Here is a 72,089-nt window from a genome sequence, read left to right as displayed (position 1 = left end):
TTATTAGTTCGAAGCTTTTCTTTTACTTGAACTTTGAAGGACTATTTCTTTAGGATCCATTGCAATCCTTCACATGGAAAACTTGGCAAGTTGGCATTGTTTAGCTTTGATATTGGGGTCATCCATTTCTCTTGTTGAGTGTGAATCTCCCCAATCAACTCTATGATTTTATCAAATTTTGGCTTAGGATGAATGACTATCGAGGTCCAACATTGACCTTTTACAAAACATCTTCTCCATAGGACCTTGATCATCCCTAGTGTGGGAGAAGACAAAGATCCTCCATCTAAGGAAGTGTCACTATATGAAGAATTAAGATCTTAATTTTCTTCTTCAACATTGTTCACGACCTCAGATATACACATAGAACTTGAATTTTCTTATAGTATCTCAATTGGAGTTTGACCCTTTTTTAATGGCATTATCTGAGTTAGTACTCAAGAAACTACTTCTTGCAAATGTGAGTACTCAAATTCTGAATGACTTACTTTATGTAACCTGCAAAATCCTAGAAGGAGCAAAATATTTGAGTCTTCTTATTTGCGTAAGCATTGTAAGTTTGCAACCATGTTGTCTATGAATTGAGTCACAATCTCTTCTTTTAGGGTTTCTTGGCTAAAGTTATGTCGAGAGTCATTAGTTTGTAAGATCCTAATTTTGATAGGAAGAATGCTACCTCATTTGGTGCACTATATTATGTGATCATTGTCTTTAGTTTTGGCTCAGCATCTATCTTGATCTGATTATTTGTGAGGCCTCATCCCAACCTGTCATAGCATAGATAGTTTAATTACATTTTTATATTCAATACTTTGATATTTTGATAGCTATTCAAGACTTAGATGGATAGTGGATTGTTTTATCTATTGATTTTGATCCTTCAGCAGTGTTTTACATTATGATATGCATTAAGAACCTAATATTTGGTATGAAATGATCAAACACATATGAATGCAATTTTATAACATGATAGTACTAGATTATAATGTGATGCAACTACCAATTTAATTATGATGATAAATGGTTATGACGATTTATGATATGCAGATAAATGTTAATTTGATTATGATAATTTACAATTTGCAGATAAATGTTAATTTGATTATGATGATTTATGAGATGTAGATTTTGATATTTTAACATTTCGAATGAAATAATTGAAATGAATAGAAAATTAAATTTAATTTGAATTATGTTAATATGGATGTTGTTATATGCATTTATGATATATGACCCCATTGGACTACTGATGCTTGAGTTTAATGTGCAGGAAGTGGAACCATGGAAATTCTTGGGGGGAAACAAGTTCCCAACCTTTGTGAACACAGTTTAACCAAGGTGAATCTTTGGAAGATTCAAAAGCCTCATTGTGAAAGTATTTTTCTTCATAAATGTAAATTCTCTTGCTTGTGGAAATGTTTAATCATAAAGATGCATTAGGAGCATGGCATGGTGATGTGGAATGTGTTTTTATGTGTCACTTGACACTTATGGATTTTGTGTAATTGACATGTCATTTAGGGTTTTGATCATGGTGGAAATTTACCCTTAAAAAAAATCAATTACCCTATTAATAAGTAGATCCACTTGAAAAGGGGTAGGATGGGTCACAATCAAAGGAAATTCAAATTTGGACTTGGCTAGGAAATTTTGAGGGTCATTAGGTGGTCCCAAGGTGTCTTTTATGATAAATATAAGTTACCCATATGATAATATATCAAGTTAGGGACCTAATTTTGACCATGTGAGTGTCTAGATAGCCTGGGGGGGCCTTTACCCATGTCTTCTTCCATCAATTCGAAATTTAATTTGTCACATTTATTTTCCCCCATGTTCCCATTAAGTCAAATATAGAAAATTTAGAGGAGACAAGTTTGTAAGAGGAAGTGGTTGGGTGTCCTTGCCAAAATAGTTAGTGAGAAGGTCTTATTTGAGAGTTTTGGACAAATTAGTGGGTTGCTTACCCACTCTCTAAGTTTAGAGATAGTTAGGTTTGGAGGGAGATTAAGGGAGCTCTACTAAAACTATCATTTCCTTTAGGTTGGACCAAGGTTGGTGCTTCAAATCATGTTTCATTTTCTTTCTTTTAGTATTGCATAATAAATCTTCAAGTATGGAGAATTTGTCAATGGAGCATGCATTATATTGTGAATCATTGCATTGTGGGTTTTGATGTTATGTTGTGGCAATGTGAATGTGTACTGTGTTCTTGAAGATTTCTTAGTTTTTCCTTTTTGATTTTTTTTGTTTGGATTTTGAATGTTGCATGTGATCATGGGTGTAAAGGCTTCACTCACCCTTGGGAGGGAAGAGAAGCCTTGGGTGAAGGGCTTACTTGGGATCAACATTGTAATTGAGAAGATTTACCTTATGATGAGGAGTTGCTTCCTTTCATGGAGTATGGACTCCATTGAATCCATATACCTTTGTTGTTTTGGGAGATACAAGGGATTTGTGTGTATGAAGGAGGGGATTTAATGATGGCCTTGAGAGGAATATGCAATTGCAATACGATGTTTTATGTTGGTTATGGTATCTCCTTTTTGAAGAGCCCATCTTCACCCAATGTGAAATGATTTCAATGGTGAATCAATATGCAAACCATGGGAGGGATTTGTTTTGTGTTATGTGTTGTGTTCATGCAATGGCAAGAGATGTATGTCTATAACCCATTTGGATCTTGTTTCCCCTACTTAGTGGGTGGCTTCATAGAAGCCTAGGATGGGAGGTGAGCCTCCATGGTTCCTAGTTTGTGTGTGTATGTAGGTTTTGTGAAGATGGATCCCTTAAAGGCACTAGGGTTTTACCCTTGATAAAGTTGAAATGATTCAAGTGTGTAAAGAGATATTAATGTTCAAGTCATCTTAAATGTGTTGTGATTTTAAGTCTCCATTGTTATTTCAATGTGATGTAAAATGAAAATTTCAGATTATTGTATTTTGTTAAAAAAAGGTGTAAGGATTGATTGAGAAGTCATATTGTAAGAAAGATTCATTGTAAGTCCTTATATTGAGTGATTGATGTAATATGGGAAATCATGTAAAGGAAACAATTCTCCTCACAATTTGTTTAGTGCAAACCTTCCATAGTAGTTGCAAATTTTCTTGTAATGGATGACTTGATTAAATGCATAAGTGGTTGTAGTATAAATATATGTGTTATGCCTTCATTATAGAGAAAGGAAGATATCATAGTCTATTCCATGTGCATGGAAGATCAGTCATTTTGGCCTTCTAAGTCCTAACAAATTCATAGGTTAGGAATAATCAATACATCCTCAAAACAAATGCATTAAAATACCATGGTAGAATAAGAGGGAAATGGTTTGAAAATGAATACATAGTGCAAAACCCATTAGAGGACAAGCCTATGGGTGTACATTAAGCCTCTAAAAAATGTATGGGAATGAAAAATAATTTGCTTCCCTAGATTACAGAGCATTAAAATAATCAACAGAATATGCCCTGGAGTCTAGTACATCAAATATTGATAGAATAACCTATATCCTAAAAGGAAATACATTAACATAACAAATACTTATTCTATTAGTTGCAAATGGGGACTCAAATGGAACACATGGCTTTAAGGTCACTATCACACCAAGTCAAAGAAAGATAAAACAAAAAAAATAGTTTAAAGTAAGAAAAACTATAAATAATCCTAAAACTTGTACCAAACAAAATAAGAAAGAATAAAACATATATACCAAATTGTCATGGTTACATATCCATTACCTAGGCGTCACTTTTTCCACTATCAAACAAAATAAAAACTTCATGAAAAATGTGGGTTGTGGTCCCCACCAGACAGCCTTGCATTGGTTATCCCCTTGAGTGCATGTAAGAAGGAAAAGATGTCTTTTCTGATAGGATATAATGACTTGCATCCCTCCCTAGGGGCCTAGCATAATGTAAAACATTGCAATATTTGCAAAACTGAATTTCTACACTCCCATCATGCCTAGGGAAGGGGAACCATACATTTGAAAAGGAGGAGGAGTGGTTAGGTATAGGAAACATGACCCAAGTCAAAGTTATGACACCTAGGGATCAATGTTGCTTAGTTCTTGGTGTCCTTGGGAAAAGAGGGAAAGCCATCATTAAAAGTCAGTGTTAGTACTATCAAAGCCTCTAGAGGACCAATTGAAGATGTAATAGTGGTAAGCAAGGTACTCAAGACCCTTCTTCCTATCCATGCAATTAGAGTGTCTATTATTCAAGACATGAGACATGATCCAAATACCATTTATAGCTTTGGATGCTCTAGTTGGAAGATTGACTGCATTTGAACTAGATAACTATGATAATTATACTCCTAGTTCTAGCAATCTTGAGTCTGCATTTGAAGCCAAGTTATCAATCCAGAAGAGAGCTAAAAGATCTAAAAGAAAACAATCTAAAAATGAAGGGGAAAACAATTCTAACAGTGATCTTGAAACCATTGAAGCATTGCTTGCAAGAAGGTATCCCAAAGGAAAAGGAAAGTATAAAGGTAAAATCTCTTTAATCTATTTCTCTTGTGATGAAATTGGACACATTGCTGGAAGATGCCCAAATAGAGAAGATAAAAATGAAAAAAAGCACAAGTACAAAGACAAGAAGGATCTCAAGAACTTCAAGGACTACAAGGACAAAGGTAAGAAATCTTGTTTTATGGCTAAGGATTTAGATATGAAGATGATGAAATGGAATATATTGTTGTAAAAGATGAATCTGGTGATGAAGGAGATAAAATGGCACTTATCTCTCATGTTAGCAAAAATGATACATGGATTATTGATAGTGGCTAAACATATCATATGACTAGTGACAAAACAATGTTTGAATATATGGAACATTATGATGGTGGAAGTATGAGATTTGAAAACAATGAACTATGTTGCATAAAGAGAAAAGGTTGTATCTCACTAACCAATGAACTTAGATGGGATAATACTTATTGGGTTGAAAGACTAAAGCATAATCTGTTAGGATTAAACCACGGACAGAAATAAAAATTACATGCAAATATAACCAATAATAGAAAATAATAGATCACACAGAAAAGAACACAAGGCACCAAGATTTAATGTGGTTGACCCAATCCCTAGGCTACATCCACCAAACAGCAAGTCCAATATTTTTATGATCCAGTGATTACAACCTAATTACAATCCGTAATTCCTTACAGCTCAATACCGCCACAAGAACCAATTTTCCATCACACCTTATGAAACAATCCCTAACTCTAAGCCCTTTTATACAAGTATTTTAACCGCTTTAGAGTTATAATTAATAATAACATGTCAGCCCAAAATCTCAATAAAATAGGGCCTTAAAAAAAAAATTTTGGGGCGATGCCCTGAACCCCAAAGAATTTATGAAGTATGTATAGTACTTTCTTGATTACTCACCACAATCTAACAATCTCCCACTTGGGGAGTATGTAGCTGCTACAGAGGCAGCCAAGGAGATGATATGGCTTCAATTCTTCTTACAAGAATTGGGACATCCTCAAAAGCATAATTATTTGTTCAAAAATAGTTAGAGTGGTATTCATCTTGCAAAGAATTCAGCTCTACATTCAAAGACCAAACACATACAGTTGTGGTACCATTTCATTCGGTCAGTTTTGGAGGATGGACAGTTAAAGTTGGAGAAGATACATACCAATGACAATCTAGTAGATATGTTAACAAAGGTAGTACCAAGGGAGAAGCTACACTCCTCTTTAGCTTTGGTTGGTCTTTAGACTGAATATGTATAAAAGAATAGTAGAGTCCAAGGTGGTGGTATTAAAGCTATGGTTTTATTATTGTAACCCTAGATTGAATTCATGAGAATGCATGAGAAGATAAAAGAAAGGGCAAGATATATGAGTTGTTTATTGCATATTTGAGAGTTTTGGATTTGTTGTTATCATGAGATGTTAAAAGATTGGGCATGTGAAATTATTGGACAAAAGGGTTTTTTCAAATGTTTCATTTAAATGAGGGTTTTAGGGGGGAGCTTGTAGAAATGACCTCCTGGGAAAAAATAGACCTCACCATTGGATCTGGGTCAATGTTTCCATAAATTTTGATATATAATATGCCCTAGTTTGGCCATATTCAGAGGAAATAAAAGAGTTTTTTCAGTTTTAGCCCATGAATTGTTAGATTGTGGTGACTGATCAAGAAAGTACTATACATACTTCATAAATTCGAAAAAAAAAATTAGGCCCTATTTTATCAAGATTTTGGGCTGACATGTAATTATTAATTATAACCCTAAAGCGTTTAAAATATTTGTATAAAAGGGCTTAGGGTTACGGATTGTTTTATAAGGTGTGATGCGAAATTGGTTCTTACAGTGGTATTGAGTTGTAAGGGATTACAAATTGTAATCAGGTTGTAATCATTGGATCATAAAAATATTGGACTTGTTGTTTCGTGGACGTAGCCCAGGGATTGGGTAAACCACATTAAATCTTGGTGCCTTGTGTTCTTTTCTGTGTGATCTATTATTTTCTATTATTGATTATATTTGCATGTAATTTTTATTTATGTCCGTGGTTTAATCCTAACAAGTGGTATCAAAGTGAGGTTGTCTTTCAGTTATCCTTTGTAGGAAAGTCTCACAGTTAAGTGAGAGTCTCAAGGTTGAGTGGGAGTGATGGCAAACAAGGGTAAGCTAAGGGTTGACAGGTTTAACGGGTAGAACTTCCAGTTATGGAAAATGCAAATGGAAGACTATCTTTATCAAAAAGATTTATGGAAGGTGTTAGAAGGAAAAGCCAAGAATCAAGGATCTATGTCAAATGATGAATGAGATCTTTTGGACAGAAAAGCACTCATAAGCATTTGGTTATGTCTGGCACCATCAGTGGAATTTAATATTATAAAAGCGAATACGACTGAAGAGTTGATGAAAACCCTAGCGACACTGTATGAAAAGCCCTCTACTTCAAACAAGGTATTTCTCATGAAGCGTTTATTTAATATGAAAATGGAAAAAGGTGGATATGTTGCAGATCATTTAAATGAGTTTAATACTATTACTAGTCAATTATCTTCTGTGGGTATCAATTTTGATGAAGAAATTAGGGCTCTCTTGATTTTCTGTTCTTTGCTTGAAATCTGGAATGGCTTGGTAATGGCTATGAGTAATTTTGTTCTTGGATCTAGTATCCTAAAATGTGAAGATGTGATCAGTATTGTTTTGAGTGAGAAAACTCATAGGAAATCCTCAAGTGGATCTACATCAGGAAGTGCTTTGAATGCACAAAGCAAGGGTAGAACGACTGAGAGAGGAAGTAACTCTAGAAATCATAGGAAATCAAGAGGAAAGTTAAAGGGGAAGAAGTCTCAATCAAGAGGACCAAATGACTACTAGTACTATGGGAAACTAGGTCATAAAAAGAAAGATTGTTGGAATCGAAAGAAAAATGAAAGAGATAAATCAGATGGAGACAAAGAGGAAAATGTGGTAAGTAAAAAATTCGAAGATGATGCTTTGCTTCTGTCTTTAAAAAGTGTTGAGGATTCATAGGTTTTAGATTTTTGTGCTTCATTTCATGCTACACCTCATAAAGGTTATTTCATTGATTATCTCCAAGAGAAATTTGGGCTTGTTTATTTGGGGAATAATGAACCCTATCAGATTGTTGGAAAGGGAAAAATTAAGATTAAGTTGTAGAATGGAAATCATTGGCTACTACATGAGGTAAGACATGTTCCAAGGCTGAGTAAGAATTTAATTTCAGCAAGGCAACTTGGTGATGAGGGTTGTGTAGTTACTTTTAATGATAAAAATTGAAAGGTTTCAAAAAGTTCCCTTGTAGAAGCAAAAGGTGTGAAGTAGGCACCTTATATCTTTGTACAGGTCATATTGTTCTTTCTATTTTAATTGTTTCAGAGAAAAATGAATGTTCAGGAACAACTATTGCAGTTGAGCAAGGAGAACAAATAGCTGTTGTAAATTCTGATACAACGTTGTGGCACAACAAACTTGGGCACATGCGTGAGAAAGGTATGAAAGTATTTTATTCAAAGAAAGTTTTGTTAGGTCTAAAATGTGTTAATATGGATTTCTGTGAAAGTTGTGTTAATGGAAAACAAAAGAGAGTAAGTTTTGTGAAGACTGGAAAGAAAAACAAAAAGGAGAAATTAGAGCTTGTGCATACTGATGTATGGGGACTGGCTCAACTATCTTCCCTTGGAGGCTCTTATTATTATGTTAGATTTATTGATGATGCAACTAGAAAGGTATGGATTTATTTTCTTAGATAGAAATCTGATGTATTTCAAACTTTTAAGAAATGGAAATGCTCGGTTGAAAATGAGACTGGTAAGAAATTAAAATGTCTCAGATCCGATAATGGTGGTGATTATTGCAATCATGAATTTGAAGATTATTGCTCCACTAATGGTATTCATAGATAGAAAACTGTTTCAAGGACTCCACAAGAAAATGGAGTGGTTGAACGCATGAACATGACTATAATGGAACGTGCAAAGAGCATAAGGTTGCATACTGGATTTCCCTTACACATATGGGTGGAGGCTATCAATATTGTTGTATATTTGATTAATAGAGGTCCCTCTACTCCTTTGGGCAGTGGTTTTCCAAAGGAGGCATGGACTGGTAAGAAGGTGAGTTATCTTTTCTCAAAACTTTTAGTTGTGAAGCATTTTCTCACATAGATTTTGAAAATAGAACCAAGCTAGAAGCTAAATCAAAGAAATGTGTATTTGTTGGATATGGCATTAATGAGTTTGGTTATAGGCTTTGGGATTTTGAAAATTATAAAATTGTAAAAAGCAGGGATGTCATATTCAATGAGAAAGTGTTGTACAAAGATCTGTTGCAGCAAGATGAGAAGAAAGAAGATGATTATGTAGTGTTGGATGATACTTCAAAATGTTTCAACCATTCTTCATAATGTGCAACAACCGCAACAACAAATACCACACATACCAGTGAATGTTAGATGGTCAACAAGGCAAATTAGACCTCCACAAAGATTTTCTCCCTCTTTGTATTCTATTTTACTTATTGATGCTAGTGAACTTGAAAGTTATAATGAAGCTATGCAGGTGGATACTAAGATTCAGTGGGAGTCTACAATGAAAGACGAAATGGACTCTTTGCTGAAGAATAAGACATGGGATTTAAGCAAGTTGCTTGCAGGTAAAAAGGCTTTACAAAACAAGTGGGTTTATAGGTTAAAAGAAGAAGATGGAGGTAAGAAAAGATTTAAAGCCAGGTTAGTTGTAAAAGGATTTGCACAGAAAAAGAGAATTGATTTTGAAGAGATATTTTTTCCTATTATTAAAATAACTTCTATCTATATTGTTTTAAGTCTAGTGGCTGCTAAAGATTTGCATTTAGAGCAGCTAGATGTTAAAATAGCCTTCCTTCATGGTGATTTGGATGAAGAGATCTATATGGCTCAGCTACAAGGATTTACGGTCAAAGGTAACGAGAACTTAGTGTGCAAATTGAAAAAAAGTTTATATGGCTTGAAGCAAGCACCTCGGCAATGGTATTTAAAATTTGACAATTTTATGCATGAGCATGGTTACAGTAGGTGTCATTCAGATCATTGTGTTTATTTTAAGAGGTTATATGATGACAGCTACATTATTTTATGTTTATATATTGATTATATGCTTGTAGCTGGTTCTAACATGGATCACATTAAGGGGCTAAAACACCAATTAACACATGCATTTTCTATGAAGAATTTGGGGGAAGCAAAAAAAATCCTTGGTATGAAGATTTGCAGAGATAGAAAAAATAGAACATTGACGCTATCTCAGGCTAATTATGTTGAGAAGGTGTTGCAATGTTTCTCTATGGAGAATGCTAAAGTTGTCAACACACTTTTACCTGGTCATTTGAAATTGACTAAGGAGATGTGTCCCAAGACACAAAAAGAGGAGGATAAGATGTCCAAGGTACCCTATGCTTCAACTATAGGAAGCTTGATGTATGCTATGGTATGTACTAGGCCAAATATTGCACATGTAGTGGGAGTTGTTAGCAGGTATATGAGTCATCTAGAAATTGAGCATTGGAATATAGTCAAATGGATTCTCAAATATTTGAGAGGAAGATCCAATAACTATTTACACTTTGGGGGCTCTACTATTGATTTACAAGGCTATGTTGACTCAGATTTGGTAGGGGATATTGATACCAAGTGGAGTACTATAGGTTATGTCTTTACTGTTGGTGGGATAGCCATGAGCTAGGTTTCTAGGTTACAAAAGGTTAATGTTTTATCCACTACAGAGGCAGAGTATGTAGCTACTACAGAGGTAGACAAGGAGATGATATGGCTTCAGTTCTTCTTGCAAGAATTGGGACATCCTCAGAAAGATAATTATTTGTTCACAGATAGTCAGAGTGTCATTCATCTTACAAAGAATTCAGCTCTACATTCAAAGACCAAACACATATAGTTGTGGTACCATTTCAATTGGTCAATTTTGGAGGATGGACAGTTAAAGCTAGAGAAGATACATACCAATGACAATCCAACAGATATGTTGACAAAGGTAGTACCAAGGGAGAAGTTGTACTCCTCTTCAGCTTCAGTTGGTCTTCTAGATTGAATATGCATAAAACCATAGTAGAGTCTAGAGTGGTTTGATCTAGTGGGAGCCCCATGTGGTCACAGTATTGCTACAAGATAAGTCTTCAAGTGGGAGATTGTTGTTTAGTGTGGAGCCTGATCAGTCCCCAAGTGGGAGATTGTTAGATTGTGGTGATTGATCAAGCTCCACACTAAACAACATAATCGACTGAGTGTGGCATGGTTGAATAAAATTGGATTCAAAGTAGAATTCATGAATGGGAATGTCAAGTTGTTGGACATAAAAAGAAATCTAGTTAGGTCTGGCAAACAAACAAAAGGTAACCTTTTCTACCTAGATCTTAATAAAATTTCATGTTTAATTTCTCAAGTAGAAGAAAGTTGATTGTGGCATAAAAGGTTATGTCATATGAACTTTAATAATCTAATCAAGATAAGCAAGAAGAAAAGAGTAAGAGGTATTCCTAGTCTGAGAAAACCTAATACGGGCCTATGCAAAAATTGTCAAATTGGTAAGATGGGAAAGATAAGTTTCAAAATCAAGGACTATCATTCTGAAGAAGTCTTGGAGCTAGTTCATACAAACTTATGTGGACCTATTGGAATAGAGAGCTATAGTGGAGATAATTATTCTAGAATGATGATTGTAATGTATCTAAAAGAAAAGTCTAAAGCATTTCAAAAATTTAAGTGGTATCTGCCATGAGTAGAGAAAGAAACTGGAAAGAAGTTGAAGTGTTTTAGATTAGATAGAGGTGATGAATTCATTTCCAATGAGATCAATGAATTATGCATTGAAAGAGGAATTAAGAGACAAGTATCAGCCCCTGGTACACCATAGTAGAATGGTATAGCTGAAAGAAGGAACAGATCCATCATGGAGTGTGCAAGAACTTTAATGATAGAAAAGAGTGTTGCAATCAAATACTGGAAGGAAGCAATTAGTTTTGCAGTGCATACCTTAAATAGAGTGCAATTGAAGAAGGACTCAAATCAAACTATTTATAAACTATGGTATGGCCACAAAACTAATGTAAGTTACTTAAAAGTATTTGGTAGCAAATGTTATATCTTGAAGAAATCTAGGAAAGGTAAATTTGATGTGAAAGGTGATGAAGGCATATTCTTAGGGTACTCCTACAGAAGCAAAGCATATAAATGTTTGAATTTTTCAACTCATAAGATCATAGAAAGTGCACATGTAAGAATTGATGAGTTTGCATAAAAGAGTGAAGAAGAAAGTAGCAAAGGACCTGAGGATTATAGAAAGTTTGTCTACAATGAACTTGATACATTACTAAATCAAATTGGAAGTCGGCAGACTTCACCTCCCAAGTTCCCAAAATCTCTAAAAGCTATTGAGTTGCAAGTAGTGCAACTTGAGTCACAGTCTAAAGGACCCGAGTCCCAGTCAGAAGCTACCAAGTTGTTGCTAGAGAAAATCGAGTCTAATGGACTTGAGTCACAAATAGTGAGACCCAAGCTTGATACAGAAGATCATGGCAAGGTTAGTGGAACAAATTGTAAATCCAAAGTCCCTGTGTTAGCAAGATATGTCAGAAGGCACCATGCCCCTGATCAGATCATTGGAGACAAATTAGATGGAACAATGACAAGAAATAAATTGAAAGGTACATGTTTTCTTGCTGAATTTGAACCTAGAGCAATGAAATATGCCTTGGATAATGAAAGTTGGGTTGAAGCTATGGATGAAGGAATAAAACAGATGGAGAGGAATAAGACTTGGACTTTTGTTCCTAGACCCAAGGATAAAAATGTGATTGGCACAAAGTGAGTTTTCAAAAATAAGTTAAATGAAGATGGAGAAGTTCCCAGAATCAAAGCAAGGTTAGTATGCAAAGGTTATTCTCAAGAAGAAGGTATTGATTATGGTGAAATTTTTGCTCCAATTGCTAGATTAGAAGGTGTTAGAACTTTACTTTCCTATGTTGCACATAAAGAATTTAAAGTTTATCAAATGGATGTAAAATCTGCATTCTTGACTAGAATTCTTAAAGAGGAAGTTTATATAGAACAACTTGAAGCTTTTGTAGATCCTAGAAAAAAGGATATGGTCTATAAATTACACAAAGCATTGTATGGTCTCAAGAAAGCTCCCAAAGCTTGATATAAAATACTTCATAACTACTTGATAAAGATTGTTTTCAAAGAACAAATGATACCAACAGCCTGTATATCAAAAAAGAACCAGACAAGAAAATTGTATTTGCTTCAATTTTTGTGAATGACACTTTACTTATAAGAAATGATGATTTATGCAAGGAATTTTTAGAAGAGATGAGTAAAGAATTTGAGATGTCCATGTTTGGAGAGATAAAATTATTTGTTGGATTGCAGATCTAGCAAAAGAAAGATAGTATCTATATTACTAAATCCAAATATATCAAGGAGATACTAAAGAAGTTTAGAATGAAAGATTTAAGACCAGTTGGAACACTTATATGTACTAGACATAAGTTTTCAAAAAACAATGATTCAAAAGAGGTAGATTAAACCACATATAGATCAATGATTGGAAAATTGTAATGTGTAGTGCACACAAGGCCTGATATCCCATTAGAAGTTGGTATGTGGTAAGATTTTTAGCAAATCCCAAAGAAAATCACATGATGGAAATCAAGAGAATCATGAGATATCTAAAGGTAACTGAAGACTATGGATTATGGTACAAGAAAGGAGGCAATCTAGATTTGAAAGCCTTCATAGATGTTGATTGGATAGGAAGTGTTCATGACAGGAAGAGCACCAGTGGTGGAGCATTTTTTCTTGGTGAAAGACTAGTGTCTTGAACAAACAAAAAGCACAATTATACTTCAAAGTCTACAATAGAGGTAGAATATCTGGCAGAAGTAGTTAATTGTTCTAATGTTGTTTGGTTCAAGCAATTGTTGACAGGTTTGAAGATAGAAATCAAGGATCTAGTGATTATATTCTATGATAACATCAGTGCAATTAATATACCAAAGAATCATGTGATGCATACCAAAAACAAGCACATTTCTATAAAATATCATTTTTTGGGAGAATTGGTACAAGATAAAGAAGTAAGATTGCAATACGTGAGTACTAAAGAACAAATTCCAAACATATTCACTAAGTCATTACCTAAGGATGCATTTTTGTATCTAAGAGCTAAGTTAGGGGTCATTCCCCTATCTAAAACTCACTAAATGAAGTTTAGCAATGCATCAACTAGAGCATGTTGAAGATTAGTCAGTTGATGTAGTATTGAAAAGGGCACATTGCATATGAATCAGTACATGAGGTACACTAATATTCTTTGAAGATTGTCTTTGGCATGAGATGTCAAAGAGGGAGAGTTTGATGTTATATCTCAGAAAATTTTTTTAAAGATATCAAAGAGAGAGAACTTGGTCTGATATCATAAAGGGAGAGTTCTCTATCAGAAGAAGATGTTGAAGATAGAGTTTTGCTGATAGAGGGAGAAACTGAAAGCAGCGGGAGTTCTCATGGATGAGAATCAGAATGAAACTAAAGATATGTTCCTTACTTTATTCTTTTTCTAAAATTTCATTGTATTATGGCATGTTTTATTGCCATCATTGCTAAAGGGGGAGATTCTTGAAAATAATTGGTTAATTGTGTATTGTCTTTGATGTTACACAAAATGTCATATCATTGCCAGTCAATGTATCCTAATCTCACTCAGGAAATGAAGGCAATTTTCTATGTCTGTCAAGAATTCCAAGGTTTGCCAAGTTCAAAAGATAGTGTCTATTGAGTTCACTTGGGCGATAAAGAGAAGATCACCGGAGCTGAGTCTTAACCCAGCTCACTCCATTAATGAAGGAAAAGTTGGATGGGACCAATGTTAATCAATCTCACCTGGTTACCAAAGAAACTTTTTGAATGTGCAGTGTTAACTAAAATCACTTAATTAACACAGAAAAATCATTTTTGAGTTAGTGTCTACTGAGTAGGGTTGGCTAATAAAGGATTTTCATGTTTTGGCATACTGAGTTCAATTGATTTGTTTGTTGGTTCTAGTCGACTGAGGAGATGAATATTAAATATTCTAAGTTGTATTCAAGCCAACTTGACATTGTGTAAGATATAAATATAAGGTCAAGTTAAGGATTGAATGTGTGCAAGTAATAGAAGATTTGAAGATGCTTAGAGGAAGTGAATTAGAAGGATAAGCAAATAATCCTTGTTGAGTTGCAACAATACATTCAATCAGAAAGGAGCAAGTATATAAGTCAGAATTGAGATCTGTAATCAGTAATTTAGTTGCATCAAAAATTAGGTCATCTCATTGTTACTCTCTAACCATTGTAGTAGTGATCTAAATCTCTTAATAGAGTTGGCTTAACATCTATTTGTAAATCCTCTAACAAGGTGGCATTTCTAGATTGAAGTGTCTAAAGACCTCTAACAAGGCCACTCCTAATAGGGTCACACCTAACAGTTTATTTTGTAACCTTTTACAGGGTTATCTCCTAACAAGGCTCACTTCAAAAGAGTGAAAATCAGTAATTAGTTGCAATTGGTGGTTTTCTAAATCTTGGTGTCACTTGTGCTCATGTTATTTTTTTTATGTGTATGCAACTAAGTTAAATGAGGTTAATCACAAAAAATATCTTAGATTTGCATTTGTTGAGTTACTATTGTTATTTCAAAGTTTGTTGAGTTACAGCATTTACTAGTGTAAACCAAGTGTCTGTGTATTAACTGAGCATCAATATTTTTAGTGAAGTTTATGTTATGTCCTAACATCTGGATCTGGGATTTATTTTAGTGGTAACTAATTCACCCCTCCACTCTTAGTTACTCCTCTTTTAGTTCCAAAAAACCATAGTTGGGTAAAATTAGTCGAGAACCATCATCTCAAATATTTAGTCCATTCTCTACTTAGTAGCAATATATATATTTCTAGAATTTCCATCACATGTATGTCTATGATGTTTTGAATTTGGGGATCTACAATTAACTATATTTGAACATCTTTCAATACCCTAATAACATTTATTTTGGTTTTGTCTACTTGTATTGGTATTTGATTTGTGGGTTGATGAGTGGCATGATGTTATGAGAAGCTCTCGAATTTATGAGACAATTGTGAAGGTTTCTTCCAAAAATTCTAAGACTCAGCAAGAAAGAAGGCACTTCTTCCTTATCTTTATACATGGCTGGCATAGCCTCGGATGTGTTGACTTTTTGCGATACCATCTTTTGAGGACCTATATTTGTGTTTGGAATTGCCTTTGTATGATCAAGAGTCTTTAGCAGTGCTTCCCTCTGGTTAGGAAAATTATGTAGCATGTCGAACAAGGACATGTTGGCCTTTGTTCTTTTTAAAACTTCAACTGCACTATACTTTTCAATTGACCATGCAAGATTATTTAGGATTGTAGGCACATTTCCTTGGGTTTGATTTTGTTGTCCAACATAGGGTGCTTTGGTAGGCATTGAATTGTTGCTTGCTCTTGGATCTGGAGGAGTTGGTTTCAAGGCGAGAGGAATGCCATCAATCATGGGTTCCCTTTGATTTTGTAAATTGTAAGTATTTTGCTTTTCATTCTGAAAATCTAACATTTCTTCTTGTTGAGGATCTGATTCTTGATTGAATGGAAAAGTGAATTCATTGTTAACTTGTTCTTCCATTTCATGAATTTGTGGAGAATCGTAAAATTCTAATAACATAGTGTTGTATTTCACGTGGAACTCATTATTATTGCCTTGTAAATTTCAGTTCACTTCTTGAGTTCCATTGTAATATGAGCCACCACCATTGGGTACATAATGATTACTGTCATATTGGTTGATATCTACAAACTGAGCATTGTTGTTATTAGCAGGGATGCTTCCATTTTTTTGGACGGGTGTTAAATTGTCAATTTTTTCTTTAGAAACTGTTGTTATAATCTAGCAGATTGAAATTGTTTCCTACATTGTTGTTTCTGTTGAAATTTTTATTGTAATTCTGACCATAGTTGTTGTAGGGGCCTGCATCTGTTCTCTAAAAGTTATTTTTATGCCCTTATGACAACCTCAAATGAGTTAGCTCGTTGGTAATTTGAGAAATGGTCTTCCTCATTTGGCCAATCTCAAATGCAACATTTTTCTCTTCTTTAATGGATGTTGTTGCCTTCTACTCAAACAAAGCAGCTTTCGGAGGTTCATATCCCAGGCAAGTTATGGTTAGAACTGGTATAGATGGTGCTTTTTGTAGTGGGATTAGATTTGTTGGAATGAATTGACTAGGGATCAATGGTGCTCTGATAGAATATGTTGTAGAATCTTGAGTTGTGACCATCAATCATCCTCCATTAGGATTGGCTTGTTTAGTAAAGGTAATTGCTTCTTAGAAGACTTTTTCCAATGTGTCGATGTTAAAGTAGGCATTCTTCTTAGGAAAAAAGTAGTGAGATGGTTCATAGCATTAAGGTAAATCTGGATTACAGCTTCAACTAGTATAGTGTAGGGTGTTTTCAACTTATGGTAGGCCATGTGAAAGCAATGATTGAAGCATGAGATGGTTTCTACTAGATCCCTCTTGATTGATATGAATTGATGATGTATCACAACCAAGTTGAAAAAAGTTTTGAATTGTTCTAAGAACAATTTTCAAAAGTGGCACAATCCATGATGTATCTTGGTGGTAAATTTACGTACCAATTAAAGGCAACTTCTCCCAGTGAGTATGAGAATAAATGGAGGACTACATTCTCTTTTTGAATCCATTTTTCTTGTATATTTCTTTGAATACCTTGATGTGGTCACCAGTTGTTCCTGTCTCTCCATACATTAACATTGGGAAGAATTTCTCAAGATTCCTAGGAAGGTCATTGAGTACACCTTGCAAGTTGATTGGTGAATCTATTGTGTTACCAAAGAAGGTCATTAGTGGAGAAATTGGTGGAACGATAGGTCGAGGTTGGTTTGGAGGTGGAACAAAAGATGATGACAAGATTTGGAATGGAAGTGGTAGAATTTTGGGTAATCCTTTATCACTGCAAGGCTTGCAAAAATGACTAAATTCTAGGAACTCATGTGTACCGAGTGAAGATCTTAAAGCTCACTAGAACGAAGATGATGAATCAAGATTTTCCAATTTGTGTCAATTCTAGAAAAGCACACCTCTTCAAAGTGCACCTATTCAAAAGAGCACTTGCGCACTTTTCAATAGTGTTAGATAGAAAATTTTCAAAAAAAATCTAAAAAAATTTGGGTGATCTTGTGACCTACTAAAATCCTCTTAATTGAAGATAACTGTGTATTTTCATGAGGTGGCCTTTGTTGGTTTGAACCAATTTTGGATAAGTTATTTCATCTACCTATCGTTTGACAAGTAACAACAAAGAGATTTATTTTTGGTATTTTCCGTTTTATGATGAATGTAATTTATCAATGCAATGTACTATATAAATTATTATTTTAACCAAGTGTTTTGAAAAAAAATAACAAAGATAGGGTGACAAGAGATTACATAAAATAACTTGGAAGAGAAATTCCTAACGGACATAAACCACGGTAACAACACATTTGTGAATTAAATCATCAAAAAGCTTGGGCAGGAAACCAATGAAAATAGGAGCAGTGATTCCTCAATTCCACTAATGCAATTGTTGATGGGAACTCAATATAAACCAAAAGATGTTTCAAATTTCATCAAATTGCAAGGCCACAAAAAGTGCGCTCATGCGAGACAAGATGCTATGTAGGAACAATAGGTGATCTTTTCTCCAACTCAATACATCAACGGAATTTTTTAACTTAAAGAAAACACTAGAACTAAAAGATAGTACAATCATAAGAACACAATAAAACCATTGGCTCCATTATTATTCATGAACATGCATTCACAAAAATAACACACTCTCGCAATAATAACTACACTCAGAGTGAGAGAATCAATAGCATACATTATTGCATCAAAATAATGGCCTGGTGTACATATTACATCCATGTATTTATAAGAAATCATCTCCTCACTTTGTGTTAGGAGTGAGACTTCTTAAAATTCAAACTCATGCTAAAAATTATTAAAAACAAATCTAATTATTTACAAACTAACTCTCTAAATGGTGCTAAGTAGCTATCCACCCCTATTTATATTCATTAATTGGTGCATGAGCCTTTACATGACACAAAATAATAAAAAGAATGAGAAGATAAGATGAATGTAGCTACAAGATGATCTAGGAGTCTCTAGAAGCTCTAAAATGGAAGCTTGACCTTCTCTAGGCATTTCTTAGAGTTGAACTATCGTCAAAATGTGATTTTGATGCATGGACTGGTCTAAATTAGGAACTCACAATTAACTTTCGGTGCTCTATTGCTTCTTCAAACCTATTGACGCACCTTTATGAAAAGTGCACTTGTGTACCTTGATAACAAGTTCCAAAAATTTGAAATTTTCTTTAACTGTCAAAAGTGCATTTCCAGCATCTAGGTTTTCTTCCCCTTTAGACCAAAATGATGTTTGGATGTTTGCTCTTGAATTTATCTATAATCTCCACTACTAGGATAGCCTTTGGCAAATCCAAAGCTCCATATTTTTCCTAACTGACTGCCAATAATTAGTTGCTTCAATCTAAGTAGATGCAAAATCTTTAACTTTGTATCTAACTCCAACAATACCTCTTTAGTCTTGAATGCTTGTCTTATGTCTTCATCTGATGAAGCATCCTTGAATATTCCTTGGAATTTTTGGACCACTAATTATGTCTCAATTAGCTTGGTCTTAGACTCATCTTCAAAAATCTCAAGGCAAGCGGCATTATAGTACCTTTCCACTTCCAAAAATTGCTCTTGAGTCTGATCTTTGATCCTCTGGATCTCTACATGGTATCCTTCCATTACTTTAGTGCCGACTAATATCTTCTCAATCTAATCATCAAGTTTGTCTAGCTCCTCAACAGTATATACCTCCTAATTAAAGAGAATATACTTTTTTGCTTCTCTTGCTCTTCATCCTGATGATGGATCACGTAGTGTGATTCGAAACGTTGATGGTAAAAATCTTAACACAATCGAATCCAGAAACATACTAGTACAGTATATACCTCCATCAGCATACAATACCTTTGACCCTTAATTGATTTGAATGCATGTAGGTCATTAGCCCAAGTACGTACTTCATCCATTAACCCAAAATCTTGGTTCACTATGGAAAACAACTTGTCGACACTCAAATGGATGTGGTGCAACAGGTTCAAATTACCCTATATTATCTACACACCTTTCTCCTCAAAATTGTCATACCATTGCTGACATGCTTCAAAAAATGGGTCCAACAATGTCCTCATGTGTCTTTTCTCTCTAATGTTGCCACAAGAGTGATCTTTGGATTATCCAGGTCAATAGGGCCCACAACTTCTTTTAAATAGCCTCTTAATAGCTCATTTTTCTTTTGCATTGATATCAACCCAAACTCATCCTGGTCCATGTGTCTAATCACCTCTTTCATCCCCATAATGATCATCACTTTTGTAGTGTCTATTGTGGGTCTCCCAAACATGAGCTCCTTGATTCGGTAGTCCCTATCAGTTAGTTGTTTTGTGTTAGCATGCAGAGTACGAATGGCTATATGTGCAAGTAAGGCCTAATTTTGGTTATTCATTATGAAGGCCATTGTTCGTGCATCACCCGTAGGTGGCTCAGGATTCTTGATTGATTTCACCAATTCTCTCATAACCTCCTTAGTTGTTAGGTCCATCTGCCTTTTTATGGTGAAACATGACCTCTCTCTTCTGTTATGTCAATATGGTGCCCATGTGAGACATGTATTTAGTTGAAGAGGTTTTTTCTACTATAGGCTCCTTTCCTTTATAAGTCCTCTCTAGAGTCTTTTCCTGTTGAGAAAGATCTATAGTTGGAGTCTTTATATCTAGTTGGGCTAAGGTCCTAACTTCTATATCCTAAGAAGTTTGTTGAGGCTCTTAAAGTATTTTCCCTTCCTCAAATACTTCATCAACATGAATTTTTTTTGGCTTCCCTTCCTTTATTGCTAGCTCTTCTTATTTTGTAGCCTGAGGAAGTGAAGTCACTAATCCCTTTTCCAAAAATGCCAAATCTTGAGATGGTGGTGGTGGTGGAATACTCAGAGGTCCTTAGATAGAGGCGGTAATTGATTTCAATCCTCTCCTAAAGATTCGCTCGTGGGAGTATCTCTTATTTTCTCTCCCACCATCTTGGTACCAGTGGCATAAAGTCAAAGTCAAAGAGTTCGAAGACATAAGTTTCTTGACCCTCAATATCAGCTATCTATTTTTTATGTTCATCCTCTGATGTTGATACTTGGATAGGCTCCCTTAGAGTAGATAGAGGTGTCAATATTGAACTTATTCTCCTCTCTTCCTTTATTTCCCTAGCCGAGAGGGTTCTTTGGCTTAAGGGGACATTTTCAATCTGCTCCCATTCTTCTTCTTATGCCTCTTCTTCCGGGATTGTCTCAGGTACTTATGGGGACAGAGTGTTCTTCTTCTTTAATTTTCTCTTCTATGAACCCACCATAGTTGATTCAATCCTTGCCTTTTTGGGAATCGAGGGGAAGGCTTCTTCCTCTTGTGTAGTCATCGGTGGTATCCTTTCATCCTCTACCTTTTCTTCCTCTACATGTTGTAGTTGCGAGGGAACTTGTGGCATTTGTATGGGCTCTTGTACAAGCTCTTGAGCTACAAGCTCTGCTTGTTCAGGTTGTACATGTTCTTGTTGAGGTGCTTGTGCCTAAGCCATCTACTTGTTTGACTTTGTAGGTACTTTATTCCTCTTCGTACCCCTATCAACTTCAAAGTACTCAACCTCCCTCTCATGTTGGTGTACCATTTATGACCTTACTAGGGATTGAGTAGGGAAGGTTAGCACTATGACTTTATCACCTTTCCTTTGATTGGTCTTGCAGTAGCTTGTAGGGGTATACCCTGAGGAACTGGATCCATTTTGAATGGTTTCTTGATCCATTCCTTTTTATACTAGACTATATGCCTAGCCTGATGATTTATATCTGCATTCTCATTCCTTCCTATTTTGACATTCATTATTTGCTAGTCATAGATATTATCCCTAATGTATAGTGGATCCATGACATCTTCAGTATCCTTCTCCACGACCTTAAGGGGAATCTTCATCCAAGGGATATTGATCCCACTCAGAATCAAAGGTGACAATATCTTTCTCTTTTTCACCTCAAGAGCACCAATTGTGATGGGCCATACCCATTACTTATTATGTTGTCTTCTCACTCTATCATATGCAAACATGCGTTGGTGTGCAATCTCTGACAAGATTAGCCTATCAAATGGATATCTTGGGAGCTTCATTGGGTACAATAGAGTACCAACTACCATAAGATAGGTGAATGTTTTAAACTAAATGTAGTAAGTGTTGATCTCTGTGATCTTGGCCACTACTTCTACTAACATTCTTTTTGCATAATCACCCTCTATGAACTTAATGATTGTGAAGATGAACCCATCATTCACCACCCTATATTCCACACTTTGCAGTGAGATTTTCTTCTTCACTAATTGTGGATATATCACATAAGGCCAAGCATTTTCATCTTGCATGCATCCCCTTTTGTAGAGGCCTAGGTAGTCTGTGGTTCTAGCTGCCAATAGATACACCATGTATGATGTCATATAGAATTGCAAGTCAGCTTTAATGGCTACAAGTTTCTCATCCAACTTTTCACTTAGGATGGTAGCCCAACCAATTGGCATCTTTTTCGTTCTAATGGTTCTTGTAAAGTGGACCATCTAGATTTGAAGGTGTCCCACTACAAGAAGTCCCATAACTCTTCTCAAAAGCACAATTGTATATCCAAAATCATCTTTCACATACCCCCTTGTCATATCAACATTACCAACTCGGCAGCCCACTAGTGTTCTGTCTATCATGGAGGATTGCACTATTTCTTGTGCTTCTTTCAAATTATCCATATACTACCTTTCTGACCCATGATAGGAAACCTATAAATACTAATCTGCCCTTGACAGATGGTATACTTTCTCAATGTTTCTAGGTCAGAGGTTTAAGACTATCTCTCCTATTACACTCTTAACGACCTTCTCTTTGGTCATATAGTATTTTGCAAGAGTCATTATGCATTCTGAGGATTGGAGTGATGTTGGATGTGACACCAAGTTAACAAGGTCTGATCGGATGAGTGTCAACACCATTGTAGATCTTTCTCTAGGTTTATTTCAGATCGTGAGGAATGCATTCTAGTCTATATGCCTCAGTTTTGTGTCTCTAATCTTAGCATGTCATCTTGAAACTTGGTGCCCCGTGGTACTTGAATGCTACTAGTTTTGGAGTTATATTCTCTACCATTGAAGAGGATGATTATGCCATCTTATATGCACAAGAGGAAGGCAACATTAGTCAAAAATCTAAAATTTGACCTAAAAAAACCCTAATTGACTCCACAATAGGTCAAAATCAGTCAGAATGCAATCAAAACAATCAAATCCACCCAAAATGCCCTACGATGCACTTCAATGCACCTAGTGCACCCTTATAGGTGTGCAGGTGCACTTTTTAAAGTCATGAATGGCATTTTATGCATAGTTGCGCATGTGCACAACTAGATAAGGTGCGCACATGCGCACTATGCATGGAAACTTAGGGAAGAAAAGACTTAGGTTTAAGTTTTCCTTTATCAACCTCAAAGGTGTGCTCTTGTGCATCTTATGGAGGTATGCATGTACGTACCATCATGGTGTCCTTGAAGGTTTTATATTCTGTTAGGTGTACTCTTGACTTAGGTTATCTTTTTATGTTTAGAGTGGATTTGTACACCTGCGCACCTCTATGGCGAAGTCTAACCTTGTTACTCTACACTTACTATTTGTAGTGAGTGGAATGTAATGGGGAGTGCACAGGGAGAGCTGCGAAGGTGCTTGCTTGGAAGAGGGCAAAGAACAAGTGAGAAGTGTTAGGGGGCTTGGGGTCTTATATAGACCCTGACCCAATGTGTATCTCCACGGGTGCACACCCTCCAGAGGTGTGCACATGTGTAGCTGGGTATGTGTGCATCTCTAGACGGAGATGCAGTGTGCACAAGCACATTGAGTGCACATGTGCATGTACGCAAGTGTGCTAGTGCAAACTTATAGTGCTTTATTGTACAAAAACATTATTTTTTCTCCAGACTCTAATTCTCTAGACTTTCCTAGTCAGATACTGGGGCATGACGTACACTCCTGCGGACTCTAAAAAATGACCCTAACTCTAGACTAGGACTCTAGTAGACAAAAAAATTACTAGGGGGTATGCATTATGAGACCACAACAAGTATCAAGGTCTAACTCATCAGAGATCTTTTCCTTCTATTTTCCTTTTGCATTAGGAGAAACTATGATCCATTTGCCTTTGTTTTCATCCTTCTTTTCTTCTCCACTCAGTTGACTCTTGGATTCTTTTATATGTTCTTCTACAAATTTGGGATTGCTTGTTATGAGATTGTAGCTAAGTTTGAGTAAAGGTTGACTGACCTTGTGATCTATAACTTCAAAATGGTTTATTATGAGATTGTACCTGATTATGAGTGAAGGGTTTACATATTTAGCAATATGTAATGTCAGAATGACTTGCTATGAGATTCTGTCTTACTCTAATTGAAAGGTTGATCAATTTGATGATCTATAATCACATAATACCTTATTAGGATATTGTAAATGATCTTGAGTGAGGGGTTGAATTATTTGGCAATCGATAACCTTAGAATGACTTGTTATGAGATTGTAGCTGACTTTGAGTGAAAGTTTGATCGATACAATGTTATGTATCCTAAGAATGGCTTGTTATAAGATTGTAACTAAGTTTGACCAATTTTGACAACTTATAACCTTAGAATGGCTTCTTATGAGGTTGTAGATAATTATGAGTGAAGGGTTGATTGATTTGATGATTTGAAACCTTAGACGTATTTCTTATGAAATTGTGATTAAATTTGTAAGATTGGAATAGTTTTTATAATATTGTAGTAGACTTTTACAAAACTTACAAAAAATGTAGCAAACCAATTTCATTAGAAAGATAATTCATCCATCTTTCTTGAAATATAAGGTTCATCCTTTAAATTATCCATTATATAAGTGTGCATATTGCTTCAATATGAATGTACTGGGTCTAGGTATAGAGATCATAACTCTGGATTCCACCATTAGATTTTCCTAAGTTTTGGATATATTGTTGGGGGGAAATTGCATCAAAAATCAATAGTTGAATTTAAGAAACAATTCCTGACTCAAAAGTTGTGAATCTCTATGTATAGGTCTATCTAGAATAGTAGAATTGAAGAATATGTTTTCAAAATTGATTGTTATTTGTTAATGTGATGTTTAATGACATTTATTGAGTGTGTGTAGACCTATAAAGGGTAGATGATTTGTGTGAGTAACATACTGTGGAATGAGGTATGAATACCTTTCCAAAAAGGTAAGGTACATCAATTGTGTATTGTGAAGATAAGAGATCCTTATAAGTATGGATGAGTTGAGTTTGTGTAAATGGAGCGAAGCATAGAATTTGTATTGATGTTTGTCTCTAATAGCTACTATGTTGATTTGGATCATGGTTCATCCTAAAAATAACAGTGATTCCAAGATGCATATACTAGTGGCTCGTGTCTCTACATCATTCTGATTGAAATTTTGACTCATTCAATGATCTGTAACCTCAGAGTGGCTTGTTATGATATTCTAGTTAATTTTGAGTGTAGGGTTGACTAATTCAACAATTTGTAACTTCAGAATGACCTCTTATGGTATTAGAGCTAATTTTAAGTGAAGGGTTGACCAATTTGGTGATTTGTAACTTACATAATGTTTTTTATTATAATGTGGATGATTTTGGTTTAACAAAAGACCGGTTCAATAATCTGTGACCTCAAAATGACTTATTATGATATTATAGCTGATTCTGAGATAAGGGTTGACTTATTCGGCAATCTATAATCTCAGAATGGCTTGTTATGACATTGTAGTTGATTTTCAATAAATACTTGATCAATTTGATGATTTGTAACCTCATAATGGCTTATTATAAGATTGTAGCTTAGTTTGAGTGAATGGTTGACCAATTCAATGATTTATAACCTTAGAATGACTTGTTATGAGATTATAGATTACTCTAATTGAACAGTCGATTGATTAAATGATCAGCAACCACATAATATCTTATTATGAGATATAGTTGATTCTAAGTGAAGGGTTGAGTGATTTAGTAATCTATAACCTCAAAAATGTTTATATGAGATACAGCTTATTTTGAATGACGGGTTGACTGATTCAATGATCTACAACCTTAGAACAACTTGTTATAAGATTTTAGTTGATTTTGATTGAATGGTTGACCGACTCAACGATTTATAAGCTTAGAATGGATTGTTATAAGATTTTAGATGATTTTGTATGAGGGGTTGACCAATTCAATGATCTAAAACCTCCATATGGCTTGTTATGAGATCGTGGCTAATTTTGATTGAATAGTTGACCAATTATGTGACTTATAACTTTAGAATAGCTTATTATAAGATTGTAAATTATTCTGAGTGAAGGATTCACTGATATATCGATTTATAGCCTCAAAATGGCTAGGTATGAGTGAAGGGTTGATCGATTTGGCAATCTATAACCTCAGAATGGCTCGTTGAGATTATAATTGGTTTTGAGTGGAGGGTTTACCGATTTGGTGATCTGTAACCTCAAAATGACGTGTTATAAGATTCTAGTTGACTCTGATTGAATAGTTGATTAATTCAGTGATCTACACTCTTAAAATAGCTTTATATGAGATTACAACTTATTTTTAGTGAAGGGTTGACTAATTTGACAATTAGTAACCTTAGAATGGCTTGTTATGAGATTGTAGTTGGTTTTGAGTAAAAGTTTGACTGATTTGGTGATCTACAACCTCAAAATGGCTTGTTATGAGATTGTGGTTGATTTTGATTGAAGAGTTGACTAATTTGGTAACTTGGAACCTCATAATGGCTTGTTATGAGATTGTAGTTGATTTTGAGTGAAAAGTTGACTGATTTTGCAATCTATAACCTTAGAGTTGTTTGTTATAAGGTTGTAGTTGATTCTAAGTGAATGGTTGACTAATTCGGCAATTTGTAACCTCAGAATGGCTTGTTATTATATTGCAGTTGATTTAGAGTCAAGGTTTGACCAATTTGATAACCTCTAACCTCAAAATGGCTTGTTACAATATTAAAGTTTATTCTGAGTGAAGGGTTGACCAATTTAGGGAATCGCAACCTCAGGATGGGTTGTTATGAGATTATGGCAGATTTTGATTAAATAGTTGACCAATTTGATAATATGTAACTTCACAAAGGCTTTTTGTGAGATTCTAATTTAAGCCGGGTGCAAGGTTGACTAATTCGGCAATTTATAACTTGAGAATGGCTTGTTGTGAGATTGGAGCTAATTTTGAGTAAAGGGTTGACTGATTCGGTAACGTGTAACCTCAGAATGATTTGTTATAAGATTGTAGCTAATTCTAATTGAACAGTTGACTGATTCAATGATTTGTAACCTCAGAGTGGTGTTTCATGAGATTATAGTTGATTCTAAGTGAAGGGTTGACTTATTCATAAATTGCAACCTTAGAATGGCTTGCTATGACACTATAGTTGATTCTGAGACAAGGGTTGACCAATTCAGCAATTTATGGCCTCAAAATGGTTTATTTTGAGATTATAGCTAATTCTTAGTGGAGGGTTGACGAATTCGGCAATCACTAATCTCATAATGGCTTGTTATTAGATTATAGTTCATTCAAAGTCAAGGTTTGACCAATTTGGCAACCTATAATCTTAAAATGGCTTGTAATGAGATTGTAGTTGATTTCAAGTGGAGGGTTGATCGATTAAGGGAACTAGAACATGAGAATGGCTTGTTATGAGATTATGGTTTATTCAGATTGAATAGTTGACCAATTTGATTATCTATAACCTTAGAATGTCTTGTTAGTAGATTCTAGTTGGTTTTGAGTGTAGGGTTGACTACTTTAGCAATTTGTAACATCAGAATGGCTTGTTATGAGATTGGAGCTAATTCTTAGTGAAGGGTTGACCAATTCGGTGACCTATGAGCTTAGAATGAATTGTTACGAGATTATAGTTGATTCTAAGTGGGTTAACTTATTTAGTGACCTACGACCTCAAAATGACTTCCTATGACATTGTAGTTGATTCTGGGTGAAGGGTTAACCAAATTGATGATCTATAACCTTAGAATGGTTGATTATAAGATTGTAGCTAAGTTTGAGTGAATGGTTGATTGATTTGAGGATCTATAACCTCTAAACGGCTTGTCATGAGATTATGGATGACTTTGATCAAATGATTAATCTATTTGGTGATATACAACCTCAGAATAGCTTATTATAAAATTATAGTTGATTCTAAGTGAAGGGTTGACCAATTCAGTGATCTACAACATCAAAATGTTTTAGATTAAGGTAAAAACAAGTTTTGAAGTGACCCGAAACCCTTTACCAAAAGAAAAAGATCAGCATTAAGTACCACCAAGTTTTACAAGGACCTAAAATCTCGAGTAAAGCAAAAAGCACAAAAAACTAGGTTTTACAAGGACCCAAAACTCCAAGTTTAAACAAAACACACCCAAGTTTTACAAGGACCTAGAACCTACAGTTTAAACAAAAGCTAGACAATATAAAATAGAACTAGCAACACCACATGGACCAACAACCAGCATGCTAGCAACCACGACTAGCACCTACAACAACTCTTTAATGATCTTCTCCACCTCCTTACCTACTTCTGCAGTACTCTAGATAATATCAACTATGGCAGAATCTGGAACCTCAGGAGCTTCAATATTCCTCATGCTTTGCCTCGTTCTCTTGTTAGGCCCTCCTAGACTCCTCACCCCTACAGTATCTATAGACATGATCTCCTCATTTCATTTCTTGCCCAAACTAGTCATTGCGGCACACAAATTAGAAGTAACCTGCTCCATTCTCTGCCTAGTATCTTGTCATGCCCAAACTACGAGGGCATAAACAAACAAATATTTTTTTTTAAATGAATAATTAAAATTCGCTAAGTCTGAAATGATTGTGATCTCAGATTAAAAAAAAAGGATTCATTACATTTTATCTTAAGTTTATAAACTTGTGGAGGAATTACATCGTTAAGATTTTGAAACTTTCATTATTAGATTAAGAGTTATCACAATATATAGAGATTAAATGATTGACGATGCAACCTGCCCTAGATTTTAACTAACAAAACTAACATTATCAAATAAATTGATAAAAAGATTTTACTAAATTAGAACTAATCTTCTAACTATATACAAAATAGTGACTAAACTTTAAATAAAACTTAACTCTAATACATATAATTGATCTATTACTATTAAATATATATTAGCATTGAAAAAAACAAATGACTTTAAACAAATAACAATTTAAACAACAAAAATAATAAACTAACTAAATAAAATTATTAACAAACAACATAAAGTAATTACAAAGCATAATATAAACCACTAACTAAAAACAATTTACTAAATTACACTAATTAAACTAACTTAAAATTTAAATCTAAAACTAAACTAAACTAACCCAACAAAATAACTTATCACATAAACTAACATGCTAAAATTTAAAATAACTATCAAATAAACTAACCTAACACCTAACCTATCTAACTCTATTACTAACTTTCTCCCATCCCTAAGCTCAATGTCAGATCGACCCCCTACCTTCTCCCCTAAACACCCCCCCTTACTCCATGCAAAACAGAGTTGCGCTTCCCAAGTGCTACACTTGGGACAGCGCGCTGCCCAAGTGGAGGGGGCAGGGTACGTCCTGATCCAGACCTGCCATGAGAGGTTGGTTTCCCAGAGAAAGAAGGTAAAAAAAAAAATATGTTTGAACTTAATGCATTTCCCTATCAAAGATAACATGAAACCAGCGCTTTCCAAGAAGGCTTTACCCAAGGTTGAAATGAGGGGACAGGGTGACGTCACCCTCATAACCATTTTGCTGACTTAGATAATATTTTACAACAAAATGTCTTTTCAAACCATATAGAAGGGTTGCGTCCAGCAAGGGGATGAAGGAAAGCATTGAAGACAAAAGTTTTCTAAGTAAGTTTGGATATTTTGTTATAAATTATATTATACACATTTTTCTAATATCATTATCTATTTAGTCTTAATTTTCAAGATTTTACAATTGATTTACAAGAGAATTTTGAAGAGAATATTCTCTGTTTCAAAGGGCATTTAATTTGTTTCTCTCATACAAAAGACAGAGAGTTTTTACTCTCTTGAAACTCTTTTTTTTTTTTTTTAACAAAAAATTTTCTAAGGTTTATAAGGCAATGCATTTTTTTTCAAGGTGTATTTTTTGAATGGATTTAAACACATTGATACAATAGTTTGTGTCACATAAATACATGATTAATTGATCTCCTAAACATACTTGAATTGAAAAATATCAACCATATACATTTGTCTTTTCTTAACATAATTTTCATCTTTGAACATATAAGGAAACTTGAAAATTTTGCTTAACTAAACCATCACCATTCATCCTATTTTTGATGTGCATCCATCTAACTGAAAATTATGATTAAATCACATGATAAGCAATATTACTCAATCACCATTTTTATTGGCAAACCTGATTCAAAGGCTCAGCCGAGAAAGAACCAAGAAGAAAATTCGGCATCGTTGCCATTACAACAAGGTTTGAAATACAAATTACATAGGATTTCAATCCCGAATTACAACAATAAAACTGAATTTCCTTCATGACCCTCCTCAAGGGTTCCATAACAATTTTTGCAACATATTTCTAAGGACCATGGAGGAAACAAAATCTGATCAGGTGACAACCAGCATGACCAAGAAGCCAATCAAACATGCATATTCATACAAGGTTTTCACAATAGGATTCACAATGAATCAACACTAGGGAAAGGTGGATTCTTCCAACAGGAGAAGTCAAGCACAACACCAAAATAGATGTCCAATCGGGGCTATAAACCAAGAACTTTCGTTCTTCCATTTTAACATGCCATACTCATACGAGGTTTGTGCTGACAGGTAGGGGCCCATAACACCCTACCCTCTCTCTCTCTCTTCTCATCTTGAGAAGAGACTCTACACTGGTTGGAGTCCAACTAAAAAGACCTTTCCCAAAATTGGTCACTTCTGCCCTATCCAAGGGTGAGTAAGACCAAAACACCCATACAAGAAAATCTCAAAATTCAAACATAAACATGAAACGAAGACATTCTAAAAAACATGGTTTTCAAATCTTCCCAACATACCCACAAACATACAAGCATTCAAACAACAACAAGATAGCATAAACATGAAACAAACATGAAATCTGAACAAGGGAGATGAAAATTCCTACCTTCACAAAGAGGTAATGGCAAAAAAACAAGTTTGAGTAGAGCTTTCCTCTTCCTTGCTTCAATCTTCCAAAACTCCTCTCTAAATGTAGAGATAGGGTAACAACCTCCACTAGTCCAAGAAGGGCTTCTAAATAAGCCTCCAACTCAACCACCACAAAGGTAATAACTTCTTCCACCCACCTACAAATCTAGAAGCTCCTAACTCAACCCACACTATGGTTAAACACTAAGTGGAGGTGAGGTGATGCCACTCATAGTAACCACTTGCAATTTTCGCACAAAGGTAAAATGAGACTTTTTGAGTGATCTCAAAAGTCAACAAAAGGGGCTTAGGGGTTGGAAAAGACCCCCAACCCATACCCATACCCCTTGGGTATAAATATTTCATGATTTAAAACCTTAGGAATAGGTTTAAAGCCAAACAAAAGCTAGGAAAATAATTAGGACCAACTAACAACTCTAAAATGCAAATTAAGCACTAATCTGAATTAAGGATGACTAAACTCGATTAAGAACCAAATTAGCAAAAGATACTAACTTAATCCGACTTAGGTCCATGGGTTACACAGCTAACCCTAACTAGCACGCTAAAGAGCACAAACAATTCACAAGTGTCAAGGGACACTAAAAGAACATAGTTACGAACATTAACATTTACTGATCATAGAAAGATACATACATACATCTCACAATTAAAATACTTGAATTACGAACAACAAGGTTTCCAAAATTAGCACATAGAGATCAGTTCTGTTCCTCCGTCGGTTTTCTCGGCTAAAATATCCTGCACACTCATTGCACACATCAGTAGTCCCGTAAAATTACATGTGTATATATATATACATATCAGAAATTCACATAAATTGAAACATACATCAATCAGGATTTCTTTCATCCTACTTAATTCTTAACCATTTAAAATCTCTTAAATCAAAGTATCAATCCTACATTTACTGATTTCATCAACATATATATACATGAAACATTAAATGACAAACATCAAATATATATGAAAGTAACATCACACAACATGAAATAATATAATATGGTCTAAGCATCAGATGATGTCTCGACATCTCGAGTCGTGAGTATCAAAATAATAGTAATGTATCACTATGCTATGATGGGTCGGGGCGAGGCCTCACATATCTTTAATTAGTTGACGGAGTTCCAGCTCACAATCATTTAGTTTTTCAAGGATGTTTCCAACTTGTTTTTCGAGGTGAGCTCTCATAGCACGTTCATGGTCTAGCTCTTTCTGAATAACCCCAACTTTTTTCTTGAGCACCATGATTTCATTGTAGAGCCACGAGTCCTCTTGCAGGAACACCTCTTCTTTTAGCTTGGCAGTATGAAGGAAAGATAGCTTCGCATGGTGAGACTCATCCCTACACCCTTCATCAGTCCTAATCGCAGCATCAATGGTAGTGTTATTGACCTGGATGTCGATATCTGTGTCTTGCTTCTCATTAAGCTCCTCTTTCTTCTCCTTACTTAGGATATGATCTTTCATGACAAGGATTTTACCCTCGCTATTCTTTTCTATGTTCATGTCCATTTTATCCTCACTGGAATTCCTTTTGGGAGGGGAAAGGTGAACACTTGTTTACCCTCATCATCCCTTAAAGCTTCAAACCCTGCATTAGATTCAGTTTTCCTGTCTTTACTATCCTCCACATGATCCTTACTAGTTGACATGCCCTTACTCCCAAAATAACCTTCTAGGTTTGAGCTGAGGTCCCCCATTTTAGTTTTATTATCATCCTTAGCAGAATTCTCAAATTTTGTCATTCCTCTACATTTTTCTTTTTAATCTCTCATTTCTTACCCTTTTTGGTATTCTTACTGTCACTAGTGCCTTCCTCAATTTTAGCCTTTTTCTTTGGGTGAGGTTCATTACTAGACACTTTCCACTTCTTCTCCATAATTGGAGAGGGTTTAACAGCGTTTATTTTATAGTACTTATCAATAAGTAAAATTAAGCCCTCATGGAGCACAGGATGTGACTCCTTCCTATGGGCTTGGAGACTTTTAATCAAAGAGTACTTCAAGTAAAATAGGAAAGAGATTCCATCTTTATACCTAAAATAATTTAGGAACACAAAATGAAACTTATGGACTCTCTTGGCTCTACCATCAAGGATAAAATACTGACGAATGCACGATAAAACATCCCTTCAAATTACCGTAATTTGGCTCAGGTCATAGAAATCACCATTCTTCTCCAACTTTTTCTCCTCTTCATTAGTTTTAGGGAACTTTTTGAAGGTTACATTTGAAATATTGGTTTCCTTGTTGAATTTAAGGCCCTCCATTGGAAGACCTATAATCTCAACGATGAATTCCTTTGACAACTTCATAGTGACCCCATGCAGCATAACCCTATCTTTAATCCAATTTTTGAAGAAGGATCAAAATATTTTTTAATGAGATTTTAGTTCATTCTGATTGAAGGGTCGACTGATTCGACAATATGCAACCTAAGAATGGTTTTTTATAAGATTTGGCAATTTGTAAGTTTAGGATGGCTTATTATGAAATTTTAGTTGATTTTGACTGAAGGGTTATCCAACTTGGTAATCTAAAACCTTAGAATGGCTTGTTATGATATTGTGGTTGATTGTGATTGAACGGTTTATTGATTCAACAATCTATAACCTTAGAATGACTTGTAATGAGATTATGGATGACTCTCAATTGTTGATCGATTTGGGGATTTGCAATCTTCGAATAGCTTATTATGATATTATAATTTATTCTAAATGCAAGGTTGACTGATTTGGTAATCTACAACCTCATAATGGCTTGTTACGAAACTGTGGTTGATTTTGATTGAATGGTTGGTAGATTCAGTAATTTGTAACCTCTGAATGGCTTGTTGTGAGATTATGGTTAATTCTTAGCGAAGGGTTAACAAACTTAGTGATTTATAGCCTCAAAATGGCTTGTTATGAGATTATAGTTGATTTTGAGCAAAAAATTGATTGATACAGTGATCTACAACCTCAGAGTGACTTGTTATGAGATTCCAGCTCATTTTGATTGAATGGTTGACCAATTTAATGATCTATAACCTTAAAATGACTTGCTATGAGATTGTAGTTGATTTTGAGTGAAGGATTGGCTAATTCATTGTTTTATAGCATCAGAATTGCTTGTTATTAAAATTGTAGTTGGTTTTGAGTGACGAATTGATTAATTCGATGAATTCAACGATTGATCAATTCAACAATCTACAATCTAAGAATAGGTTATTATAAGATTGTAGTTGATTGTGGGTGAAGAATTGACCGATCATTGATCTATGGCCTTAGAATGGTTTGTTATGAGATTGTAGCTTATTTTGAATGACAAGTTGAACAATTTCGTGATTTGCAACCTCAGAATGGCTTGTTATGAGATTGTGGTTAATTGTGATTGAACAGTTGACCGACTCAATAATTTACAGCCACAAAATGGCTTGATATATGATTCTAACTAATTCAAAGTTAACAGTGGGCCAATTCAATGAGTTGGAACCTCATAATGGCTTGTTATGAGAGTGTGTCTAATTTTGATTGAATCGTTGACTGGTTTGGTAATTTGGAACCATACAATGACTAGTTATGAAATTGTAGTTGATTCTGAATGAAGAGTTGACTGATTACACGGTCTATAATGTTAGAATAGTTTTTTATAAGATTTTAGCTAATTCATAGTGAATGGTTCACCAGTTCAGTGATTTGTAACCTTGAAATGACTTATTATTAAGTTATAGCTGATTCAGAGACAAGGTTTGACCAATTTGGCACCCTATAACCTTAGAAGTGATTGTTATAAGATTATAATTGATTCTATGTAAAGGGCTTACCAATTCAAGGAACTGAAACCTCAGAATGGCTTGCTATGACATTGTGGTTGATTGTGATTGAACAGTTCATCGATTTGATGATTTGTAACCTCACAATTTGTTATGAGATTCTAGTTGGTTATGAGTGTAGGGTTTACTGATTCAACAATTTGTAGCTTCATTATGGCTTGTTATGAGATTAGAGATAATTTTGAGTGAAGGGTTCACCAATTTGGTGATCTATAACCTCAATTAGAATTAGCTACAATCATATAACAAGCCAATCTAAGGTTACATGTTGCCAAATTGGTCAAACCTTGTCTCTGAATAAGCTACAATCTAATAACAAGGGGCACATGCACCAAAGTTCCTACCTTCATGTTTTTATGGTTGACAGAATTAGTATTGCACGAAGGTGAAATTAAATTAGTTACAATTTTTAACAAAAACTTGTTGACTTTTGATAACTTGTCTTTAAGTTCAATGAATTTAGTCATATGAGGATGACAAAGAAAAGGGGAGATAAAGATACAAAAGACACTTGGCACACAACTACAGATTTTGATTATGGTCATGTGAACAAGTTAGAAGGCTAAAACAAAATATGATAGTACATTAGTTAAATAAATGTAAACTATTTATTTAATTAATAGCAGACAAAATCTAGGCCATGATAAAATTAGATAAATAGTAAACATTTATTTAATTAAGGGAAAGAAAAGGCTAATGAATCAATTAGATAAACAAGATGAATTTTTAATTAACAAAGGAAGGCATTAATAAATTGATTAAATAAATTAAATTTTTAATATATTTAATAGAGGTATGATGGTAAAATAATCAAATAAACAAATAAATTAGTTAATTTTGTGAGGACATTTTTCTCATTTGTTTACATTTTGCCTCTCTTTACGATGATGTAGTTTATCATACCAATTCAAAGAAAAATAACCAAATGATACTTTGCCTTAATATGTCTCAAGTAGGGATGTGATATGCCCAAGTTGGAGGACACTAGCAATTGTATGTTCCTTTGTCAAAGAGTGTTGAAAGAATAAAATATATATACTTTCTAGATTAGGGGAAAAAACACCCTCAACTACTAGTGCCCTCCATTTTTAGGTCTACATTTCGGACACTAGTTACTCTGTGTCTCTTATTTTTATATTTGTACTCTATATCACCATATCAAATCTAAAAAACCTTGCATGTTATTTAATGTCAATTCTACATCATTATCCCTGGATCTTGCATTCAAAATTCACAACTTTCTATAGTTTGTTTGCAACTCAATCAAAGAGGACTGAAATTCAATCAAAATTCCATTCCTCTTCAATGTAATTGGATGTGAAAGGTGGTTAACTACTTGTTTACATAACTAAACTAGGGAATCTCTATTTTCACCACTAATATAAGGATTTTTATAAGTTGGGTTGACTAAGTTTATTAAATGTTTGGCTATTGAAAAATGTTTTGGCTTGATTATAGGAGGGCATAAATACTGATGTCGCTTAGGAGATGCATCCTTCAACACGTGATACCACATATCAAATTGTTAGCAATAATCTCCCCATAAGTTTGACATGAATCACAATACTATACAATATCTTAATACTCCATCATTATAGAAGTAAACAAATACTCATGTTAATAGATACGTTTGGACCACATCTCACATTTGATTGACATAAATGACAAAATTGGTTCATATTTACAATAATAATTTATTAGAATATAAACAACATAGTACAAAAATAATGTGTTTAATATTTAGTCATTCAAAGTGTTTTGGCTTGATAAGAGTGTAAGTTTTATATTAGAACCGTAAGGAATGTGGATTTTATCTTCTTTTCAATTATGTTCATATTGCACATTAATGACATTATTTATGTTTTAGGCAACTTATTTTTAAAAAGTGCATAAGACTTTGAAGGCAAATTGGATGTACTAGTTAGGTATCTATTTGATCCTTGATTGTGATTCTTGGATCAAAACATTTTTCCAAGGGTGTGTGATGCAATATCATCCTTATCTTGGAATGATCTTACGTCAAGTTGTCCTAAAATATTTTTAATGTACTTTCAAGTTCTTTGTGCAATTGTTTATGAATTTTTATTGGGGTAGTTTGTGTTGGCTAAGCTTCACCTATACATGTGTGTTATTGATTGTAAAGTTTTGTCACAATACTATTTAAAGTTATGTTCATACCATTTTAATTGTCACATGAAAATTTGAATGCAGATCATCCTAGGCATAAGCTTTCCTTGCAACAAGATTGGGACAAGCTTTGGGTTCCATATGTGAATATTACATAGCCTTGGAATTTATCCTCATACTATAGAATATGTTACATGTGTGCACCATATAAATGTCCATGTTATAATGATATGATAGTTGACCATTAACAAAATAACTTTTGTTAGATGATAATGATTATACATTGATGGATTTTGAATTCTACAAAGTAAAAAGAAAATCAATTAAATTTTATTAAGAACAACTCGGCCATTTTATTTAAATACAAAACCCTTAGTGATCAAATATCTTCCTATTCAAACATGTATGATGACTATTATTTTACAATTGTCAAAAATAAACATCAATGTAAAACTAATAATAAATATATTTAAAATAAGAAATATAAAACATTTAACTCTATATTTGAACTTGGTAAGGAAAATAGATAGGGATAATTAATATTGATTAGACATTCATTTGTGAAGTGGAAGATAAAAAATGATTGTTTTTTTTTTAAGTTATTCCACTTGTCGCAAATGTGGAAAAGATAAAGTTGTAATTAATGCATTCATTAATAGAATTGTTAGAAAGTATTTGTATTTTTGTTGAAGAAAATTGAATTTTTTCATTGCCATTTTATCATGGGCCAATACAATTTTCAAAAAATTGTATTTTTCAATTTCAAAAAAAATGCAAATTAATATAGCTTTTGCAAACATTAGTATATCTTCAAATTTTTAGATTTATGTAACTAATATGGAATCACATGATTCCATTAGTTTCCTACCAAAGGTAGGAACTAGTAAGTCACCAAATCAGTGAACCATTCACTAAGAATCAGCTAAAATCTTATAACAAAGCATTCTAAGGTTATAGATCGTGGAATCAGTAAACCTTTCACTTAGAATTAGTTACAATCTTATAACAAGTCATTCTGACATTACAAATTATTGAATCGGTCAACCATTCAATCAGAATCAACCAAAATCTCATAATAAGTCATTATGAGTTTTCAAATCCTTCAATTGGACAACCCTTAACTTAGAATCAACTACAATCTCATAGCAATCCATTTTGAGGTTACACCTTACCAAATTGGTCAAACTTTGACTCTCAATCAACTACAATCTAATAACAAGTCATTATGAGGTTATAGATTGCCGAATCGATCAACACTTCTCTCAAAATCTATTACAATCTAATTAAAATCCATTATGAGGTTTCAAATTATTGAAGTGGTCAACTCTTCAATCATAATTAGCCACAATCTCATAATAATGCATTCTTACGTTCCAGGTCATCAAATTGGTCAACCATTCACTCCGAATCTGCAAAAATCTCATAGCAAGTCATTCTAAGGTTACAAACCATCAAATTGATCGACCCTTCAATCAAAATCAGCCACAATCTCATTACAAGTCATTCTAAGATTATAGATTGCACATCACCAAATCGGCCAACCCTTCACTCAAAATTAGCTACAATCTCATTACAAATTATTCTAAGGTTACAAATCGCTAAATCATTCACCCCTTCACTCACATTCAACTACAATCTTATAATAAGATAATTTGAGGTTATAGATCACCAAATTAGTCAACCCTTCATGCAAAATCAACTATAATCTTATACCAAGCCATTCTAAGCTTTAGGATGACCAAATTGGTCAACCATTCAATAAAAATTAACCACAATATCATAACAAGCCATTTTGAGGTCACAAATCATTGAATCAATCAACCATTAACTCAAACTCAACTACAAGGTAACAACAAGTCATTTTGAGGCTATAGATCACTAAATCAGTCAACCATTCACTCAAACTTGGTTATAATCTTATAACAAGTCATCAAATCAGTCAACCCTTCACTCAAATAAGCTAGGACATCATAACAAGTCATTCTAAGCTTACAAACCATCGAATTGATCAAGTTTTCAATTAGAATCAGTTACAATCTTATAACAAACCATTATGAGGTTATATATCACTGAATTGATCAACCTTATACTTTGAACAAATGTGAATCTCATAACAAACCATTGTAAATCACATATCATTGAATTAGTCAACCCTATAGTCAAAACAAATGAAAATCTCATAACAAGTCATTTTGAGGTTACAAGTTGCCAAATTGGTCAAACCTTGACTCTGAATTAGCTACAATCTAATAACAAGACATTCTGAGGTTACAGATTGCCAAATTGATCAACCATTCACTCAAAATTAAATACAATCTTATAACAAACCATTTTGAGGTTGAAGATCATTGAATTAGTCAACCCTTCACTCAAAATTAGTGACAATCTAATAACAAGGCATTATGAGGTTTCAAATTACTAAATCTATCAATCATTCAATCTAATTTAGCCACAATCTCATAATAAGTGATTTTGAGGTTATAGATCATCAAATTGGTCAACCCTTCACTCTAAATCGGCTAGAATCTCATTACAAGTCATTATAATGTTACAGATTGTTGAATTGGTCAACCCTTCTATCAAAATCAAGTACAATCTCATAATAAGCTATACTGAGATTGTAGATCATAGAATTGCTTAATCATTCAATCAGAATCAACCAAGATCTCATAACAAGTCATTCTGAGGTTATAGATCACAAAATTGGTCAACTCTTCACTTGAATCATCTTAATCTCATAATAAGTTATTCTAAGGTTCCAGATCATCGAATCGGTCATTCCTTCACTAGCAATTAGCTACAATCTCATAACAATTCATTTTGAGGCTATAAATCACCAAATCGTTCAACCCTTCTCTCAGAATCGGCTACAATCTCATAGCAAGACATTCTTAGGTTATGAATCAGTGAATCAGTCAACCATTCAATCAAAATCAGCCATAATCTCATAACAAGTCATTCTGAGGTTGTAGATAATCAAGTCGGTCAACCCTTCATGCAAAATTAGCTACAATCTTTGGATAATCCAATCTGAGGTTACAAATCATTGAATCAATCAACAATTCACTCAGAATCAGCTGCAATGTCATAACACACCATTCTTAGGTAACAGATTATCAAATTGGTTAATCATTCAGTCAGAATCAACTATAATCTTAGAACAACCCATTTGGAGGTTATAGATCATTGAATTGTTCAGCCCTTCACTCAGGATTAGTTCCAATCTCATAACAAGTCATTATAAGGTTACAGATCGTTGAATCGATCAACCCTTCACTCAAAATGAGCTACAACATCATAATAAGTTGTTTTAAGATCGTAGATCACTGAATTAGTCAACCATTCAATTGGAGTTAGCCAAAATCTCATAACATGTCATTCTGGGGTTATAGATCACCGAATCAATCAACCCTTCACTCATAATTAGCTACAATCTCATAACAAGTCATTCTAAGGCTATAATCACTAATCGTTCGATCATTCACTTCAAATCAACTACAATCTCATTACAAGTCATTCTAAGATTACAAATCAGAATCAACGACAACCTCATAACAAGCCAATATGAGGTTGTAGATCAACGAATAAGTCAACCCTTTGCTCAGAATCAATTAAAACCTCATAATAAGCGATTCTGAGTTCATAGATCACCAAATCGATCAACCCTTCACTTAGAATTAGTTATAATCTCATAATAAGTTATTCTAAGGTTGCAAATTGCCAAATTGTCAACTCTTCCATCAAAGTCATCCATAATCTCATAACAAACCATTTTGATGTTAGAGATCACTAAATAGGTCAACCATTCACCCAAAATTAGCTACAATTATCTAATAAGCCATTTTGAGGTTTTAGACCATCGAATTGGTTGACTCTTCACTCATAATCATCTATAATATCATAACAAGTCATTTTGAGGTTACATGTTGCCAAATATCAACTCTAAATCATCAAATAAGTCAACTATTCAATCATAATTATCTACAATCTTATAACAAGTCATTCTAAGGTTACTGATCACTGAATCGGTCAACCCTACACTTGAAATTAGCTCCAATCTCATATCAAGCCATTCTCAAGCTACAAGTCACTAAATCAGTCAACCCTACACTCATAATCAACTAGAATCTTTTAACAATTCATAATGAGATTATAGATCATCAAATCGGTTAATTATTCAATCACAATCAACCACAATGTCATAACAAGTCATTTTGAGGTTCCAATTCCTTGATTTGGTAAAACCTTCACTTATTATCAATTAAAATCTTATAACAAGCCATTGTAAGGTTACACATGACCAAATTAGTCAATATCTCTGAATCAGCTACAATCTAATAACAAGTCATTAGAAGGTTATAGATCATTGAATCATTGAACCATTCATAGAGAATTAGCTAAAACCCTATAACAAACTGTTCTAAGGTTATAGACCATGGAATCAGTCAACCCTTCACTCAAAATCAGCTACAATCTCATAACTACTTATTTTGAGGTTCCAAATTACCGAATTAGTTAACCATTCAATCAAAATTGGCCACAATCTCATAACAAGTCATTATGAGATTTTAGATCACTAAATTGGTCCACCATTCACTTTGAATCAGTTAGAATCACATAATAGGCCATTTTGAGGTTAGATATCATTAATTCGATCAACCATTCAATCAGAATCAACCACAATCTCATAATAAGTCATTCTGAGGTTACAATTTGCCAAATTGGCCAATCTGTCACTCAAAATCAAGTACAATATCAAAACAAACCATTCTAAGGTTATAGATCACCGATAAGTCAATTCTTCACTCAAAATTAGCTACAATCTCATAATAAGCTATTTTCATTTTGTAGATTGTTGAATTGATCAACCGTTCAATCAGAGTCACGCAAAACATCATAACTAGTCATTCTAAGGTTATAGATAATTGAATCGATTAACCCTTCACTAAAAATCAGCTACAATCTTGTAACAAGTCATTCTAATGCTATAGCTCAATGAATTGGTCAACCCTTCACTCAAAATAAACTACAATCTCATAACACATCATTTTGAGGTTATAGATCACCAAATTGGTCAACAATTCAATCAAAATGAGCCATAATCTCAAAACAAGCCATCTTGAGGTTGTAGATCACCAAATCGATCAACCCTTCACTCAGAACCAGGTACAATCTCATAACAAGGCATTCTGAGGTTACAGATCACCAAATTGATCAACCCTTCACTTAGAATTAGTTGCAATCTCATAAAAAGTCATTCTATAGCTATAAATCACCAAATCGATCAACACTTCACTCAAAATCAACTACAATCTCATAACAAACCATTCTGAGGTTACATATCACTAAATCGGTCAATATTCAATCAAAATCAGCTGCAATCTCATAACATGTTATTATGAGGTTGTAAATCACCGAAATGGTCAACCCTTTGAATAAATTATAATCTCAAAATAAGTTATCCTAAGGTTGTAGATCATCGAATCAATCAACCATTCAGAGTCATCCATAATCTCATTACAAGCCATTTTAATGTTATAAATCATTGAATCAATCAATCGTTCAATTAGAATTAGCCACAATCACATAACAAGTTATTCTCAAGTTACATATCACCAAATTAGTCAACCTTTCACTCAAAATCAACGATAATCTCATAACAAGCTATTCTAAGGTTACATATTGTTGAATTGGTCAACCCTTCACTCAAAATCAGCTACAATCTAAATATAAGCTATTGTAAGGTTGTAGATAACTTTATTAATCTACCTTTCATGCAAAATAAAGTACAATATTATAATAAGCAATTGTGAGCTTACAAATCGCCAAATGTTTCAATCATTCAATCAAAATCAACCACCATCTCAAAATAAGTCATTTTGAGCTTGTAAATTGTTGAATCGCTCAACCCTTCACCAAAAATTTTCTAAAATCTCATAACAAGTCATTCTTAGGTTGTAGATCACTGAATCGGTCAACCCTACGGTCAAAAATCAACTATAATCTCATAATAAGCTATTATGAGGTTCCAAGTCACCAAATTGATCAGTCATTAAATTTAAGTCATCCATAGTCTTATAACAAGCAATTCTAAGGTTGTAGATCACTAAATCAATCAACCCTTCAATTAGAATCAACTATAATCTCATAATAAGCTAATCTGAGGTTCCAAGCCGCCAAGTCAATCAACCATTCAATCTAAGTCATCCATAATCTCGTAACAAGTCATTTTGAGGTCACAAAACATCAAATTAGTTAACCCTTCATGAAAAATCAAATACAATCTTATAACAAGGCATTTTGAACTTGCAAATCACCGAATTGATCAATCATTCAATTAGAATCAACCACAATGTTATATCAAGTTATTCTAAGGTTGCGGACCATTGAATCGGTGAACCATTCTCTCAGAATCAACTCTAATCTCATAATAAGCCATTCTAACATGGCCAGTCACCGAAACAATCAACCCTTCACTCAAAATTAAATGTAATTTCGTAATAAGATATTTTGAGCTTGCAGATCATTGAATTGGTCAACCGTGCAATCATATTTAACCATAATCTCATAACAAGTCATTTTAAAGTTATTGATTATAGAATAGGACAACCATAAACTCATATTTATCTACAATCTTATAACAAGTCATTCTAAGGTTACAGATCGTTGCATTGATCAACCCTTCACTCAGATTCAACTACAACCTCATAACAAGCTATTATCAAGTTACAAATCACTGAATTGGTCAACTTTTCACTCATAATCAATTATAAACGCATAATAAGCTATTATGATATTATAGATCGTCAAATCGATCAACTGTTTAATCAAAGTTAGCCTAAACCTCACAAGTCATTATGAGGTTATAGATAACCGCATCGATCAACCCTTGACTTAGAATCAATTGTAATCTCATAGTTAGTCATTCTAAGGTTACAAATCTTTGAATCATTTAACCCTTCACTCAAAATTAGCTGCAATCACATAATAAGTCATTTTGAGGCTATAAATTGCCGAATCAGTCAACCCTTCACTCAAAATCAACTACAATCTCATATGGATTAATTTATCTTTTAATGTTTGAAATTTGACAAAGTATTATGAAGGTGAGTTTTGGGAGGAATCACAAAGTAACAATTGAGCATTTCAAAATCCACTTTAGATATAGGTGTGAAATAAAGACAATCTTGGACAGTAGGGTGAGCAAGATTACCATAAACATGCAATAATTATATCTGGTGAAATGGTTTGCAGACCTATTGAGGATGCATCTTGGATGGCAAAAGTTAAAGTTAAAGGCTTTGGTTTTCCTCCTGAGAAATGAGAGGGTCACTTTTCTTTCTACCATAGGTATGTGATGTCACACATCCACGTAACCAAAACACTTCATTTAAAATTATAATGAAGGGTGCTCCCCTTAATACCTTAACCACATAACAAAAACAAAGAAATAACAATAATTTCTTTAACAAAATATGGGCTTCTTATTATTGTCGCAAATGTGGAATTATAGAATCCAGAATTACAATATGCTAACTCATATGGGTGCCTTCATTACTGTAATTTGTAGGACAAAGATGCAAAGTATCACCTAGAGCTATCCTAGACAATGTACGAGCATTTCTTAAATAGGCAATTTTATGCCACTCAGGAATGTTCTAGACACTCAAACTTAATATCTAGTGCTAACAGACCCTAGCAATACATATAGAGTCGATCAAATACACCTTTGATATTTATTTTGGAAGTTTTGGTCGGCCCAACTTCAGAAGGCCATAACATTCGAACCGTTGCTCTGATTGGCTATTATAACCACTTTTCAAAATCCTCAACTTCTAATCTACAAGCATGAATTTTTGCTCAAGCACCCATCCATCAAGCTTTTGGGCCTCATCCGTGCACATTTAGGCCTTCAACAGTGAGCCTAAAGTTTTTACACCAAATTTGCACACCAAAAATCCGCAATAAATCTATGAATATTCATGATATGGCACTGAATCTCCACTGGTAGGCAGGTATATCCAAGATGAACATCCACCTCTGAAATTAGGATATTTTGAGCTTGTATGACTAACTTACTAAGTAGCAAGCCTCTAGAAACAACAACTTTGCATTAAGACAACCCTTATTCAAACAATTGAAATGAAATATTTTTGGGTGATGCAAGATTGCTCTTACACCCAGGATGCTCCTACATCAAATTCATATCCCACTTCTTTGTTACGTTGAAAATCGGAGGAATAAGGGACAAAAATGAGTAAACAAGGAGGGGGTTGTCTACCAATGCATGGAGAAGGAGAGAGTGTCATTTAATGAATTCATTTCAAGTTTCATTTTGTGTGGTAAGAGGTTGTGTAATAATCAGAGTTGAAGGAGAGAGTGTTAATTAATAAAATCATTTCAGGTTGCATTTTGTTGGGGAGCATTGTGTAATAATCAGAGTTGCAAATTTATTTTTGGGTTTTCCTAGGGTAGAGGCTTTTTCTTTTTTTTTTCAGGGGTATTTAGTGTTGAGGTGGGTATGTGAGATGTGTGTTGTTTTTAGGGTGGGAGTGATAGGGTAACACTAGGATGAAGAATGAAATGAAAATTGATGTTTAATAATGAAATTTAGTTTGGTCTGTACATGGTAATCCAAAGATCATAATCTTGTGAAAGGCGTCATGATTATATGCCACAAAGGGGTGAAACTCATGAGATTAGTGGTTATGAATGCAACTATGAGAATAAACCTAAAACAAATAAAAATAACTCTAATGACAAGAACTATCACTTCCTAGCAACAATATGACAATAACTACAACAATGATAACATCAATCCACAATAATAACAATGAAAACAACAATTTATTACTAGAAATGAAAGAAAGCCAAATTAATAATGCTAAGATCAAACATTTAAAATATGATTTAAACACTCTTATTCAAAAACATTAATTTAGAATGTAGCATAAACACATTAATAAAATTAATGAAAGAGAAATAAACCATTGTACTTTAACATAGAGTGGGCCCTTGCTACATGGTTCATGTAGGGATGGAACAAAGTCTTTCTATGTTAGTTTGCTCAGAAGAAACAATGTTTTATTTAACCATAATCTTTACACACAATAACGTAAAGAGAGTCTACATATTGAAAAGTCTTATGTTATGCTAGTTATGTATGCATATCCTTTAACAACTACATAGAGGAATGGATTATTTATTCCAACAAGATAACAACTCACGTGAAACCTTGGCTTTTGGCCACATATTAAACTCAATCTTATTATAAAAGTAGACATAAATAGGCATATTTTATTTTTTCCCCAAATAGCCTGTACATAAATTGTGGGCTCTCTAGTTGTCTTTGACAAATTTCAACTGACATAATAGTAGTTATGGATGGGAGATCATGGAATAAGGTTAGGATGGATTCTCCTATTAATGGTAATGCTAAGATAAGACTAAACATTTAAATATCAACTACATGTTGATGTGTGTGCAATCATGTAAGCATGGCCAATGCTTTGTTAATATTCCTAGGTCATTGTTGTTGGAAGAAATAATGTTGTGAACTAATATGGAAAGATTTTGCATGGCTCTTGTAAAGAAGATGACATAAGGTTTGGAAAAGGTTTACATTCTTTTCCTAGTAAAATATTTTTCCCGAGACTTGAAATCACAATGTTGATTAGTAAACTCAACCAATAATTTATTTTCACATTTTTTCTAAAAATGGTAACATGTTACAATATAAATATTTGTGTGTGAGAGTGTCGAAGAGGAGCAAAAGAAAGTTGCCTCTACAACCCTCTGCATGCATCTTGGGTGGGAAGAATGACAAAAAGAAAGGTCTTCAGTTCTGGTATTGAGCTTACCTTCATTCACTCCGTAGCTCTTATGTGTCAAATAGGACCAAAGGCCCTGTGTGTGTGTGTGGTTAAATGGCATAAATGGAATGTTTAGATGGGTGTGAAGATATATGAAATAGGCATAAAATGGGACATAATTTTCTCTCATCAAGGAGTTTTTTTTTACTTAAAAAGAATTGAGAAGGATTCCTAGGGAGCCATCTCTAATACACTAGATTGTAGATCTAAGAGCATATCAATAATCATATTTGTATTGAGAATGTAAGTAGTGAGAGATCAAATCAGATGGGAATGTCATGAAGGCAATAAGTCCATTTTGTAATGCAATGTTCTTTAGAGTTTTAATAATAATTTCTTATGTTTGTTGAATCAAGTCGTCCATTTCATATATTTTTTATGTAATATACTTTAGATTGAATGTGTATTTTGAGTGCTAATTGAAACAAGTTTAAAGGTGAACGACTATGCATCACTATCTTTAAAAGACATAATAATACATAAGTATGTCTAGAGAACACATGTTCATATATGGTGAAATTAAAGTATCATAGCAAAGATGATTTTATCACATTGTTGTATATTGGTGTTATCTTCGTGAAATTATTCGCCAAAGTATATAGCTGTAGTCTATTGGGGTTTAACAATGTTAGGAGCAATAAGATTGCACAAAGTGATAAAATAAAAGGCAAGATAAATTGATCAATAAGAGGGGAAATCGTGGATGACACTTGAAGGTTTATAGAATGTAAGTTAATATGGCTATGTCACATGATGATGCAGTTTACAACTAATGGACTACACCTATAAAAGGAAAACATGTGAAGTCAAATGAATGATGATCACTAGGCCATGTGAGTTTTCCATACAAATCATGTGCTCACCTCATATAATATTAATTTCTTGTTAGAGGGCATTTCTATGTATGTCAATTAAGTGATTAATCACAGAACCTTAGTAGGATGTCATATCTAGTACACTATAGGAAACCGACACAAATTTTGAAATAAAAAATTAAAAGACTATCAAAAGCAAAGAAATATCTTGTTATTGTATATTATCAAATGGCAACAAATATCTAAAATATATATATGAAGATAATTATAATTAACAAATACCAAGTTAAGAAAAAAAGTTTTAAACAAATATAATTTTATATGGAAAAAAAATTTAATTGAAAATTAAAAAATGAAAAGAAAAACAAACAGAATACTAATAATATTTAATAAAGTAAAATTAATGTTTGAAAACGTATAATTAACTTATACCTGAATAAACATTGAAGGAGTGAAATATTAATATTAATACAGGTGTCACTGGCTTTGCATCCAGCCGGAGTCTTCTGGCATCTCCCCTAGGAGCTGAAGGATTGTAGTGGCTCGTCTTCCTGTGGAACTGGAGGATGGTCCCTTCTGCATGAGGTCTATAAGGGGGAAACGAGCGGCAGAGGCATAACGAGATCTGCAATCGTGCTTTTGGAAGATCTTTTCGAGGAGAAGCATGGCCTTCTCCTGCGCCTCGGGGGTGCCAGTGCGGAGCACTTGCAGGATCGGAGGGATGCCGTCGGCCTTGTCAATCTCCTTCACACCCCCCTCCCACATGCCATCCTCATCCCCGACCAGAGTGATGAGCGCCTCCAGGGCAGCTTCGTCTGCCCGCCACTCCCTCTCCCCCAACGCCCTCACCAGGGGCTCCACCGCCCCTGCGTTCACCAGGCAGAACGACGCCTCCCTCGCACACATCCTCCCGTGCACACTGCACTTCAGCTCCGGGTCGGGACTCGCCCACCACCCCCACCCACACGCATAATACATTACAACACTGCTCTGTCCTTTCATTGCACTGCTCGTCTTCATCGTGCTTGATGAAATCTGTCCCAACGCACTGGCGGCTCTTTGTTTTGCGAGGGAAGAGCCCGTTAACAGAAAACCCACCAGCAGAGGCATCACGCCGAGTTCTATGGCTCTTTTCTGATTAGTTAAATCGGTAGGACTAGTGAAGTGCAATAATACTCCAAGAGCATTCTCTATCAGTGTGCCGCCTCCACTGACTCTACAATTTCTAGATTCAGCTGAAGAGAGCAAACGGACAGTTGCATCCAACCCATCTGCGTCCATGAGCGCCTTTCTTATCCTTTCATTGTCTTTTGGAAGACAACATAGTATACCTGCACAAACAGCTTTCTCTTCTTCTCTATTGCCACTTGATATTCTCTCCACCAAAGTCCTGATGTGTGTTTCCCTTAGATTTTCTGCCAGCTCCCTTTCTCCTCCATCTTCCGCTAAACATATTAGAAGCTTTATCACATAGATTCGAACATCTGCATTCAGATCACATATGAGAGTCAACAGTACATGGACGCCCTGCGCACTCCTCACACGAAGCATGATTCTGGAACTCTTCGAAGACAAACCCAAAAGAATCTGAAGAAGATAAACTTTTAATGCATGCGCCACCAAACAGTTATCTAAAACACACTTAATATTTTCTTCAGAAGCTAATGTTTTTAGCTTATGATGGATTTTTTTCCCTTTAAAAGATGCTCTCGCTAAATTAGCCATTATCTCAGCTGCTTCTACTCTTAAGTCGATTTTTATCGAAGCCATAAACATAAGCGTGAACAGACGAGAAGCTACATTTGCATCAAGAATGCAAGCACAGTTCTCTGCCACTCTGGACAAGTTTTTAAGAGCAGAAAGAGAAACTGACATCGATTCTGAATTATCCTCCGATATCATTTGGAGCAGACTAGGTATAATACCCCCGTTAATCACAGAAGCCCTACTGCAATCAATATGCTTAATTTTAGAGAGCTTATCTGCAAGAAACACTTTTGTTTCTAGAGACCCTGCAAATGCCAAGGAGATTCTGTCAATATGGTTTATGCCCTTGTTTACAATCTATCCCACATTATGCTTAGAGAACCAAAAGATTTCTAATAGGGAAATTCTTCTTCTTACGTGGAAAACCAAGCATTGTAAACAAACAAATGGAAATTATTAGAACCAGAGTATATACTTTACTACATCGGAATTTGTTAAATTGATTGGCCAATGTCTACCAACCTCAAACTGAGAGAAATAAACAGGATATCATTAAACATAATCAGAAGCTTGGAGTGCCTGACGATTGCCGGGAATTTTGAATTCAAATTGCAAGATGATATGATATTTAAAAGTATAATACTGGATCAAACTCTTCCTTATAAAGAGAAAATATGACTTCAACAGATTCAAAAGTCGTAGTAAGATCCCAAAAAGTAAGATGCTTACGAACCAAAGCAGAAAATTCAGGATGAAGGTGAAGGAAAGTATTTGATAAAAATCACCCCTTCATATTTCTCAAATTTAATGGTTGCACACGACAAAAATAACTGCTCTGAATCAAAGATTTAGAATGAGGCCTTTTACTGCCTCTTTAGACAATGGATAGAATAACTGTTGCCCCACTTTTCACCCCATACCTATGTTATTAAAAATGAAAGATTTTGAAGTCATGGTCAGGTCTGGTCTGATTTGTGTCTAGGTCTAAGTCCTTCATAGGTAGGCTATCCTTGTCGGGTTTTCCTCTCTCTTGCCTTCTCATTTATAAGTCGGGTGGGTTGGTTCAAGTGTTGTCATGTTGGGTAGGTGATAGCTCCTAGCCCGGCAAGATATCATGTTCTCATTGATGATCTTCTCTGATAAAGGATGATTGTGAAGCTGTGATCTCCAGGCCTATATGGGGGATCTGATGGGATTTTGATTAATACAATATTATGCTAATCATTTATAAAGAATTCAATGGTCCTTGGTTGTGTTGTAAAGAATTGAAATGGGATGCCAACAATGGCCCTAGATGGATTGTAGATTGGACTGCAGTTTTGAGTCCCTGCACTACTGCTGGTATATGTGGTATCCAACCGGATCATATCAAATTGATTCCAATAGACCATCTTTAGGATGCTTGCCTTCAGGAATCATGCCAAATTGCAGAAATGATAATGTATCTGCAGCATTTAAGATGGTGACTCTTTCGAAGACAAATTACTATGGTGGAAGTTCAATAATAGCCAATTACAACAATATTTCATCAGTATCTTCCTGTGGTGAGCTATGCTTATCTGATTGCTCTTGTGTAGCATCTGTTTACTGGATTTCTAATCTAAAACCGTTCAGTTGGACATTAAGGCACATGGACAGGGATCTAAAGATAGTTATCTATTAAAAGGTTATGCCCTGAATACTGGTCAGGCAGCTCAAGGAATGCCTACAAGAGTGGCCCCAGCAAGAATTGCATGTTTGGATTTCAATCTTCAGAAGACAAAAATGCAGATGGGACTTCAGTAAACTTGAAGAAAGATCTCATATATAGCGATATTGATAAACTTTCAATATCAAATGTGAAGACTGGTTCTCAAAAGTTTTGGGCTCATCTAGCAATGGCATACATTTTTGCAATATGGACATGCTTTGTTCTTTACACAGAATATGATAAAGTAACATTCATGAGAATACGGTTTATGGCTTCACAACAGCGAGAAGAAATTTCCATACAAAGAGAAGAAATTTCGAAGCTAAGAAAATGGAGTGGCTTTCTCTATATGCACCTTGTACACATTGTGCATGTCTTTTTCTAATGTTATAGTCATCAATATTAATTTTATTTCACTGCTTAAGCTTCTCTCTGCGACATGAAAATTGAAGCTTAGGTATCTGCCCTATTTCAAAGGCAACAGCCTCATCATTCATTTTGTTTTCGAAGCATAAGATGAAGTGGTTTCATGATATAGAACAGGGGTTGCCCATTGGCTTAATAAGCAAGAGACGCAATGGCCTCAATGGGCATATGTGATTTGGCAGCTTATCCGCTGCAATCCATCGACAATTCTTGTGCTATCATACCTTCCATTTAAGCTGAGCCAATGGTGGAGGAAGAAAGCAGCTGTAATTATTGTTGTGGGAGACAGTAGGGACTATCACACTTATCCTGGTGATCTGTTTGACTACTTTGATGGTAAGCCAATCAGATGGAATAATTTAGAAGAAGTAAGTAGGCACTATGAAGAAGATGACCCAGATCGCCCCTACTTCTTCACAGTTATACACAATAACAATCATTACTTCACACACATTCATCTGCTATGTGACTTGCTAAAATGCTGGCAACTGTTTGGTGAAGACATAATCCTTGTAGATAGCTTAGAAGAATTTCTGGATCGCTGGCAGTGGGAAAGCACTTATCCGAAACAGAGGCTTATGAAAAGATATTGACAAAGAGTTACTTTTGTGGTAAAGGTGCTGGTCTGGTAGTTCCTACAACCTTAAACTATGTCGATTTCAGTAGTAAGTTTTGGGTGCTCATAAGCTCTCTTCCTATACTGCTTCAGGCAAATAATTACGTAAAGCTTTCAACTCTTTTGAGTCTTGTGCTTATTCTGCTGCATTTCAATAGAGGTCGATTGTACAGAGTTTACGATAGGAGTTTTAATGATATCACCAATTATGTTAAAGTGAACATCTTCAAGGAAAGAACGGGGTTATATGATTTCTTCTCCATATTCAGCCGCCATTGGCGATACAGTGACAGTGTTGAGAAGCATGCGTATCCAGCACAGCCGGGCCGCAGATTGAAAATAGGTTATTACAGTAAATTGGAAAAGCCCAATAATATACAGATTCTTGGATGGGAAAGAAACATGGCTGATCCTAGTGATCAGAATATATTCATGGAGAAAGACATAGATAAGGCTCACTGTAACCTTATGAAATATAGTGATATGTATGCGGTGGGTCCAAGGTTTATGTGCAAGGCTGTGATCAAAGATACATCCGCTATTCCTCCATAGTATCAAAGATTCTTTGCGGCAAGACAGGGATCTTGATGCGTGTCCAGTGCACGACGACAAAAGCAGAAAATTCCAAATTCAAAGATCGATGATATGGGTTTGTTAGTGTATAAAGAAAGTGAAGACATTAATTCTAGCATGCCAATGTCGGATTTGATTAATTAAAGTCTTTTCATTTCACATTCTTGGAGGCAAACTAGATGAAGAGTCCGAGTTTTTTTTTTTTTGGCTTTGTGATTGTAATTGCAAAAGTGCTAGTCTGGCTTTCCAAATTCTGAATTTGAAATACTTCATATTCCCATGAAAAGTGTATGCTTGTAATCCTTATATAAACTGTTGTAAAAGCAAATTCTTGGGGGGGGGGGGGGGGGGGGGGAAGGGTCTTCTTTTCCTGCATACAGTCAGAGAGCTGGAGTAGAGGAGAGGGCATGTTAGTTTATGTATTTCATTTCATTGCATATAGGAGTTGGCAAATTTTGGTGAAGCTGGTTGCAGAGTCAATCAAGTTTAGTGCCATTATTTTACCATCCACTTTCATCATCTGTATCTGATGTTGTTTCATTGTGTTGAATTGAAGATGGGGAAATAAACAGAGTTTTGTTTCATTGTTTTCAATTTAGCCAATCAGTAGAATAATCGGAGAATTATAACTAGTTGTGGAATTGCGTCAGCATACTTCATTTGCATTTCATAACTTGCATAGCCATTCTTCATTTGCATTTCATAATTTGCATTTTCAAATTGTTGTGTTGGGAAATTCATAAGATTGTGAAAATCAATCAACATAGCATCTTTGCATTTAGATCCTGCCTGAGATTTCACTTGCCTGGGTGGAACTCAGTTTCCTCTGCTGTTCTCTGGTTAAGAACATACCTGCAGTAGGAATTAGAATTGAAACAAAATTCATTGAATATTTTTCACATAGGGAGCTGTACCTTAATTCAGAGGGAAACTAGTTATTGTCAGAAACAGTTTCCCAACTGTTATGTAAAGTTGTTCTTCATTACAAATTGGGCAAATTAAAAGGAGAATCAGAAGAAGAACAATCTGTTTACTAACAATGACATGAGACCTAATGTCATTAATTTTTATCTCAGTGCATGTTTGCAGCCTTGTGAAGATTGATTTGAGGCTTTTGATTCTCTGCATCTGAGAAGTAGATCGTAGGTGAATGTCATCCACAAATTGATATTTGATAATCCCTTAATCCCCTATTTACATAGGATGATGAACTTTTCATTCATGCTGTTTAGTTGCCAGAGTGATTTAAATGTTTCTCCACGTGGATGATTTCAAACGATTTTATCCTTGTTCATGACAGCAGTAGATAAAGAGGAGGGTGAAGACAGTCGTGCATCTAATCTATAACTTGTTTGCTAAAGCCACATTTCGCAAAGATTTTCAACACAAAGTCTGAGTCACATCTATCAGAGACTTGACCGTATTAATTTCGGTAAATATTCCAGACCAATTTTGTTATATCATTAACCCAAAAGCTCTTCAACGGATCACATCAATCTGCCATTTGAATTCTGAGAAGAAATAGTGACAGAGTCTGAAATAAATATGGGAAACAGAGAGGCTTGAGACCAAGATTCATGAACTGTATTGCAAAGAGTTTTAAGCCTGTATGCTCCAGTTTTAAATTTTTTTGCTGTTTTTGGATCAGCACTAGGTAAGCGTCATTACTGTTGATTAACATTTATTTGTTCCTCCTCTATTTATCTTGCAAACAAATCATATTTTACAACGCTCTAGAATATTTGATAAAACAATTATAGGAAACCATCAGGCTGAGGCTTGTCCTTGTTGACCGAAAACACATTTATTTCGAGTTCTTCAATTTTACTTGAAAGAACAATATTGTCCTCAGCAATCAGATTTGGAATGTTTTCCAGAAATGTTGCCAGGGACCGAGAGAGAGTGGTGTTTTCAACAGTGAAAAGAGCAATAAAGAACTTCATGGCATGAAAAGAATTAGCTTGGGCCTCTTTGAGGAGTTGGTCACTGCTGGGCATTATTTTTGTGAAGGTTTTGATGCATTGCCTTTCAAGCACACAAGTTACCAAAGTATGTTGTGTTCGCACAATTGTTAGGTCTTTGATTATTGATTGTTCTTGAGAAGCTAGAGAGTGTGAGTTCTTGGATCAAAATTTCTAAACATGAAACAGGATCTTTCTTGTTTAGCCAAAACTATTCCCTTACTCATTTTATACCGGTTTGAGTTTTATACCTCAAGTACTCCAATTTTTATATAGCATGCCTTGCAATTGTAGAGAGCAATTTCTCATCATTTCTCCTACAATGTAGGATGAGTTAACCAATGTTTGTTCAAACTGGCATTGGAAACATCTACATTCTGCAGGTATTATGTTTAACATGACAGTACAGCCATCTGATATGTGATGAGCATAACCTATATTAGGACACATTTATTAAGGGTGTATAAGAACCCTCTGCAAGTTCCAACTCTGACAAACACTGGATTGCTTCACTTTCAGATGTTTTGACATTTTGTCAAACACTATGCAGGCAACCTCTATTTTGTTGGCTTTAATTTCAGATTATTTTTACTTCCTTGGAATAGTTTCAAAAGAAGTTTAAATGCTTGGAAGTAATTGCTAAGATATCTAAGCAAAGCACTAAAATGCAAATACAATTCTTTTTTTCCTCTTTGAATGCATACTTGTGATTTCTTCATGTAAATTGTACACCTACAGCCAATAGGCATTTTCACAAACACTTGGCATGCAATCTAATAAGCTTATTATGAACAGTTAAGATATGACATTACTTCAAACATTTACTGTGCATTCTTATTCCTTCGCATCTAATCAAACAATTTACAATGACAAGTACTATGCACATAGATATTAATTTATAAATTAATGTAAGGAAACCTGTGACTAATTTGCAAGCACCATATTTGCTCCCAGTTGTAATCGCAGCCACTGAAACAACCCCAAAGTTGACGCTGAAGATTGTATTAGATAGGGGAGACACACTCCTATAACCAACATGTCCAAATACTAACAAATGCTGCTCAATACTGAAAATGCTGCCCACCAAAATGACTGATGCTGCTCTCAACACTGTCACAGCTTTCAAGATACAAGCATTGTCCTCCTTTTTAAGGCTGTGGCTACCTATGCATTCAAATGCGACCCCTTCTTGGTGAATCGTTGGCCTCCAATTCTAAATACAGGTCTTTATACACCAAGCAATCTGCAACTAAAAACTGCCTGGAACCTTGCAAATTATTCTCTGGAACCAAACGCTGAAATTCTTCTCCAAATCGTACTCAAATTTAGACAGTGATAGTACTGAATTATCTAGATAGTTTCACCAGTTCAAAGTGAATTATTTGGATAGAATTCAGCATTCCACAGATAAGAAAATCTGAAAACCCTTGGCTCTCAGCCCTTCACAATTTCACTAAACTGAAAACCAATGCAACCAGAATGAATCCATTCTCTTCTTTCAAGATATTCATATTTCCAAATGTCCTTTCAACCAGAGGCTTTAAACTCACGCCTCACATAACTTAACGCTTGACTTTCCAAATGTCCTTTCAACCAGAGGCTTTAAACTCACGCCTCACATAACTTAACGCTTGACTTAGCTTTTGATGTAAAGAGGAGACAATAAGGGAAGCTTATCTTCCGTGGCCTATTGCCCATAAAATTTTAGACTAACCCTACTATTCTATGGGCTCCCTGCCCGCCTATAGATAGTAGGCTATCATTGGCTGCTCTATCATTTTAAATAACTATTGTAATTTGGAAATTAAACAATTATTTCCCTCCACAACTTATTAGGCATATCAAATGCACATTTAAAATAAGCATTAATTCAGTAGGTACTTTATAATAGCTTATTAGTTATTAATTTAATAAATTCAATTAATAATAACATCATTTGAATTAATAACTTAATAATCCTTCCAAAGTACCAGGCCAAATGCAATAATTTTACTGAGAGAGATTATCACCCAAGTGCGTTGCTAAAAGTAGTAACTGACCAATACCAACTTACTATAAATAGTTAAGTCTCTCAAATTGAGCCAGCTGACAAAATGAGTGAATCTCTGTACAAACCATAAGTTTGGGGGCCCCTGTCAAAAATAGCTCTGATTATAATTTGACTTACAATAAATGGTAAACCCCAAACCGGAAGCTTGACAACTCCATACTGCTAGCCAACTTTCCAAGTGCCTTGCTAAAGATAGAAACTCTGACTTATCCAAAATAGACAACTACTGTAAATAACAAGTTTGTCAATGTAACTCAAACGAAGATCAATCTTGACCATCCCTAACCTTTAGAGTGGGAATTGGCCTCCGACTCTGCCAAGTGTCCCCTTTGAACAACTTCATTAGCCTATGAGAGTCAGGAAATAGGCTAATCTTCTGAAAGATGACACTCACAAAAAGGGGGACATTACATGGTGATCCATAGATCTGCAATAAGAAACTTAACTTGTCTTTCAGCTCTACATTTACTTTCCTTTCTTCGGTTGGCACCAGTGTTGCTGCAGTGTTTTGATTGAATCTTGTGCTCTGTTTTGCTTCCTCTTAAAGATTTTACAGTCTTGAAATCGCCTATAAGGATTAACAAGTGCTTACTGGACTTTGTCGCAATCACAACACAGTTGCTTTGTACAAAAGTGATTTTGTTTACTGTCACTGATTGCATGCGCTTATGGATTCGATTCTTGGAGATACCTAGTTATTATCTAAAGATTGTATCTATATGATAAGATTGTGAGATGCTTTCAGTAGATGGCAATTATTGAGAGCTTTAGCCCCTACACAATCCAAGCGAGGATGTACATTATTGTAGAATTCTGATAGAGTCTTATCCTTTACAAAATTATCCAAACTAGAAGAACAAAAGCTGATGCAAGAGCATCCATGGTATACAGACTATCCTTATAAACCAAAAATATGTTTAATTTAATTTTTCACAGTTTATGTAATATAGTTGTAATTTGTGTCTGTTGAGACTGGTTACGGATTTTTCTTGTGGTATGATTGTAAACTCATATGGCCAAAGGGGCAATTTATAAGTATTCATATCCATTATGCTTGCTAAAAACCTTAGTTACTGGTTCAAATTCAGTTCGAAATACAGGTTCGAAGAACTGGTTTGCCTGTACAGCAAAATTTTGGAAAGGGTTTTGGGTTCATTTGGGTTCGTTTGTACAAAAACATATAAGAAGTATAAAAAATTATATATATACATATTTATGAAGCATCCATTATACAGGCTATCCTTATAAACCAAAAATATGTTTAATTTAATTTTTCACAGTTTATGTAATATAGTTGTAATTTGTGCCTGACCAATATTGTTGAGACTGGTTACGGGTTTTTCTTGTGGTATGATTGTAAACTCATATAGCCAAAGGGGCATTTTATAAGTATTCATATCCATTATACTTGCTAAAAACCTTAGTTACTGGTTCAAATTCAATTTGAAATACAGGTTCGAAGAACTGGTTTGCTGGTACAGCAAAATTTTGGAAAGGGTTTTGGGTTCATTTGGGTTCATTTGGGTTCATTTGTACAAAAACATATAAGTATAAAAAATTATATATATACATATTTATGAAGCCTAGAAGCATAGAGTATCGTAAAATCATATGATGTACATTGTAAACTAAGTTAATCATTTAAACAACAAAAACACCATAGGCATAAACTTTAAACAAGTACGTTGTAATCATAGCATCATGAATAAAGATCATACCATCATATATTTCAATTTTCAAGTTCAACATCAAAGATTCAAAACATTAAAAGTAAATCATGATCTATGAATCATAACAGCAAGTTCAAGTATCATTTTTCCAACTTCAAGTCAACTAATTATAATGCATAAAATTTTAACATTCGTCTTCTTCATCTTCATCTTCTTCTTCTTCTTCTTCTTCTCCTCGTAGTCCTTCTGCATTAGTTGACTCAGCAATAGAGCTAAGGCCAATGGGACCAGCACCAACAACAATAGTATGGGCATCAAAATCTTCAAAGTCTTCAATTGTAAGCCGAGAAGCAGAAATATCCAAGGCCGCCAACTCTACATCTACATCCCACCTCTTTATCTCCCCTTCTTTGTATTCTTTAGTCTTGTGCGAGAGGAGACGCAAGTTGTGATGCACAAACACCAAGTTTCCTCTTTTTTATTGCAATCTATTGCGCTTCACTGAATGGATGAAAGAATATGTGCTCCCATTTCTCTCTAAAGTGGATGAACGAGCAATCTATGAAAACATGACATGTAAACAATTAAAATAAAGTTTTAATTATGTAACTTTATTCTTAGATCCCAAATTAGCCCAAATTTGTCCCTAATTCGATCTGGGCAGCCAAAATTCGCCCGGGTTCGAATTCTGGACTGCGAGTTCGAACCAACCCAGGGAAAATCGAACCCTAATCAAACCTAGGTCAAACCAGAATAGTATTCAAACTGGTTTGAACCCAAGCAGAGTTCTTGATCCAAAACAGCGAACCCGGATAACTAAGCTAAAAACATTGACTAGAGGTATAAAGAGAAAGGATCGCTTAGTTTGGTAAATAAACATAGAGGATATACATTTGTATATATTATCATGTGTATGATTGTCTTGTTGTCATGTAAAGATGGGAACTTGTTACTCAAGACTTATGACTGTGAAAAAGCACAATATTTTTCTGAGCTAAGATTGCTACTATTGATTGAATGAAATCTTCTTACACCAGCGTTTTTAATCAACTGAGCATGGGTGGCTGTTCTATTTTTCATCCTCCTCTAGCAACCTTATGCATGATTATGTAAAATCTCATGACTTCAAATCTACATATAGGGGGTTTGGTTTGATGTTTTTAAACTTACTCTTTCGGAATAATATTATATTTTAAGTCATGTCTAATCAGTGCTTCTATGGCCTTGTATGTACTTGTACTAATCTGAGTTGATTTGTTTAAAATAACTGAAACATGTAATATATCATGTTTGAATTGTTTCAAAAGTCATGCTACTGTTTCATGTTCAATCATTCGAGAAACTGAACAGAATGGTGGGGCTTAAATGCTACGATGCACACGAGAAAGGGGTGACTGTTGATTTCAATTTTCATCTCACTTAGTTCATCAACTTACTTGGAAGGATTGGCAGGGTTGATAGAGGCTCCTTCAATCAACTGAGCATGGGTGGCTGTTCTATTTTTCATCCTCCTCTAGCAACCTTATGCATGATTATGTAAAATCTCATGACTTCAAATCTACATATAGGGGGTTTGGTTTGATGTTTTTAAACTTACTCTTTCGGAATAATATTATATTTTAAGTCATGTCTAATCAGTGCTTCTATGGCCTTGTATGTACTTGTACTAATCTGAGTTGATTTGTTTAAAATAACTGAAACATGTAATATATCATGTTTGAATTGTTTCAAAAGTCATGCTACTGTTTCATGTTCAATCATTCGAGAAACTGAACAGAATGGTGGGGCTTAAATGCTACGATGCACACGAGAAAGGGGTGACTGTTGATTTCAATTTTCATCTCACTTAGTTCATCAACTTACTTGGAAGGATTGGCAGGGTTGATAGAGGCTCCTTCAATCCTTTTGCATTATCTCATAGAATACATGTGGTCAAACTTGAGATCCGGGAGCTTTATGCATAGGATTGATTATGAATATTGTTGATACCAAAACTCACCTTTTACATAGAATTTCATGCTTGACAAGGAATGTCAACAGTACAGATTTGTGCGAGATTATCATAAGACATTTATTATTGTGGAAGGCCAGTCAAGGTCTACACATATATTATGTTTCAAACCTTGGCCAACGGAATATGCTTGTAATCTTTTTCTCTGTGTGAAGAGAAATAACAGCCATCTACTCTTGTTCCTTGTTTCTTCCTATGTGGTACACTTTTGTGACCATGTTCATAAAGTGTAGGGTTATGCTTGTGTTCTCTTGTGTTGCATGTGAAAAGAACTAGTGGTCATCTGCACTTGTTGCTAGTTTCTTCCTAAGTGCAACACTGTAGTGACCACAGTTGCAAAGCATAGAGTCCAACATTTCAAGATAGCATATAAGGGAGTCATACAATCTTGGGATTGGTGAAAGAAGAACTCACATTTGTGCTCTCTCTCTCTCTCTCTCTTTGGCTTTTGTTCATGTATGCTGTCATTCCACAAGTATTATTCTAATACTCTAAAGGTCTTTTGTCGAGTACTACCACATCACACTTGAGGAAATCAGTTTTCAGTTCTATAGATACATGGTGGAAGATGATCATGTTCTTCAATTTGAAATCTTTTGGTTTGTATACGTCATATCAGCTTTGTACTTTCTTTCAGTGATTAGAAACTGTCCTTAAATTGTATATTATCAGATATCAAAGTATTGTAAATCTGGAAAATATATGTGATTTTTTTAAGGAGAAAGAAATCAGCTTTATATTTCAAATGTCTTGTATTTCGGGCTTATTGTAAGTAACGCTGCAAGTATGATGTATCAATTGTTTAATTTGAATAGAAAACTATTTTCATGAAGCTTGATTGGACAAATATTCAACTGAATGAATTTTGATATGAAAATTTTAAAAATGCAAATTTTTTGTTTCCCTAAATGTTTATAATATATATTGTATCTTGTTAGTCTTTATATCATGTACACTAGTTGATGTCTAATTTGTTGCATAAAAACCTTATAATGTTAAATCGACTAAAACCAATTTCTTAATACAACAATGCCCATACGTCAAGGAAATAAATATACATTAGTATTTTCTTATCCTTATAAAGTACCTAAAACACGAGCAAATCCCTCCTACTTGTATTTGCAGTTAGTTGATATTGTAGAAGATAACAGGTATATTTTGATACGAACTGAAGAATTTAAATAGGAATTTTCTGCATTTTTTTCAACTATAGTGAAATTAGTATTTTTTCTAGCTCGCAACTATTGGGCTCTGATAGTATTGATGGAGAGCATATCCAATGGATGTTGAATTTTCCTCCTTGTACAGAAATTTTTTGGTTTGGTGTTCATGATTCAGCCATCAGGATTCCTGGTTCTTGGGAAAGAACATGTGGTTTGTGGGTTGTTCGGGTCATCATATGGATTGCAAGCTCCTAGAACCTGGTATTTAAAATTGACCAAACTTCTAGAGATTTAGGATTTTGAAGAAATTGTGATCTCAATCTATTAATGACAATTCATCGTGATGAAACAATGATTATACTTATCCATGTTAACGATATTGCTATCACCGAGAGTGAGACCAGCATTATTTTGTATTTAACGGTTCAGAATTTTGGCAAGGATCATGCTCTTTTTGTTGCACAAACTAAGTAATGTCAAAGCATGCTATCACCAAGAGTGAGATCAGAATTATCCAACAAATGAAAGCACGAGCTTTTTTTTAACATGAAATATCTCAACCCCATATATTGTTTAGGTTCAGTGCAGCACTACATAAGAAACTGAACTATTTCAGAAGAAGAGAAGTGACAATTGATTCTGGTTTACTAACCAAATTGATTCAGTGATTGAGGGAGCTTTCAGATAAATTAAAAATTATCAGGCAAACTAATGGTTGTCATGTTTGCTGAAGTAAGGTTAGATTAAGCATTTACTCTTTTAGTTGTACGTGTGTTTGTTACAGGGGTATGAAGTTTATTATGGCCTACAAGCTTATATAAGGAGGCATTATGCTATGTTTTTTTGCGGCTTGGTTGATAGAGCTTATAGATTTCATTAAGAATATTAATTGGTAGGTTATAATGTCTACTGTGATGGTAAACCATCCACTTAGCTTGTAACAGAGATTTTTTTTTAAAATTAAACTATGCTATCAAGATCTGAAATTCTTGTCTTTTCTATTGAAGGGAAGCTTAAGTTTCAATCTACGTAACCATGCACCTTTGGTATCAATGAGAACAGGTAGTGCACGATGAGAATATGAATGGCTTATAGATTTCATTAAGAATATTAATTGGTAGGTTATAATGTCTAGTGTGATGGTAAACCATCCACTTAGCTTGTAACAGAGATTTTTTTTTAAAATTAAACTATGCTATCAAGATCTGAAATTCTTGTCTTTTCTATTGAAGGGAAGCTTAAGTTTCAATCTACGTAACCATGCACCTTTGGTATCAATGAGAACAGGTAGTGCACGATGAGAATATGAATGGATACTGGATTTACTAGTTCTATCATATATGGTCATAGGAGGTGTACCTTGTATAAGTTGGTTGACTAAAGGATCATAATAGTGAACCTCTGCCATTTCTATGATATTGGCATCCACCATTGACAAGTTAGTTAGTACTTCCCTTGACTTTTCTGCATGCGGACCACTCAGCATGGAAACCAACAAAGGAATGGCATTGCGGGTCTTCCCTATCATGTTTCGCAGCTGAGGATCTTTGGACAGCTCGAATAGCAATGAAACTGCAAAACTCTTCATTTCAGTTTCTTCAGTGAGATAGTTCACTATGTCCTCTATTTCCCCAGCATTTGCAATCTTCTCCTGCACATGAAAAATATTGACATTATATCGATTTTGATTTTTATCTTGTATAGGATTTACCCACCTGGTGATTACTACCAAAAGAAGTGGTTCTTCAAAAGGTTACCATTTACCAAATCGAGCTAATTAATGGAATAAAATTGCACAGTAAGATTAAAAAGAGCATAGAATTGGAATCATCTGGGCCATATTAAATATTCCAGATTTGGTTAAGTATTTAGATAAAGATGCAAAGGATATTGCAATGTTCCGTATGAGAAAAGAACAAAATCATCAAATTTAAAGACAGATATTCTTTCTCTGTGAAGGGTTCCTTGACAGAAATGTTTAGGTGACTACTGCACGAACTAAAGAAACAAGATATGAGATTCAACATTATACAAATGGCTATCTTCCTATTCCATATGGTGGAGTGTGATAGGGTAGAAATATTTCACTTGAAAGAATCGTACCTTATTAGTATCGTGTTGTGCAAGACTGCACAAGCATTGCAGTGCTTTGAGGCGCAGGGATTCCGATTCAGAGGAGGTGAGTCGGAATATTGCGGGGATCAAAGCTTTGTCTCCAATGAGGCGACTGTAGGAGGTGTTTTCAGCGGAGAGAGTTGAGAGGTCGAGAAGGGCGGCCTCAGCCTCGGCCTCGGTGGCCAATTTGGTCGCTGCGGTGTCGATGCGGAATTTGGCATTGCTTTGCTTCCACTCTCGGATGAGCTCTCGCAGATTACGGTTGGGAATCAAATGGCGGCTGTGCAGGTCACATTTGTTGACAGGGCAGGTGGTGTTGCCGCTGTCGAACCACTTCTGGATGGCGGACCTCTCGTAGGTGATGCCCGTCTCGAGGTCGACGGGGTCGTCCATGATGGTCTCGTTGAGGGGGCAGAAGAAGTAGAGGGGCACGGGGGAAGGGGAAGAAGAAGAAGAAGAGGGGTCCTCTTCCACAATGCCTGAGCGGCAGAGGAAGGCCTGAATCTGCTGGAGCATGCAGGCCTCGGCCTCCCTCTTGTGGTTCTCGAGGTCCTCCTTCTTCTGGCGGACCTTGTGGAGCTCGGAGTGGAGGGAGGAGTGGTCGATGTCGACGCCCATGGCGTTGGCGACCTGGACGATGAGCTGGAGCACCTGGCGGCTGTCGCTCTGCATCAACTGCATCTCCCGCTCGATCTCCCCCACCAGAGACTCCGTGCCCACCTCCGCCTTGAACTCCGCATTGCGCATGGTCTCGCACAGGGCCACCGTCCTCTCCTTGATCTCCACCGACACGTCCAGCGTCGCGATTCTCAGCGCGTTCAGGCTCCGCTCGATGCCCCGCGTGATCTCCTTCATCTCGTCCGGCAGCAGCTTCAGCTTGAGGAACAGGTACATCCAGCTCCCCGACGTGTAGCTGCTGATGAGCCTCGACGCCTTGTTCAGCTGCTCCTCAAGCTCCTCCAGCGCCACTCTCACCGTCTCCGACGACCCCTGCACGTTCCGGTGCCATAGGGCCACCAGAATCGGCTCTATCTTCGTTATGTGGCTCTGCAATTCCCTGAAGCTCCGCTTTGCAAACAGCACGTTGTGCGTCGCGCTCCCCGTCTCTCGTATCTGCATCAGCACCTTCCCTATCAGCTCGTTCGCTATGTTCAACCCAATTGTCGCCGCAGCCCCCGACATTTCTTTCGCACAATCCTCTGCCCCTTCCCCCTCTCCCTCCAATTATGCATTTCGCTCCTCCCTCACTTCCTGCAACTTTCCTCTTCGACTAGTCAACGAAACCTTATACACTCCCCACTGCTCTGGTCAACCCTAGCCCCCACGCTGGGATGGGATTGACCACATTCCTCCTACCGCAACACGCCATCATCTACCAGTGGGAACTAGGAGAAAGCTAACAAGCTATGACAATAATGGAGTTACCATTAATTTGTTTGTCGAATTGGTATCGACGGAGTGGGAGATAGGGGTAAAGAAAGATAAAATGGGAAATAAAAAAATATATCTATTATGTCCTAAAGGGTGGTGGGGGAATGGCAATCCATCATCATCAAATGTATTTTCAGAGAAATATCAAGATTTACGATAGATAATTTTTATTAAAAAATTATTTTTGTTCTAGTTTGGTTTGAAGGTCTTTTGATAATTGATTTTGACTCACAAATCACAGTTTAGAAGCTTCAATTCAAGGTTAAAATTTTGTGAAGTGTTGTAGTTGTGAATATCTAAGTATACATGTATGCAAAGTGTGGAAACATAGACAACCATGAACTACTTGATAGCCAATAAAAAAAGCTAGTGTAAAAACACAAATTCCATAACCTTTGTCATCGCTAAACCTATTGATATACACTAAGTATGAGGCAATATAGGCAACTTTTTAGAACAAAAGAGAAATCTTCAGCATATGATTCACTTTGAAAGCACACACCCAACTTGCTAACCTCATGGTAATATGGTCATTACCATATCCTTGCAGAATTGATGCAACATGAAGATGTCATGCATGTGCTTGGGAAGCACTTAAATGGGTTAAGTGGTTGTGAAATTTATGAGTTGCTCCATTGTGGTAGCAAAATATGTGTGGGTGATTTTATCATAGCACAACACGAGAGAGAGAGAGAGAGAGAGAGAGAGAGAGAGAGAGAGAGAGAGAGAGATGAAAAGAATTGAGGATAACAATACTAAGCAAAGTGTGTCTATCTAGGTAGATTAAGGAGGGTAGATTAAAAGAGGTCAATGATAGCCAATTGTAAAAAAATGATTTGCATATTGAATTGTATTTGATGAATAAATAAATAAAAATGTGTTGAGTTTATTTGGTTGTTTTAGATTACGGTAAAAGCAGGTTTTGAAGGGACCCAGAAACCCTTTAACAAAAAGCAGAAAGATAAAGCAATATAGCCCAACCAGGTAAAAGAAACCTACAACAAACTGTAGAACAGTATCAAAATCAGGTTTTACAAGGACCTGAAACCACTAGAAAAGTCCAAGAATAACCAGGTTTTACAGGGATCTCGAACCACAAACAGTCAAAAAGATAAAAACCAAAAACCAGGACCAGAGACCCCAACCAGTAACCAGAACAGACAAAAACTAAACCAGGGAACCCGACCCAGAGCCACTATTGCAGCTCCAAGATCATTTTAGCAGCTTCCTTACCAATTGCAGTAGTCTCTTGAATGGCGTCAGCAACCGAAGCAGCAGCAACTTTCATTGCACTCATCCTCGAGCTTTGCCTTGTTCTTTTGCTCGGACCCTCAGCCGAAGTGATTCTTCATTAGCCCTTTTGCCTAGGCTTGCGGCGGCCGCACATATACTCGACGTGACCTGTTCCATCTTAGTGCCACTCTCCTTGATTAGCATTCTGAGTTTCTGGTCATAGTTGTTAAGTTTATTAGGGATGTCTCCCATCTGCCCTTCCAGTTGGCTAAGTTTGACATTGGTAGTATCCATGTTATGTTGGAGAATTTTCACCTTTTTCTTCAAACCCATCATTTCATTGTAGATCCAAGAATCTACTTTGAGCATGGTGTCAGCTTTATCCTTTGCAGAATGCAGGAAGGAGAGGATGGTATCCCTCTGCATTGAGTCACTATCATCTTCAGCAGTCCCATGTGGGGGGAACGAACATTGTCATTTGTTTCCTCCATTTCCATTTGATCCTCCTTTCGAACCCCAGCAGAGTCCTTTATGTGAGCAAAATCCTTCTTTTTTTCTTCCTCTATCCCCTTGACAGGAGAAGCAGTCTTAGCCGTATGGTCCTCCTTACTCTTCTCAACAAGGTTCCCAACAGTATTATCTTCCTTTTTATCACCCCCACTAGATATAGCCTGGTTACCCTCATTAACAGATTTACTCTGTTCAGAATTACCTTCACTATTGGCTTCCTCTTTCCCTTTTTCATTATTACCTTCAGTCTCTGGGTACCCGTCCAAGTTAGAGCTTAAATCCCTGGCGTCAGTATCTTCCTCAACCTCAGGGTTAATATTCTCACGGCTTTCTGATTTCTCGATCTCAGACTTGTCATCCTCATGTTTTTGAGAAGCCGAGGGTTTCAAATTCAGGGCTTTATCTTTACCCTTAACAGAGTCACCCTTCTTACTCTTAATGAAGTCCTTCTTCTTGTCCTTAGAGGGAGTGGAGGCAATGTGTTTATTTTTACAATACCTCTCTATAAGAAGAATCGGCCCTTCATGTAAAATGGGTCTGGACTCCTTCTTCTTATGAGCTTCTAAACTATGAACTAAAGAAAACCGCAAAAAGAAGGGGAAAGATATTCTCTTCTTCTTATGAGCTTCTAAACTATGAAGTAAAGAAAACCGCAGAAAGAAGGGGAAAGATATTCTATCTTTATGTCTGAAGTGATTTAAAAAAACAAAGTGGCATTTATGAACTCTTTTACTTCTTCCATCAAGTATGAAATACGCACAGATACAGCAAAGAACATCCCTCCAGATCTCCTTTATCTGATGCACATCAAAGAAATCACCACTCTTTTCCAGTTGCTTCTCCTTGTCTTCTGTTTTCGAAAACTTTTTGTAGGCTGCATTTGAAATACTAGTTTGCTTGGTGAATTTTATGCCTGTCGTGGAGAGCCCCATGATCTCTGCAATAAAATCCTCCATAAGTTTCACAGTAACACCATGGAGAGTGACTTTGTCATTGGACCAGTTCTCAAAGAAAGTCGTAGTGATGTGTGGCTTAAAACCATTGAGTTGCTCCAGATAACAAGTCACATTTCCTTTTTGTAGAATTTTCCATACATCCTCACAAGCCTTCCAGGCATCACAGTTTTTTGGTTCCTGATTATGCGGTTCGCCCCCCATCTGTAGAGAATTGAGAACGCACTCAATTTTTGCATGTATATTAATTTATATGAGAACAGAGGATTGAGTTTATTTGGTTGTTTGTATGTATATTTTAATTTATTATTTGTAGAACAGAGGATTGAGATTTTCTTGCATCACTTAAACTTCTCTGTCTCATGAATGTCATTTTAATATTTCGTCTATTTCAATATGATATCTAGAATTATTTGTCAACCAACTAGATCCTCATTTTTAGTATTTTAAGCTCCTATGACAAAATGAATATGTTGAATTCGTTGCACGTTTTATAAATGTCAATGCATCAATCAATAAAATTCAAGAGTTAAAATAAGTTGACTCTATTTTTTCATGTATATTTATTTTTCTAAAATTATTTTAAGATATATAAATTTCTATTTGGATTATATTCTATGGGATAATAATATTCTAAGGTCTTATATGCTCCCGCTTTTCAGAAATACTAATTATTCAACGAATTCAATTATTTTGATAGTTCAACCAATAAAAGTATATAAAATTATATTCTAGAGTCTATAATTATGTTTTATTTATTGATTTAGTAAATGTGATTTATCTTTCTCTTTATTTATTCATGTTTAGAATAACCATTGCAAAAATAAAGTCATTTATTAGTTTTTAATAAATTTTGGAACTCAATGAACTTGAATGACATATATAGTATTGTATACATCACAATACATGCACATTATTTATTTCAACATTATGTCCTTCTTGATGAATATTCGTGATGTCATTCTTGTCTATCTAATAAAATATACATTTTTTAACAAATCTTAGACATTATATAATTCATAAATTATGCACCTACTTTACATATTGTCTATCAAACAATCGATCTATTTAATATTTTAATTGTTTTTAATATCTTGTTCAACTTTCATATATATATATATATATATATATATATATATATATATATATATATATATATATATTCTTTGTATAATATACAATACATTAATGTATAAAAAATACATATAGATACTTAAAAATATTTCTATGATAACTCTAAACAAGAAAACCTTTTTACTAACTATACTCAATTTACTTTAATTAGAAACTATATCAAAGACTTTTCATATTCAAAACAACCAAGTTCTTTATTGAAATCCACAGTTGTGAATTGTACACAAGGGTGTTACATGAAACAAATAATCTTTGTCTATCTAGGCTTTTTATTTCGATGAAATTGTTCAAACACACTCAAGAACCTATCCAAACACACTTGTAAAAAAAAGTCAACTAAAAATAAGATGGTCAAAAAATGTATGCTCAAGTTCCTTACCAATACAAACATTTGTCTTCTTGCACATTACCCAAAAAAGGGAGCTAGAATGTGTAGAGAAAGTCATTTACTATATATCATTAACAAAATAGGTCATGTGACTAGTGTAGAGCATCACAAAGAGAAATCAACTAGATCAATATGTATAACAAGATGTCCATATATTTTACTTAAACCTTCTATTGCCAATGGTCTCTTCCCCAAGAGGATAGATGGCCCAAATAGCCAACACATGCTTATTAGGATCATATCCTAAATCTTGTGTACATCTTATCATTTATTTCCACACTCAATTTCACTATCATATTTTGGTTTGACCTCAAACTATCACAAAAAATGTAGGACTTGGATCTCATCCTAGAAATATCATGACACTCACTTCTTGTAACAATCCTATTCATCTCTCTGAGTCGTGTGCCTCTTATTTCCTTATCAACCTTAACTTACAACTCCTTGCAAACATGTAATTACATTTCTAGTTGGATCTCTTTAATCTTTCCTTTGATCTATCTGCATGCATTCATATTCTAAATTGAATACGTTGAACTTAGAAGACTTTACAAAAGACTTGTCAAAAATAAATGTGTTACTTGCCAAGTGTCTCACATCAGTTTAAAGGCACTCCTTCAATTGCATCCCTATCTTGAGGGGGGTTGTATTCTCAAATTACTAGTTTAACAATATGTTCATAGTCATCATCACCTTCCTCTTCTTTTGCATGATACTCAACAACTAAGAATCTGTTCTCTAAGAAATTAGTTGTGGGGACATGTGTCAAATGGCAACATCTACTTGCATCTATTACACATCATGCTTAAAGGGTTCTCATATTCTTGGAAAGACATAGGAGGGTACACCATGAACCAATTCAAACTTGTATTTAATAATTCTTTCGATCCTCTTCTATGTATGTGTTTCTTCAATGAGAACACCTTTATAAGAGAGATGTTGTTTGATTTTCCATTTTTTTGCAGCCATGATTTTATCATCCATATATACCAATTCTTCTTTTGTAATAGTCTTCCACTAATCATCACTAATAGAGTATAGACATGGTGGGTATCCACTCAACTTTTCTACCAATTTACTATTGATGATAAAAGATTCAAGATCAAACCATCTTCTTGGATTGCCAAGTAGTTGTTACACTTAAATATAACCAATTTCTTGCATGAAACAACTTTACTAACATTCTTCTTAAATTATTAAATAATCTTTATTACTTAATTAAGTTGCATCCTCCTACTATACTTTTATTTCAAATTCATCATTTCTCTTTAAATTCATAATTAAGTGATTTTAATTAATTACTTAAGTATTGAACATCTAAGTAGTATTCATCACTTATTCTTCCATAAATTAATTAAATAATTAACATTACTTAATTATACCCTACAACAATTGAATATTTTAAATAATTAAATTATTTAATTAAATATTCCTTCCTTTCTATTATTTCGTTTATGAAATTAAATATTCTAAATCAAATTCCTACTCATAATTACATAAATGATATTTTATTTATTTACACTAATTATTCATCTCAAAAATAAATAAAGTTTATTTATGTATTTATAATTCTTACATGTGCAAATAAATCAATTCTTTTATTTATTGAATCATATTTATTATTCCTCATTTGATTGATACTAAGTTTTAGTTCACTAATTAGTCACAACTCTTAACTATTCAATCAACCTTCATAACTCCTCAATCACCTTTTCCTAACTGGTCAATCAATTTAGTTATCAAATCAATATGTTTAGTCTTATGTTCCCTAATCAATCATATGATCAATTAACTCTGTTGGCAAACCAAACTATTCAGTCAGCTCTTCAATCAATTCGCTTCATTGATCAATGTACTCTCTTAACAAATCAATCTATTTTGTCAACAAATCAATCAACTCTTTAATCAATTTAAGTGTACTCTTCAACCACAAGTAATTAGTCTCACTAATCAAAGAATCCTAATCTAATCCTCCAAAAATCTATAGAATGAGAGTTATTTCTCATATTTTGTAAACACATTAACCACTTTACACTTTGACTTCTTATATTTTCATAATTGAGCATGAAACTAAGAGCCCACATTGCAATAAGGAAACAATAAAGGGAATTACTAGTTTGTGTGTTATTTGTTGAGAATTATTTCACATTTTTTATTGTTCATGCTTTCTATTTTCATTACTTCCTCTTTTGACATCAGGAATTTCTTATTAAATCTTTTCGTGATTGAGATTGTGTTGTTACTACAAATTTAATATATGTCAAATTAGCCTAGTTACAAGTGGTGAACCCGATATGAAGCACCTAACTTCATAAATCTATTTTTTCTATAATATGCAGGTATTGGTTGTTTTGACACACATACTAGTCCAATTTGACACACATGGCATATTATTTTGATACATATATACATGGTATATGACATAGATACACATATACTAATTGATCAATGCACATAGTACACAATCACCACATTCATATACCAGAATGATGCACATTTAAATTGGATGTGACACACTTCATTACTATTATTTGTTCTTTTACTCACTTTTATTTTACACTTTGGGTTATGTTATGTTTTTTATTTTTGTGTGTGTGGGTTCACTTAACCAATTGCTCAGATGACCTCAAACTATCAAATACTTTCAATCAAGATATAAATTACACATGAGATGAATCCCAAATTGTTTCAATTTTACAAATATTAGGAGAGTTGCATATATGATAGCTTGATTGTAGCCTATGTTGCCTAAGGATTTGACATGGTCCATTAGATACTTTAGCATCTCATAGATGTATAAATTGATTGGGGAGACTCCAAAAAC

General features: G+C 34.8%; 1 protein-coding gene across 3 annotated transcripts; it reads right to left on the bottom strand.

Moving 5' to 3' along the window:
- Window positions 1-37,913: 37,913 nt before the first annotated feature.
- Window positions 37,914-65,040, bottom strand: LOC149538796 (U-box domain-containing protein 24-like). Of its 3 annotated transcripts, none has more exons than XM_089800109.1 (4): window positions 63,605-65,040; window positions 62,861-63,152; window positions 48,067-49,646; window positions 37,914-38,356 (listed from the first exon to the last, which is right to left on the bottom strand). In XM_089800109.1, the coding sequence occupies exons 1-3, from the start codon at window positions 64,796-64,798 to the stop codon at window positions 48,112-48,114; spliced, it is 3,021 nt and encodes a 1,006-aa protein (XP_089656235.1). In that variant the 5' UTR covers window positions 64,799-65,040; the 3' UTR covers window positions 37,914-38,356; window positions 48,067-48,111. The 3 variants fall into 3 exon arrangements, with proteins under 3 accessions (XP_089656235.1, XP_089656236.1, XP_089656234.1); XM_089800110.1 differs by lacking the exon at window positions 37,914-38,356 and adding an exon at window positions 44,408-44,987; XM_089800108.1 differs by lacking the exon at window positions 37,914-38,356 and having other exon boundaries at window positions 47,988-49,646.
- Between the last annotated feature and the right edge of the window lie 7,049 nt (window positions 65,041-72,089).

Source organism: Cupressus sempervirens, chromosome 9 (genome assembly GCF_028749045.1).
Source record: "Cupressus sempervirens isolate cs-2001-9-10 chromosome 9, ASM2874904v1, whole genome shotgun sequence".
NCBI classification, from domain to species: Eukaryota; Viridiplantae; Streptophyta; class Pinopsida; order Cupressales; family Cupressaceae; genus Cupressus; species Cupressus sempervirens.
The sequence above is the reverse complement of the archived record's forward strand: the minus strand, read 5'-3'. Positions and strand labels throughout refer to the sequence as shown.

What these genes read in the sequence shown, in the direction of transcription:
- LOC149538796 (XM_089800109.1), bottom strand. Translation starts at nt 64,798, where the DNA reads ATGTCGGGGGCTGCGGCGACAATTGGGTTGAACATAGCGAACGAGCTG. An exon ending in CACAACACGATACTAATAAG is followed by an intron (nt 63,153 to 63,604) that starts GTACGATTCTTT and finishes TTTCATGTGCAG; the next exon opens with GAGAAGATTGCAAATGCTGG. An exon ending in AGTCAACCAACTTATACAAG is followed by an intron (nt 49,647 to 62,860) that starts GTACACCTCCTA and finishes TGGCATTTGCAG; the next exon opens with GGTCTCTAGAAACAAAAGTG.